This window comes from Oryza glaberrima, chromosome 3, assembly GCF_000147395.1.
Source record: "Oryza glaberrima chromosome 3, OglaRS2, whole genome shotgun sequence".
Taxonomy (NCBI): domain Eukaryota; kingdom Viridiplantae; phylum Streptophyta; class Magnoliopsida; order Poales; family Poaceae; genus Oryza; species Oryza glaberrima.
In genome coordinates this window covers 25,146,066-25,218,154 of record NC_068328.1, presented here as the reverse complement: position 1 = coordinate 25,218,154, position 72,089 = coordinate 25,146,066, and the positions used below count along the sequence as shown (strand labels likewise).

General features: G+C 40.3%; 2 protein-coding genes, 1 long non-coding RNA gene and 1 pseudogene across 3 annotated transcripts in view; all 4 read left to right on the top strand.

The window, feature by feature from the left end:
* The window catches only part of LOC127766546 (cytochrome P450 87A3-like), an 11,445-nt gene extending 1,848 nt beyond the window's left edge, over nt 1-9,597 (top strand). Inside the window, exons 2-9 of the mRNA XM_052291619.1 lie at nt 6,558-6,882; nt 7,022-7,171; nt 7,513-7,767; nt 7,944-8,033; nt 8,120-8,198; nt 8,336-8,442; nt 8,862-8,995; nt 9,247-9,597. Coding sequence (XP_052147579.1) covers nt 6,558-6,882; nt 7,022-7,171; nt 7,513-7,767; nt 7,944-8,033; nt 8,120-8,198; nt 8,336-8,442; nt 8,862-8,995; nt 9,247-9,337 — 1,231 coding nt within the window. The 3' untranslated portion in view covers nt 9,338-9,597. The remainder of the gene's footprint in view (nt 1-6,557; nt 6,883-7,021; nt 7,172-7,512; nt 7,768-7,943; nt 8,034-8,119; nt 8,199-8,335; nt 8,443-8,861; nt 8,996-9,246) is intronic.
* A 25,527-nt stretch (nt 9,598-35,124) lies between these two features.
* Nucleotides 35,125-41,700, top strand: LOC127766359 (uncharacterized; annotated as a pseudogene).
* A 6-nt stretch (nt 41,701-41,706) lies between these two features.
* Nucleotides 41,707-43,536, top strand: LOC127766547 (uncharacterized). Its single transcript, XR_008016251.1, has 2 exons — nt 41,707-42,118; nt 43,049-43,536. It is a non-coding gene; the product is annotated as an uncharacterized LOC127766547 (long non-coding RNA).
* Nucleotides 43,537-53,294: 9,758 nt separating this feature from the next.
* LOC127766358 (cytochrome P450 87A3-like) lies at nt 53,295-70,312 on the top strand. The gene is made up of 9 exons (XM_052291424.1): nt 53,295-53,524; nt 55,677-56,001; nt 56,152-56,301; nt 56,437-56,694; nt 56,926-57,015; nt 57,156-57,234; nt 57,871-57,977; nt 68,698-68,828; nt 70,222-70,312. The coding sequence occupies exons 1-9, from the start codon at nt 53,295-53,297 to the stop codon at nt 70,310-70,312; spliced, it is 1,461 nt and encodes a 486-aa protein (XP_052147384.1).
* Nucleotides 70,313-72,089: the final 1,777 nt, after the last annotated feature.

Here is a 72,089-nt window from a genome sequence, read left to right as displayed (position 1 = left end):
CAAGACGGCGACCACCAGCGCGTGTGCAGGTAGATGTAGGCCGACCCCACACGTACCATGCACATGTCGTTAGCTTGGCCGAGAGTGTCCATTCCCCGTACGTCGTGTACAAGGGACACGAATGGCACGGTCGCTCTCGTCACGGGATTATTTGCGCCCGCTGCGCAAGAAGACGGAGAGATGGAGAGGCAGGAGGAGGGCGAGAAGAGAACCGACATACGGGCATTAATTTTTATCGCAAGCCAACGAAGGATGGGGTAAATTAGTACTAGGCAGATGAATTTTGTTCGGACATGTTTTTTCCCAATAAATATAATAGTTGAGTGGTTTATATTATATACTATATGAGACCCGTGCTTTGCTGTAGGAGTTTAGTAATATACTTCTTCCGTTTCACAGTGTAAGTCATTCTAGCATTTCTCATATTCATATCGATGTTAATGTGAGAAATGCTAAAATGACTTACATTGTGAAATGGAGGGAATAATAGTAATAGTAGAAATAGCGTGTAACATAGCTAGACGACGTAAGGTTATAGAATTTTTGATCGATCATTGCAAAAGGCTATAAACCACTTAAATTGATATGATTTATGATAATTTAAATAGTATACAGTAAAAGTAAAATAAGGTGATATATTTTTATAAGAGAAAAAAAGGAATAATTTGGACTATAGATTAATCAACTAAGGGCTAGAAACAATTAAAGTGATGTGGTTTAATGAGAGCGTATAGAAAACATTAATTAAGTGGGGATAAAGTATATATGATATTGTAGAAAATGATAGAGAGATATATGTTAAAATATTACTCCCTACATCCAAAAATATAACAAATTTTAGCAATCAAGATTTGTCCGAAAAAATAACAACTTCTCCACCAACATTCTATTCCCAACCTGTCGGTGATATGGGCCCGGGGGTATCATGTTTAGAGGTAGGAGGCCGCCCCAAACCCACGTGGCGTCCCCAGAGGAGGGTGGCGCTCGAGAGGAGCGGCGGCCGCCCCCTCAGCTTAGGGTACCGAATTTGGAGCGAGGAGGCTGCCCCCTAACCCACGTGGCACTCCCCTGAGGGGGTGGCGCCCGGAGTGGAGTGGCGCCTGCCCCCTTCTTGCTTGGGGGTCAGGCCCGTCCCGATCAAGAATAGAGGGACGAGGCTGCCCCAAGCGGCACGTGGCCCTCCACCGAAGGGGGACTGGGCCCGTGGTAGGGCGGCGGCCGCCCTCTCATGTGACTAGGGGTCGGGCAACCCCCGACCCCCTCTCTAGGTCGCCACGTGCGATAGGTTAGGTGGCCGCCTCCAGGCGGGCCCGTCCCGATCAAGACTAGAGGGAGGAGGCTGCCCCAGGCGCCAGGTGGCCCTCCCCTGAGGGGGGATCGGGCCCGAGGTAGGGCGGCAGCCGCCCCCTCCTGTGACTAGGGGTCAGGCTCCCTCGACCACCTCTCTAGGTCGCCACGTGCGATGGGTTAGATGGCCGCCTCCAGGCGCTCACCTACCTGCTTTTATGGCGATCTGAGCGGTTGCGCCACGCCGTATTTAATGTGGCGTGCAGTGCACTCAACCGATCTGTGATAGGTCCGTGACCGGTCGAATGACCGATGGGACGGCGGCTGTGTACCCTCGCCCTGTCAGTTTGTCAGGCGGCGTGCAGCGTGCTCCGTCCCGTCCCATCATAATAATGAGGGACTTCACAGCCTCTTACCCCGGTCAAAGCTGGTCCAACCACTCTAAACTGACCCGGGCTCCCGTTTCCTGGTGCGAACGAGAACCCGGAAGTCCTCATCCATTGAATGGCGAATGACAAGGGCGCCCTAGATGATTTGATGGGCCCCGAGCAGCAGCCAACGTGCAGATAGCTTCTTGGCTAAGGCACAAGACATGTAATTAATATAGAGAATATTTTCCCTTCTCCCTAGGTAGCACTCGCAGCACATGTGGTATCCCCTTAGAGTATAAAAGGAGGACCATACCTAGCGGGAAGGGGGATCGAACTCTGGATCCCCGAGCCAAAGCTTCTCTAACCCTAGCTTGTACATCGGAGATTCAGAGGCTTTGCAAGCACAGAAGAATCGTCATACACACAGGAGTAGGGTATTACGCTTCATAGCGGCTCGAACCTATATAAATCCCTTGTGTCTCTTTTGTCTCAAAAACCTCGAATCTCACCCGCTGCCCCCCGCCGAACTCAAAAAAGGGGGGCCTTAAGGTTCCCTGGTGGAGGAGATCACCCTCCATCATTCACTTCTACCTACTTTTGGAAATGATTGAAAACAGATGATTATATTGTGGACGGAGGTAGTATTGAAAATCAAAACCTACTTTTGGAAATGAATACAACCGAAGTGGTGTATAAAATGAAACAAGACCTCTACAAAATAATAATTGAGATATCATACCATATGGAAATGAATACCCTCCGTACACGTACCTAGTGCCCCAATAGTAGGTGCGGCACCTCCATATATAGGATAAGCGCATGTTCAATGGTAGAGACGAGTATGGTCTCTTAAACAGTATAAGATTATTTAGTGAACGTGTCTTTACAATAGTTGAGACGATAAAAGATCTAATCATTAACTCAAAAAATATTCCTTTTGTTAATATTCTTTTCTTCTTTTTACCCTCATGCAACCATATTTCCATATTGTAGTGATTAAGAGTCGTTTAGCCATTGTTATGCATGACAACAATGTTTTGTCTCTCCTCTTTCTCTTTCTTCCATGTCAACAAGTATTCCTAATTAGCAACGCTAAGAGACCACTATTGACAACCATTGTACATGCCCTAAGTCTGGGTCGTGTTGGTACGGGGCATGGTTTATAATTATAGAAGTGTGCCGATAACTTTTTAAAGTGGAGTATGTTACGTAGGAGTAGATCTCTTCCTCCCTGCACTGATCCACCCTACCCCTTAAAACTCACTCATCGTTTTCATATCCCTAAAATTTACCCGATCCCTTTTATACTCCTGAAATTTCAACATGATCTCTTCCATGCTCCTACCGTTATATTTTCCCTCATTTCACTGTTACGTTTGGTTGCAAATGTCTATTTTGTCCTTGATGTTTTAGGTTTGAATATAAGCTTAAAAAATGATTGAAAATTTTGTTTGAGTACATAGTATATGCATTTATGAAACTAATGAAACTAAATAATTAGTGTATAAAATTTTGGCATAAATTTTGAAAATAAAAAATATAATAAATTAAAATTTTTATTTGAAATTTTAATAGGACAATGGATTTTTTTACGGGAGCATTCATAAAGAAGTTATTGTGAGCATTGGTAGTCCTATCTTTGTATGATGCTCCTTATTTTTTATGACTTTTTGAAAAAATTAAATACATATTTTTATTTCATTATCTAAAATAAATTTTGAGATAAATAATGCATCGCACAACAAACTCATAATAATAGTCTCATGCGACAAACTTTTATATTTTTAATAATGTAATTCATAAATTTCTATGTTCATCGAAAGGGTAAAATTGTCATTATTATAGAGATTAGACGGTCAACTAACGTTCAACTGACGGGAGGGGTATGGAAGGGATCAAAATCAGGGGCATAAATGGGATTAACTAAAATTGTAGGGGTATGCAAGGGATTTTATCTTTAAAATATATTTGGGTATGCAAGGGATTTTATCCTTGAATCTTCGCATGTAAATTTTAAATTTTGTATTGGATTCGGTCTTTTTCTTGAGGATATGGTAATTTAGTGTCCATTATGGTGTTTCTTAATTGCTTTTTGCTTTTTATTATATCTATCGGATTTTAATCCAAAGATTAAAAATCTGTGTGATACGATCATAAAAATCTTTCGAAAGATGTATAGGTACTCCCTAATTTTTTTAAGCTGCATTTTTAAGCTCCAACCCTAAAATATTCTTGGAGTTGGATTTGAAACTATATTAAGGTTAGTAGTGTAGACATCCTTTTCACACTTCAGGCTCGTCAACACTCTATTATTTTAGGGTTGAAGCCATGCCAAACAAGACCAACATTAAGTTGTTGATGAGCAACCTGGCCTGACCATGCTAGGATTGGGCCCTAAATATAAATTAGGAACAAGTTCAATTAGGTCCCTTAAACTTGACAGCGGGTTCAAATTTCATTCTTGAACCGTAATACCAGATATAGCGGTCCCTCAATTGTTAAAACCGATGTAATATAAGGTCCAAGGCAGTTTGGATGGCCGTTTCAGCTGACGTGACGCTTACATGGCTAATTTGACTCGGTTTTCATCTGACATAGTACATGAACCAAAATTGAACAATTTAAAAATTAAAACAAAATATATAGGTTCATATGTTCAAACAATAAGATTAAAAAATAGTGGAAGCTACATGCCAGTGGGCCCCACTTCCTTCCCCTCATCCTCTCTCTTCTTTATCCCCTCCCCTTCTCCTTCTTCCCTCTCCCCTTTCTCCTTCTCCAAATGCGGCAGGTGGCACATGGCTGAGCTGGCGGGCGGTGGTGGTTGCTATGCGCGACCTATGATGACCAAGGAGGGGCCTTCACTAGACTTGAGCAGCAATGGAGGAGAGGCCTTCGGTGGACCTGGGGCGGTAGGTGCACTGGTCGATGGTGAACCCGATGACGCTGTCCATGGCCACAACACCGCGGAGGGAAGGGAGCAGCGGAAGATGGCCTTGAGAGCCATGGATCCACGTCGGGTGGACACCTCGTGCCGGCATCCGTCGTCGCCGCCGTGGTGGCAGCATCGGCAGGCACGACGTGGAAGACGATGCCCCTGGTGACGCTGCCGAGCACGGAGAGAGCCTTGAGGTTGGTGAGGCCCTATTGCAGCGGCACAGCCCCATTTGTAAGGAGTGGCACCGATCTGAATCCAGTGAACTCAACTCACCAGTGCGCGGCTGGTGTGGGCGACCGGCGAGGAGGGGCCTTCGGTGGACCTGACTGGTGCGCGGCCGACGAACAGCTCCAGGACATCCCGCTCTGTCTGCTGCCTCGCAGCATTGCCAGGATTTGTGCTGATCTACTCCATTCTGTCTCGTCTGCACCATCGCCGAGATTTGGAGGCCCCCGTTAGCTCCCGGCAGCTCATCTCTGTCACCAACATGCGTTGTCCATCAGCAGGATCGCCGCGTCCCGCCTTCCACACCTTCTCTACCCAGGTCGCTGCTGGCATCAGCCTCCATGGCTTTGGCGCCCCCAACTTCGCTGCTTCTCCTCCACCGTGCTGTCCTGTTCGGATCTCGATTACCGGTATTTGCTCCCGCCGGCCTCGTCCCCTTCACCGCACCTCCGGACTCCACCTGGGACGCTGGCTGCCTTCTCGCTATCCCTTGTCGTTGTCGGACCTGACCGCCGCCGCCATCGACCAGGGGGACCACCCCCACCGCCTGACTCCTACGGGTGCCACGACTCCGCTTGGATAGGTCGGCCTCATCCTCCTGCCGCAGCTGCTGGATTCCCCTGTTGAGGCTGCTGGCTCCGCTACGAGGGAAAGGCATTGACATATGGGCCCTTCTTTTTAATTTTTAAATTGTTAAATTTTGCTTCATATGTCACATCAATGCCACGTCAGAAAAAGATCGAGTCAATAGACGCCACGTGAGTTAAAACCGTTGTCCAAACCGCCATGGGACCTATATTGCACCGGTTTTGAGGGACTTGAAATGAACTTATTCCAATCAATTATCATGAGTATTTAAGGTTATGGGCCTTCAGGTTTTTGGTTGGCCTTTCCAAAAAACAACCCATGTTTTAACGGGGATTCCTAGTTGGCGCGTGCGCCGGCAACACGCACGCGGCCCAACCTCCCAGGCCATCACTTCCTTTTGCTTTTTTCGCTTTTTTCACCCCGGGGAGGCCACGTGTCATTAGCGCAGAATAAAAACACGATTAACACTGTGATTAGCGTCATAACTAGTTTTGATTTCTCGGTAATTTTTCGTGTCCTAATTTTTTTCAAGTAAAAGATTGAAAACAGATCTACACGTGAAAGTCAAATTTTAAAAACTTTCAATCTAGATTTAAAAACTTTTTAACTTGAAATTTGAATTTTTTATGTCAAAATTTGAAAACTTTCAACTTCTCATCTCAAATTTTAAAAACTTTCAAGTAGGGTTTGAAAACTTTCAACTCGAGACTTGGAAACTTTCAACTCGAGATTTTAAAAACTTTCAACTCGGGATTGAAAACTTTCAACTCGGATTTGAAATCTTTCAACTTGGGATTGAAAAACTTTCATCTCAAGATTCGAAAACTTTCAAGTTTCAAAATTTGAAAATTTTGAAAACTTTCAACTTGAGATTTAAAAATTTTCAACTCGAGATCGAAAACTTTCAAATCCAGATTGGAAAAATTTCAAGTCATGATTAAAAACTTGCTAGTTGGCGCAAAAAAAAAAGAATCAGAAAAGGAGAAAAAAATCGCAAAAAAGGGAAATACACCCGGGAAAAAAGAAAAAAACGAAAAAAAAGGAGGGGATACGACGTGGTGGGGGCTGCGCGTGGGCCGTGGGCCGGAGTTACGCGCTAATTAGCTCCCGCGTGTTTTAACACTACTACTCAACTTCATCTCTCTCAGGTACGGTCCAGTTTTCAGGACGAACATGGTCGGGCAAGACCTGATCGTGTGTCTCGATCCGGAGGTGAACAGCTTCGTGTTCCAGCAAGAGGAAAGGCTCTTCCAGTGCTGGTACCCTGATTCGTTCATGCGGATCATCGGCGCCGACAACATCATCACGACGCTCGGGTCGTCGCACAAGTACATCAGGAATCTGATCCTTCGGTTGTTCGGCCCTGAAAACCTCAGGCGTGCGATGCTCCAGGACGTGCACAGAACGGCTCAGGCCAGCCTGCTCTCCTGGCTCGATCGACCGAGCATCGAACTCAAGGATGCAGTCTCAAGCGTATGTCTGATGGAATGGCTATTACGGATTCACCCCCTTTAATTTTTTGCGATTGCAAATATTTCAGTTGAAGTTTTTCTCTTCTTTTTCAGCTATGTGTGAATTAACTCTGACTAGAGAAAATTTGAGTATGTTCCAGATGATATTCAGCGTCACAGCCAAGAAGTTAATTAGCTATGACTCCTTGGCCTCAGATGGAAAGATGTGGAAACAATATGATGCTTTCATTCGAGGTCTACTGGCATTTCCAATTGGCATTCCTGGCACCGCATTCTACAAATGTATGCAGGTAAATATCTACTAGTATATGGTGATAGATGGTTCAGCTACATGCATGTCAACAAAAAGGATACAAAACATAGCTGGTAATTGGCAGAAATAAATCAACTTGCAGAGGAGAAATAAATAGAGGAATTTAGCCGCTAAGTTATAGCATAATTATATATCCACTTATTATTGGTAAAAAAATATATCCACTTATCGATACAGAGGCCGGAATCCATTACCTTAAAAAAAAGTTATCGCACAGTTTTCTACTCTCTTCAAAGTTGACAATATATATATATATATATATATCAATTTGTAATCTTAAAAGGAGATCCCACATGGAGATGGATTCAATTCTTGCAGGGGCGAAAGAATGTCATGAAGATGCTGAAAGAATTGATTGATGAGAGGAAGGAGGCATCAGGGCGACGGGGAAGCATTGACTTCATTGATGTGCTGCTCGAGGAGCTGAACGAGGAGAAGCCTTTAATCAGTGAGAACGTTGCGCTGGATTTGATCTTCTTGCTGCTATTTGCCAGCTTCGAGACCACGGCATCCGCTATAACCGCAGTGGTCAGATTTCTAACGGATAATCCCGAGGCATTGCAAGAATTAGCAGTAAGTACAAGTCATAAACTTCTTTTACAGTAGATATATTTCCATCATTTTCAAACAGTAGTGATGTTTAGGGTTCATTATTAATTAAATTACTAGTTTAGGCCAGCATATTGTTACATGCAAATAATTCAGGATACATTTTGTTGAACAAAATGAGATTGATTTGTTGTTTACAGGAGGAGCATGATAACATTCAGAAAAGAAGGGTCGACCTGAACTCTGAAATCACATGGGAGGAATACAAATCTATGAAATTTACGTCTCATGTATATGACTTAAAATTCCTGAAGCATTATTTATATAAAAGATCAGCCATCCTCGCGCACACCCTCATCTCCTTAATTATTCGTAGGTTATACATGAAGCTTTAAGGCTTGCTAACATTGCTCCAGTGATGTTTAGAAAAGCCACAGAGGATGTTCATATAAAAGGTAAAAAAACCATTATAATTATTAACAAGAACTTGTACAAGAGATACATAACAGAAGTATGCATAGAGTACCAATTTGCAAAAAAAAAACCATTTTATAATATCTTCTTCTGAAATATGTTTGTCTAATATGTGCAGGTTTTTTTATCCCAAAAGGATCTAAAATTATGATTTGTCCTTCCACGGTTCACCTAAACCCTATGATTTATAAGGATCCAAATATATTCAATCCTTGGAGATGGAAGGTTTGTAAAATTCATAACGTATTTTCTATCATGTTTCATAACTAACCATGCATCTATATATACACTAAAATTTATATGTAATTTTTTCTGTAGCTTGTACTGTCCGTTTAAAAATATAGGGCGTATGTATTTTTACCACAAATTTCTTACACTATTTTTCTTACATTTACAATGTGAGTCATAAGAAAGAACGTTTGAACATCAATCCATAAATATCATTTTTATGGCAATACCTAGATATTATTGAATTAGTTGGTCAATACTCAAAATTGAACAGTCAAGTGAGTAGTGTATATATGTATGTATTTTTTTTCTATGTCATATAGTAAAAAAAACAATATTGAGAAATCTGGAGTGACTTGTATAGCATTATGCCATCTATAAGTTCTCATTTGTAATATGCATACTGCTCTGTACAGGATACTGCTGAACCAACCGGTGGTGCCTCCAAGGATTTCATGGCCTTTGGAGGGGGACTGCGCTTGTGTGTTGGTGCAGATTTCGCTAAGCTGCAGACGGCGATCTTCCTCCACTGCTTAGTCACCAAGTATAGGTAAACCTACTTGTACTCATCTACGGTACCTCAGTATTGAGATATACTTTTGTAAAGATTTACTTAGTTCAAAATCCATCAGAGAACTTCGATCGAGATCATTTAAATTTCATCGGTATTAAAAGATGTACTGTTTTGAAAAAACAAATTCTGTTATACAAGTAATGAATACATTAGAGATTGACATCTATAGTTGTTTTTCTACTATGTTTAACTCTGTTCAAAAATGATCTTTGGTTTATGCTTTGCAGATGGAAAGCGATCAAGGGAGGAACAATGGTGCTTGGTCCAGGACTACGATTCCCTGAAGGTTTTCACATCCAACTTTTCCCAAAACCTTGAAGTACCGGGGCCAGATACTTCTAGCCCCTACACAATATATGTAGCTCAGAAGCAACGTTTGAGATCTATATTGTTGATGATTGGTACTTCGATGTAATTTCCATTAATTTTCTGCTGTTCCCATTAGTTCACTGCTGAATGAGCTATGCTTATTCTTCACTTTGCCATAAATGTTGTGTGATGTCCAAATATCACAAATAAATGTAGATATGTTTGAGTCCTCTTAAGTAAAAATAATTTGCGAATAGTATGTTACTATAGTTCATTATATTCTTCACCTGTAAGCATGCCTCTCAAAGCATACCAGATGGGCTCTTCCTTTTTGGCTCCAAAATCAGGGTAATTACAGAGAGCCTTCCATTTCAAATCAAACTCACTTTTTCGCAGCGTACTCTAGTGGGCTCCCCAAATCTCTCCCAAATTTTCTTTTATAAAGAGTAAATTGCACCATGCATGCACTACAAGAAATGACATTCTACGACGAAAATCCCATATATAAAAAAAATCATAGATTAATGATGAGTTTCATTTGTCGATAATGTCACAAAGACTAGTACGTAGCATCGTCCAGTCGTTGTTATGATGAATTTAAAACGAACCATAAAAAAATATATCATGACACCAAATCAAAATGTCACAAACAAGGCATCTTTGTCAAAAAAAAAAAAACAGTATGGGTGGCACGCAATGATGAAGTTGTACAACTAGGGAAAAAAATGAAGTGGATATGGATGGATAATGCTCATACCATATTTTATTTTTCTTTGTTAGATAAAAAACGAATACGAATAACTCATATACGGAAACAAATACGAATGATCTCGAATACAAATAGGATTGAATATGATCGGATATGAATACGGAAACAAATATTACTCGGAACACGAAAACCACTAACTAAACTTCTAATAGAAACAAATAACATCACGCATAATTAGCTCATGTTATATAATAAGTTTGATCATAGACTAGACGGTGCTAATTAAGTTCAACATGTACAACAGTGTTGGTATAATACATATCTAACTGATATTATAACATATAAAATATAGTATAATTTATGAAAATATTTAAATGTTTAAGTAATATTAATAGTGTGGACTAGTGTTGTGAGGTATGCTATTATTAAAATCTAAAGAGATAAGTTGAAGGTCTAGAGTTAGAAACAAATGCTGTATGTTGTCTCAGTGGATATCCGAATATTACTGTTCACTGGATATCCGAAACTGTAAAAAATTGTGATACCATATTTGTATCTGTATCCGTGAAAAATTATATGTATCCAGACTATCCGGTTCTGTATCCATATTCTTTTTTCTCCGGGCAGGCGGACGGTTTTCGTGTCCCAAATACACTTTGTTTTCATCCCTAGGACCATAGGACGAGGAGTACATATGTCAACCGGGTGGAGCCACGTTAAGGGTTTTTTTTATAGACCTAATGGTGGTAAAAAACAGGTCCACCAAATTTAGGGTATGTTTGGTTAGAGAGATATCTCTATATGGGAGATAGTGATTCAGCTTTCGTGTGTGTTTAGCTAGTAGTCAAAGGTGGATAGAATGGCTTGAAGATGGAATATTCCCCTGAAATATTGGATGAGCATATTCGGCCAAATTGGCCAGATGAGAATATCCACCTTTTCTAATCTCGATCATTAGTACACCGTAATTGATTAGCAATATTTAATTTTTAATTAGTAACCAAATTATCAAAATTAGTATTGATTAGATATAATTATTCTATTTTATTGGTAATTAGTATAAATTATGCTTATTTAATGGTAATTAACATATATACGCTGCAGTCCAACAGCACTCATGGGCCCGGAATGCTGAAACCCAATTTGCTCATGGTTACCATGTTGACATGCTACATGAGAAAAATGGCAAATAGTAAGAGACACTACTTTAGAGGAAAAAAAATAGTAGCAAACGTAGAAAGGGAATTTGGATAATGCTAAACCTATTAGTGGTAAATAGTTAAATTTCCCCATCTAATCGGCAACCAACACTAATCCAGTGCACGTCATACCATACGAAGACGAAGGTACGTATGTCCATGCTTGATTTTCTTTAGTGTCTCCCTATTTTTTTCCTGTGCAAATGTCCATGACAATGTCATGCTTGTATTTTTTTTTAATATGGATTTAATCTATAATTTTGCTTTTGCAAAACATGCCATTATTTTCAATCTACAAGTTCCAGTAATGGTGCTGAGACCCAACAAATTAAGGTTGCCCAGACCCCAACAGGTCTTAGGCACATCCACTCGGGGAAAGGCCCAATCCCAATCTCCCTACATCTGCCCGGACCCCAACAGGTCTTAGTCACATCCACTCGGATCCCTACATCTGCCAACAGTTTTTAGGCACACCCACTCGGGGAAAAGTCCAATCTTCCTACATCTCCCCACTCGGGGAAAGGCCAATCTCCACTCATAGCCTACATCTCCCCACTTCAGGAAAGGCCCAATCTCCACTCATAGGAGAAGGGTGGCTTACTCCTCCCAAGCTAAGCAAGGTGACACCAAATAATATATCCGGCTCAGGTGGGATTAGCCGAGGCCCAACAAATTAAGGTTGTCCGGACCCCAACAGTTCTTAAGCACACCCACTTGGAGAAAGACCCAATCTCCCTAAAAGACTAGTCCAATAGGGGAAGGGTGGCTCTCCCTTTTAAGGTGGTTTCCTCCTCCCAAGCTAAGTAAGGTGGGATTATTCAGAGGCTCATATGGTCGCCGCCCGACTACAACTGAACCACTTGGTCCTTTGTTACGTCTTTACCAGCGGGTAATAGTGGAGGATATCCTCATCAGAAGATCACAGGGTGAATTATCTTAAGCTTAGACACATTAAAAGTTCATTTTTTAGCGCTGATGTACACGTACTTTATAAAATCGATTTTGCTATATCTCACTCGAAAGATTTTTTCTTATCTCTCACTCAATTTTCTCACTCAAATTTACAGTGTAATTTATAAATCTTACATTGTAACTTTTGTAAGTTACAGTGTAATTTTTGAATCTTCGCATGTAAGTTTTGAAATTTATATTGGTTTTGGTATTTTTCTTGAAGATATGGTAGTTAGTGTCCATTATGGTGTTTCTTAATTGTCTTTTGTGTTTATGGGATTTTAATCCAAAGATTAAAAATCTGTGTGATATGATCATAAAAATCTTTCGAAAGATGCATAAGTACTCCCATATAAAATTTGATTAAGAATAAAATTACTCTCATTAGCTGTATAAGGAGGCTTACGAGATAGCAGGCCCAGACACCATCGTGAGCTTCGGCTTTTGATATGGACTCAATAGTGGAAGAGGAATCCATTTGGAACAAGTTCACTTTAGGTGCCATTTGGAATCCAGATCGATTTTCGTCCCTACAGCACAAAACCGGATACAACGTATCCTCCAACTTACAAAACCGTGCAAACAAGGTCCCTCGACGGTATAGTCTCTAATTTTGGCTGACGTGGCGCCTACGTGACGCTCCTTTGACTAGGTCATCGTTCCAACATGGCATTAACGTGGTGCTTACGTGGCAATTCGATCTGAAAAAATAATAAAACCCGTGGGACCCATATACTAGTTACATACAAATAATAAAAAATGGTGGCGCCGACATATCTCAATAAACCTCTTCTCTTATCTCTATCCTCTCTCTCTCCCCTATGCCAACTCGCCAGAGCAGGGCGGACAGGCGAGGCGACGGCAGGCAAAGCCAGCAGGCCGGCGGAGGCAAATAGAGGCGACTAGGGGATAAAAATCGATCTGGACGATAAATAGAGGGACACAAAGTGAACGTATTCCAATCCATTTCATCCTTAAGGCTTCCTTTGCATTAGTGGATTTCTGGAGGAATTTTAGAATACTTCCTATCCTTTGGATTAAAAAAAACCACAAGAAAATCAGAGAAAACTTTCCTTTGCTGTCGTTTTCGCAGGAAAAAGGAAGAAAAATAATCTATCCGCTCCGAGCTTTTTTTTTTCCCTTCAGATAAGATCGAGAAGATCAATCACTAAAAGCCAGTTTAATAATATAGCTAATTACTATCTCTAAAAACTCAAATCTATTACCAATCCAATAGTTCACTTATACAATATCTAGTTATAGATATATATTGCATTGTTAATACCTAATATACTTATCTTTCTCACGTACTTTCTTCGTAAAAAAACAAACATCGAATAATGATATATCCTAGTATAGCGAATTTGGATAAACTCTTAGGATTTGTGGGATGGATAGAGTAATTTATTAGAGCTTATACTGTAGCTAGATATAAATCTGTAGTCTCCTTTTCTCTCCTCTCTTTTTCATATAAGTACAAATGATATGGCAACTTGTATAACATGTTTCCATTATCTTATTGCACTTAGCATCAGTAGCAGGAACAAGAGGAAGAAGCAGAGCACAAGTGCACAACAGCGCACCGGCGATCCAACATTTGCTTGTGCAGCAGCTTAGTTCTCCCCGCCGTCATCTAGCGTTACGACCTCCTCCCGCAGAAGCACGCCCTGTGCATACAAGTTTTCCGGTGGCCCAGCCCCCTCGAGCACTCCGCAGCCAAGAGTCAAGAGTAGAGATGAAAATGCATCGAATACGGTCGGAAACTAGCTATATCATATTCGTTTTTATATTTTTTCTCGGAATCGAAATCGGAATCGGAAACAAGGATACGAAAACGGAATCGAATATTATCGAATACAGATACGGAGCGAATACAGTAACGAATAATTATCAAAATATCAAGATCCCTCAAAATAAGCTTCTTAAATCGAGAAAGAGATGTAGCCATTAGTTTTTAAAAACAAAACATCAGCATTTTCAAATTTTATCTCTACTTATAAGGACAAGGGGGAGATAGAAAATGTTGTGTTTACTTTCCATATAAATTTATGTTATCATGAAACAAATAAATTAATGTGTATCACTGAAATTTTCGCAAACACATTGAAATTTTTGAAAATTGGTTGAATATTTTAAATTTTGGGTTGAACATTTCAATTGAAAGTTTTTGAAAATTGAGTGGTTATTTTTCAGAATTGAATTTTTTCATTTGTTTGTATGTGGACCACTTAAGGACCCGCATGGAAAAATCAATTCGGCTTTCCTAAGATGCCTATTGGTCTAAGCTTTATATCTATCCTATCGCTCTCTTGCTTAAATTAACTTCCTTCCTTAACTCAGATCTAAATGGCTTCCTTTGGATCGACATTAACTTAGGCGTAGGTCAAAGCACGGGCATGGAAAAGGGATTATATGGTTTTTTCCATACGGTTGACTTAAGAAGCTGTATGCAAAAATAAAATATGAAAATTTGAAACTAGTTTACCTCACTTATATGAACTCTAAATTGGATGATTCTTTTCCCTAAATGTTTCTAAAATTATGCTCTATCATGTTATTGTGTTCTTGCTGCTATTATTTTGGCCTTTTTTTCTTGTGACTTTGTTTTATCAATTAAAATTTTGAATTTTAAAACTTCAAATAATATTTTGAAGCTGTAATTAATTTCAGCTGAAAAAGTCATGAACATAAAAGTTGTAGAGCTCATCAAGATATACAACTTTTATTTTGGTTATTTCTTCATCCGATAAAATGATAATAACATTGTTCACAATATTTACATATCTCTCTTAGTTTACAGAACTATAAGAGATAGATGTAAATTTTGTAAAGAATGTTACTATCACTTTATCGGATGAAGAAATAACCAAAATAAAAGTTATAGATTTTGATGAGTTATATAACTTTGTTGTTGATGACTTTTTCAGTTGAAATCATTTAGTATTTCAAAATGTTGTTTGAAGTTGTCATATTTTGAAATTCAAATTCAAACGGTTCAAACAAAGTCATATAAAAAAATGACCAAAACGAAAGTTGTAGATGTTGATGCGTTATACAACTTTGTTGTTGAAAATTTTTTCATTTGAAATCATTTACTATCCGAAAAATTATTTGAATTTCTTATATTTTAAAATTCAAATTTTATATAGTTTAATCAAACTCGGATGGAGAAATGATCAAAAGAAAAATGGTAGATCTCAATAAGTTATACAACGTTAATTTTGACAACTTTTTCATATACGTTGATTTAGTTCCTTAAAATGAGTTTTAAAGAGCCACATACAAAAAAATCGATTTTTACATTGAAAAAAAATCCACAATTTTTTTCACCCCAACCTTATCTTCTCTTCCTCTCCTCTCTCTCTCACACACACTTTCTTCTCTCTCTCTCTCACTTCGTCTCATCCACAGCAGCGCGGATCGGGGCGGGTGGCGGGCGGGCTCGAGCGGTGCGGCGGGTGGCAACGGGTGGCAGCGGCGGGCGGGAGCGGCAGCGGGCTCGAGTGGCGCGCCGCGCGGCGGGCGGAGGCAGCGGGCTTGACTGCCGTGACCTAGGGAGCGGCTGCGGCAACGGCTTTGGTGGGCGGCGATGACGTCGGTGGGTGGCAGTGGCAGGCGACGAGGGCTGCGGATCCAGTGGCGCCGGCCTCGGGAGGGGCCGGATCCGCTGTCCTAGGGAGGTGTTCGGTGCTTGGCCCCGCGACGGCCGGCGGTGGGCGGCCGCAGCGGCGTGGATCTGGCGCTGGCCACGCGGCAGCCGGCGGTGGGCGGCGCGAAGCTGGCACGGCCGGCTAGGGTTTTGGTTTTTCTTTTTTTTTTTTGCTGAAAAATATCCCATTGGCTCGCATGTAATATACCGGATATCCGATGAAAAATCACAGGTAGTTTCTGACCGTTTTCCGATTTCGTCAGATATCACCCTTACTGTATTCGTTTTCGTATCCGAGAAAAAAAATCCAAATTCGTTTCCGAATCCGATAAATTTCGATTAGTTCCGACCGAATTTTTCCGAATCCGAAAATATGTATGTACGGATGGAAACTATCCAAACCAGTTTCACCCCTACTCGGGGCTCATGCTGCTAGCTTGTGAATGTGAAGAAGGCGTGAAGCAAGGGAAAGAGTTGGGTGTAATCTAAAGTAGTGAATCTTTCTCATCACCACAATGAGCCGCATCACTTAAAATATTACAGCGGTTGGATCAAACTGACATGCAAAACTAGCTAGCTTTCTGATTTTGAGCAGCGAAGTCCCAAAACAGATTTTGAGAGATTTTAGTAAAAAAAAAACAGCTCCAACAGATCCCCTACTCTCCTACCGAGTTTTGGAGATCCCTCTCCCGATTCCTCGCTCCGTTTATATGCGGGCGCGAAACTCACTCCTAATCTCGCACTCCTGCTTCTCTCCTCCAGTTCCCGCGCGTGGGAGATAGTGATCTTTCTGCACGTGAAAGAAAAAAAACAGAATTTTCTGTTGGTAATTTAACAGAAGGGCCCACTTTTAAGTTTTGGAGATTAAATTTAGGTTATCTATTGGAGGGAGGAGTTTTTTCACTTTCTATTTCCAGTTTAGGAAAAAAAACTCTTTTTGGGGAAGATTATAGATAATCGGTTGGTGATGCTCTAGTCGGATTTTTGAGCCGCTTGATTCTCTACGAGATCCGTGAAGGAGTAGGGCAGATACGAACCGATTCCGCTGGAGCACTGGCAATTAAACGAACGACGCTAGGGACCTTGTGGATGAAAACCAACGACGCTAGCCAACTCACCTGTGTTTTTCTGTTTGTAATTGTATATTTATACAAATTTACACGATAGTTATACCCCACTTACATATGTAATTGGTACTTAATTTTAGGATTTACATATGTAACTTTAAAACTTACATATGTAATTTATGTAATTTTAGGACTTACATTATAAATACACTAAAATTACATATGTAATATAGAGACTTACAATATAAATACATGCCGAATATTTTTTGGTAAAAAATATAGTGTCATAAATATAAATATAGCTAGTCCCTAATAAAAATCATGATTCTTCAGGAGGCCTCAACCTGAACACTTCCGAAACATCCACCCATGCACACTAGAAAAATCCAATGGCCCAGCAAGTCATGATAGCCCATTATTGTTTGACTTTTTACGTAGACTTCTATTTGCTGAATATATCAAAGGTAAAATTTAGATATACATTATACAAATCTCTCTGATTCGAGTTTGTCTTCCATGTAAGCAGCCCCTGTAGGCTTATATGTGAGTTTGGCTTCACCTTTATAAATGATCCATGTATATAAGACGGTTCTCCATAGGGGTTGATAACACGAAGAATAACAACTCAACGATGTTAACATGACTTGTTGAGGATAACTCTTCAACAAGGCATAGTGCTGAAGGTGGTAAAAAAAATCCTAAAATAACTACTAATAAAGGTAAACTAATATCTAAATACAATGTTATGTTAGAATACTCTATTTCGACATTTTGTGTTATATACATATAAACCCAAGACCGAGGGCTTGTTCAGATTGATGTCATTCAAACCATGTCATTAATTGGTAAAATTGATAATTATGTGGCTATATTTAGTTTGTTACCAAATTTTGGTAATGTCTATGGAATTTTGATAACATTATATTAAGCACATCCTACTAAAATTTAGAATTTAATGTTGCCAATTTGTTAAAATTCCGTCATTAGCAAATTTAGGAAAGATTCATTTTGGCATCAATCTGAATAGATCATAGATACTTCAGCTTTACCCTATCAGGGAATGTCCTTTTTCTGGTAGTGAGTGTTAGTAGGTCTACTATGGGCTGGTTTGGTTTGAGACCTAAATTGGTCTTAACAATATTTGGCAATTTTAATAGTGTTTAGTGTCTATTTGGTTTGGAGCCAAATTTTGGCATATGCCAAAGAAAGTAGGCCATTTCAATAGTTAACTTAGGCTATTTTAGTTTTAATCCAAACATAACTTTGCCCTGCCAAAATTTGGTATTGACAAAAATTGGTAATGCCAATTTAAACCACAAACAAACTAGCCCTATATACTTTTTGTGCACAACCACTATGAGCCTTATGCATCATGTTGCTGAGTAGATGTCCTTGAGCATGTGGTACAGAAGGACCTAGAAGAAGTTTGCTTGCTGTGACATTTTTTATTTGGTTGAAGGACAAAAGAAAATCCTGCTGCCAAATGCGCATGCAGCATGAGCAATATCTGGACAACAACCGATGACACTATGGAGAACTCAAACAAAGTCTACCCATTTTCTTTTTAATCCTGTTTATATTTTTTTTAAAAAAATCCAGCGTGTATTATATTGCCCTAGAATGTGCATTGTTGGGGAAAGAAAGGCAAAAGGTTGAGCATAGTAATTGAACACTAGTTTCAACTAATTGTCTATCAAAATCTTGAACATATTATTTAAACTTTAGTTCTAACTTATTGTTTATCAAGTTCTATGATATATTTTTTAAACAGGAAATTTAAGTACAATATCATGTCATATATTACAACCTATATATACAGGGTTTCTATGCGAGCATCCAAAGTCGTGCAAGTCACGACTAAGTGGCTAGTATATATTTGATGGAAACATGGAAGCTCTCCTATATCTTCGCAATTGAGCGGTGCAATGTGTATGATGAAAATATGTCATTGAAGAACACTGCATAAGGCATGCAAATTGGCAATCACACAAAAATATAAGAAAAAAAAATTAACAACACACCATCCGAACATGCATATCAACATACTGCAACAATAAAGAGCGATAAAGATAATAGCACTAAGCTACTACCACCAATCATTACATCACAAGCACATATAAATGCTGTTACATGTCCGTTATAGGATAGGGGTGTGTTTAGTTCCTGAAGAAAGTTGGGAGTTTGGAAAAAAAAAGTTGGAAGTTTATGTGTGTAGGAAAGTTTTTAATGTGATGTGATATGATATGATGGAAAATTGGGAATAGGGGGAAACTGAATACGGCCTAGACAACAAATTGTTTCAGACCCCCAATCCACACAGTTTGACCAAAACTAAAATTGTTATTTTTTTATGTTGAACTCATGAATTTTTGTAAATGGTCTCCTATAAGACCCATCAGAAAAATGATTCCTATTGTCATTTTGTTACAGGCGGTAGCAGAGACGGACCTAGGGGGTGTGCCGGCCGGTGGGCACCAGCATCCCCAATTTTTTGTTGGTAAAAGCATTAAGATGTAGTATGCAATCAAATAACATAAAAATAGAAACCTCCCAGAAAATAGAACATAACAGTGATCACGGTTTGTCTGGGTCTTGTAATCGACAGGAAATCAAATCGGGGGAAGAAAAAGACGATGAAGAAAAACAGATGAAAAAAAAAGAGAAGCGTTGGGAGCTCGTTGTGCATCCCGGCGCTCATCATCCAGCAGTCTGCATTAACAAAAGCAATGAGACTACGAGAGAAAGGAATCAGAAGAGAGAGGGAGCTCGATGGGGGATAATAATATGAATGTAAGTGTAAACACCGGACACTAGAGAATATTTAGACGTGGGTTCAGATGAACAAAAAAAGTGATCAAAAGGTATGCTTACATCAAACTAAATCTATATAATATGACAATGAATATGGGATTGGTTGTTTTGAAGTTTACATATTTTTTTATGAATTATGGACCACATTTTAATAGAATTTGGAAAAATCCGACCAAAATTTACAAAAATTTGTCATTGGAATTGGGTGTTTTCTTTTAAAAATTATATGGTGGAGGAATCCTATCTTACTATAATAACACAATAATTATAAAGCTCAACGTGCAAAAATGCCACATCATCGTTCACTAACAATAATTACATACAAAACTTATATAAGCATGCAACATCATCTATAATTCATTGAATTCCACAAATCAACATCCAATCATCTTCCTTCATATTATTTTTCACAATATTTTTAAAATACTTAACATATTTTCATCCATATAATCAAAGTGTGGGATATCATATTTCATCTACAATCTTATACAGAGTCTATTAAATTTATTTCTCTTAACATAGTTTGACAGACTAGTTTTATTTATTGTTAATAGCTAATACTATTTTTACTTTTAGCTCGATTATTAAAAATAGGAAAAAATACAAATTACCCCCCCCCCCCCCGAACTATCGCGGTCGACCGACTTACCCTCTTGAACCACAAAACCGGATATTCTTCACCCCCAACTATGCAAACCGGACAAATTACCCCCCTCAACCCAATCCGCGGTGATTTTAGTCTACGTGGCATATACGTGGCAGTCTAGTCAGCATTTTCCTTTTTTTAATGGTGGGGCCCACCTGTCATATATACTATCTCACCTTCTCCTCTTCACCTCTCTCACTCTCACTCTCTCCCTCTCTCTCGGTGAAAATGGTGGCGGGCGGTCGGCGGCGCACGGCGGCGGAGCCCGACCTGGGTAGCTAGACGACGAGGCCCACGACCTGGGATACGGAGGCGGCAACGGCGTGGGACACAGAGGCGTGGTGGCGCGGGATGCGTAGGCGGTGGCGGAGTGGTTCACAGAGCCGCCCGTGCCTCCACTGTCCCTCCACCGACGAGAACACGGGCTCGACACACTCCTACACAAAATGATGGGAGTTCGCCGCCTCGTCTGACGTGCTCCTTGAGTATGGTGCCGACGCTGACAAGCCGAGCCGCGGGCGGGCCCCGCTCGAGACAGCCGCGGCCTCCGGCGAGAGTCTCATCGCCGAGCTCCTCCTAGCAAACGGCGCGACGCCGGCTGGCTCCGACACGCTCCACATGGATGCAGCTGCCGGCCACAATGATGTCCTGAAGCTTCTTCTTGGAAAGCCCACGTCAGCTTCTCCCTCGTCAGCACCGTCCTCCGCTTCCTTCTCCCTCTTCACTCTCTCTCTCACGGGGCGATGCAGGGGCAGAAAGTGGGCGGCGGTGTGAGCGGGAGCGGCGGGCGGCAAACAGTGGTGCGCGGGGACGGACTGCGATGTGGGAGCCGCTGGCGATGACTCCGATTCTGACGGCACCGACGACGAGGAGGAGGAGGGATCCAAGGTGAGCTCCTCCGGCGAGGAGGAGAAGGGGCTACGGCGAGCTCCCCGTGAGACCACCATTCGCCCCCGCGTGCCGTCCGCCCATCCACCGCCGCCCTCCACTAGCCGCACCCGCTACTGCCGCTCACGCCGCCGCCCGTAAGAAAGAGATGAAGAGTGAAAGAGAAGAGAGAGGAAGAGTGGAAGAGTATGACAGGTGGGTCCCATATTTTTTTATAATTAGAATGCTGACTGGACTGCCACGTGTACGCCACGTAGACTAAAACCACCGCGGATTGGGTTGAGGGGGGTAATTTGTCCGGTTTGTACAGTTGGGGGTGAAGAATGTCCAGTTTTGTGGTTAAGGGGGGTAATTCGGTCGACCGCGATAGTTCAGGGGGTAACTCGTACTTTTTCCTTAAAAATATATTAAAAGTTACTTAGTAATTTCCACAGCAAAGCGCGGGGAATCACCTAGTTGCTAGAATGAACACACCCAGTGTAATTTTTCTAGACCCGCCACTGGGTGGTAGAGTTGTGCGACCTCCTACGCATATGTATTTATTGTGTTTTGATCAACTGCAAAACATGTTTATGTAGTGTGAGTTTGAATAATAATTGCTGCAACAAAGTTAGAGCAAGTTTAATAATATAGTTAACTACCAACATTAAAAATTAACACATCATATACAATCACTCTAGTAGCTTACCTATGCAATAGTTTTATATAAACATATATATGATATTAATACTTGACATATCTCTCATACAATGTTTTGAAGTTTGTGCTGCAACTCATTTCAAATCTGTAGCATTCTTATCTTCTCTCTGTTTCACATGTGTATGTGTAGATAATCTATAACCTGCTATTCTACATGCTCTTAGTAAACATATTTGTGCACAGTACCTAGGCAATTCTTGCACACCATCATCCGGTAAATTTTAGTACTGCAGTACAGGGGCCCAGCAAGCAAACCCAATTATTAATTACCGGAGATATTTTTCTTGTTCGTACAAATTTCCATCGCTCGCTACTGCTACCGTACGTCTAAACACGAGGAATCTCTGAAAGGGAGGTGCCACCTATAAATGTGCAAACTTGTTGCCATCAAAAGGAGAAATTCACGAAGCGGTAGCAAGTTGAACGAGTAGATCAATCCATCTGCCTACCCGCTTAATCAGCGTAGCAGGCATGCCCACGGGAGGCACCCTCCAAATCACTAAAAGCAGCACTATACCACCACAAGTAGAGAATCCCAATGCGCTTTTCACTAGGAAGACGAGGATGCTATTCTTTAAAGAACCGAGCTTGACAAGCATTTCCCATCCATCTTTCCCCTTCTTGATGAGCGCACCATGACTCATTCAAAAGAGAGAGTAAAAGGAAGGATTTCCCATGCCAAAGGATCGGAACAGATCGGGTCTCAATCCATCCGTGGGCCGGGCCTGAATGAAGAGCGGACCAGACTCTTCTTTGTTTCAGCTGCTCCCACGCACGCAGAACGGAAGATCCTAGTTGTCCTGGACTAGACAAGTACGTAGAGATCTTCGTGGAACCGGGGAGGGAGTCTCAATCGATCTTTTCTAGGATTCCAACTCACGCCATGCACGAAGATTTTTCTATTGATAGAGTTAAGGGCTCGGCTCCCCCGACAAAACTCATGGAGTCGCATTCGCATCTATGTTTGGTAATTGGTATTAGTACTAGTCATTTCAATTGGTACTAGTATTTACCGCAGCTTCCAGGAAACATCTCGTCCGACTGCTTTAGTTCGCGAGATCCTTTCGCTTAAGCATATGCTTATTAGCTAAAATATAAATTTTCTTAGAGTTGGTTTTGGAGTTATTTATTTTCAGCCTTTGCTTTTAGATTGCTAAGAATACATATATAAAAACTTTATTTGTAGGATCGAATAACAAAAACTAAGCCAACTAGAAGGGGGTGAATGGTTTAGTACCCCAAAATCAAAACTTTTATCGGAATTAAAAGTTACCCTTGGATCCGATGTGGATTGGTCTGACCGAAGTAGATCCGCTGGTCTGACCATGCGCCGCCGCTCTAACCGGTGTAGATCGCCCGGTCTAACCGCCGTGAAGTCGCCTCTGCCTCCTGTCATCATCGCCGGTCTGACCGCCGTGTATCCACTGGACTGACCGGTGCGTTGCCACCAGTCTGACTGCTGGTGTTCCGAGCAAATACAAATCGACAAACTCTCAAACTAAATTACAACTTTATTACTTCTCTATGTGTTTACAAAGTGCAACAACAACACTCCTCACGAAAATCTTGACTAAACTCAAAACCCTAACTATTATCTCAACTCAATGCTCTCTAAAGCGATACCGGGATGCACACCCTCCCTCTCTATTGATACATGAGGTAGGCAGCTTAAAGCCTCGAACAAAATTCGTACAAGAAGTCCTAATCCCACTAGGAAACCTTCCCGTACAAGAAACCAACTTTACAAATTTCAATTGTACCAAATTTGGACTCCTTCCAAATTCTACTCCGCATCTCATACTCACACAATATCTCCACCGTATGTCATATGGAATCTTCACCAACCACATGCATTCATCTTTAGTGGAAGTGTCCCGCATGATATCTGACCGTTCGGACGTTACCATATCTCAAAGTTGACTCCCGATCCATCACCGGCAACACTCTCCCAAGGTGTCAAGATTACCTACACATGAATCAAACAAGAAACCATATTAGCAAACAATAGTATTACATACGCATAGTATCCATCTTAAAGTCATAAACACAAATTATCCAGGGATATCCAACGAAATAACCTGAGCACACCGGTCTGACCGGCACCCACTGCCCGGTCTGACAGGACCAAATCTCCAGTAGTACCTATTCATCTCCAAAAACCACTTCACCAATAATCTCCAAATATCAAACCAATAATCTCATATGCCAATTGTTCATCACAGAATAAGAATCAAACACACTTTGATTTTACAATCTCCCCCTTGATGAACACGCTGGCAAACCCATAAATAAAATGTTTTGGTGTTTGGAAAAATAAAAATAAAAGTGGTAAAAAGCAAGGAGTGCTCAAAAATTCAAAAAAAAAACTTCTCTCCCTTTAGAAAGAAAGAAATTCCCCCTTGACCTGAAAAACATGCACTTGTATCTCTTCTCCCCCTTTTGATAATGATTTCAGCAAGCATATGAATTATGTTCATTAATGTTCAAGAGCTTAGCATACATATAGCACATCAAGTTATGTATTGCAATAAGAAGAAGATGAACCCATCCATAACATAGCAAGCATGCACTGAAGTATAATCATGAACCATAGATGTTACAATTAAGTTCAAATCAACAATCAAAATTCAGATTTCATATGATTTATAATGCAACATCTTTACAAGCACATAGATTGAAAAATAAACACGAAGAAAGGCAAAGCAAGAAGAATCCAATGGTTTGGTGAAAATATCAGCAAGTTGTAACTTTGTATCCAAAAACGTCAATTCAACATCTTCCTTCTCAACATGATCCCTCAAAAAGTCAAAGCGAATATCAATGTGCTTTGTGCGTGAGTGTTGTACAGGATTCTTAGCAATGTTAATAGCACTAGTATTATCATAAAAGAGAGGTACATTCTCAAAAGTAAGACCATAATCTTTCGAAATTGATATTAGACAACGAATCTGAGAACAAGAACTAGCAGCAGCAACATATTCTGATTCAGTAGTTGATTGAGCTATACTAGATTATTTCCTACAAGACCATGCAATCAATGATGTATCAAGAAAATGATATGTTCCACTAGTACTTTTCCTATCAATTCTACAACCAGCAAAATCAGCATCGGAATAGAAAACATGGTTTCTGGCTCTTTCTTTGTCGTAAGGTCTAGAGTTGGACAACCATCATAGAACTCGCTTAAACAGATCTCTACTGCCTTAGCAATTGAAATTAGGAGAGGTTGTTGCTTTGCCCTTAATGTAGCAGTCAAAAGAAGTGCCATAGGAACCTATCTAGAAAATCAGCCCCTGGGGATAACGGAAAACTCTGACTTCGAACTCGATGTTAGGGACATTCCCTGGCAAGAAAAGGTTAAAGACTTGAGCAACAAAAGACGAGAAGGCACTGGTTGTGGACCACTTTTCCTGTCGCTAGCGGGAAGAGCCCACTGGATGGATTCCAAAGGGATCCTATCCTGCGATAGTGACCGACGTGACGCTATATCGGAGGTACCCCTTCGGGGGTGAGAAGATATATTTAGAATATTTTATTTTTCCCAATAAAACTAATAGTTTTATTAGCTTGTCACATTTCATGCTTTTTCAAATCATGAAATTTGGCTCAGTTCGGGGCAAAAGGTTTCCCCCGAACCCCCTTCCAAAAGGTAAATGAAAGGTTGAGAAACTTCCATTCGATTTGGGAAGGTGTTTCTCAACCACTACTTTTAGGAACACGAGAAGGCACTGGTTGTGGACCACTTTTCCTGTCGCTAGTGGGAAGAGCCCACTGGATGGATTCCAAGGCGACGCTATACTAGAGGTACCCCTTCGGGGGTCAGAAGGTATATTTCGAGTATTTTATTTTTCCAAATAAAACTAATAGTTTTATTAGCTTGTCGCATTTCATCCACTCAAACATATAGAAGATGAAGTAGAATACCAAATTCTAAACTCAAGTGTATGATTCAAATACCTCATTATTCGCTTGACCGCTTGACGATGCGAAGCACGAGGAGAAGCTTGAAAACGTGCACACAAACACACAACAAATTGTATGTTTGGCCTAGAAGTAGTTAGATACAATAAAGATCCAATCATGCTTCTATACTCCTTCTGATCAACAGCTTCACCATCTTTATCAGAATCCAACACAGTTGTAGAACCAATTAGTGTTGAAATTGGCTTGCAATTCTCCATCTTGAACCGTCTCAAAAGATCCTTTGTATACTTCGTTTGATGCACAAATATACCTTGAGGTGTTTGCTTAATTTGCAATCCAAAAAGTACGATAACTTACCCATCATGCTCATCTCAAATTCCCTGTGCATAGTCTCAGTAAACTCTGCAACCAAAGCGTGAGTTGAACAACCAAAGTTGATATCATCCACATAAATCTGAATGAACAGTTGATTATCACCATCTTTAAGAACAAAAAGTAATTTGTCAATCTTTCCCATTCGAAAACCTTTCGCAAGCAAAAAGTTTTTAAGCCTATCATACCATGCTCTAGGTGCTTGTTTCAAGCCATACAAAGCTTTAGACAATTTAAAAACATGGCTGGGAAAATCAGAATTTTCAAAACCTAGTGGTTGTTTGACATAAACTTTCTCTTGTATAAACCATTTAAAAATTTAACCGCCTCAGCCCAAAATTTTTTAGGAGTGTGGTACTCATCCAACATCGTTCTAGCCATCTCAATCGAAGACCGATTCTTTCTTTCAACTACACCATTTTGTTTTTGGAACACAAGGAGAAGAAAATTCCATGTTCAAGACCTTTGTTGCAAAATTGTTCAAAAGAAGCATTCTTAAACTTACCACCATCATCACTTCGAATTCTTTTTAAAGAACCAGGAAGTTAAAGATCTAATCGAAGATATAAACCCCGAAAATGTATAAAAGCCTCATCTTTAGTTGCCATAAAGAAAACCCAAGAATATTTAGAAAAATCATCAACAATAACCAACACATACCACTTTCCTCCAACGGATTTCACTCTAGCTGGACCAACAGTGTCCATGTGTAATAGCTGTCCCGGTGCATTCGTCATCACAGAAACAATAGGAGCATGTGAAGAAGCAACCATCTTAGCATGACGACACGGTGTACAAAGCAAATCAAGATCTTACTTAAGTTTAGGGAAACCACGAACAAGATCCAAACCACTTAACCTCGTGAGATGATCAAACCCAACATGTCCAAGTCTACGATGCTAAAACATCACATCTTTACTAAACTTAGCAACCAAACATGTTACCACGGGTGAAACAGGATTTTCAAAATCCGCTTAAAACACTCTTCAATAGTGAGAAATATTCAACATAGAGTCTCCACAAGAATCAAATACTTTACTTCCAGTTTTCTTAAAGTGAACCTCAAAAATTTTCATCAACAATTTGTGAAACTGAAAGCAAATTATACTTTAAGTCTGCAACCAAAGCTATGTTTTTCAATTCAAACTTGTCACTTACCTTGACACAACCCGTAGCAAGAACAGCACTAGTAGAAGCATCACCAAAGATAATCGATTCCGTCTTGGATGCCTGTTTGAGGGAGAAGAACCAATATTTATCACTGGTCATATGCCGCGAACAACCGGAATCCACAATCCACACGTTCTCCTTCCTCGCCACCAAAGCCTACACACAAGGGGTTGTCGAAGCCTCAGTACTGGGGTTAGATAAAAGAAATTTAGGAATCCAGTACTAAAACACACAACAAGTAGATCCAATAGGCATATATCCACGCGAGATAACATTTGAGAAATTTTAGAAAAATCTCTCTGAGGCCGGTGTGACCGTCGGGGTACTGCCGGTCTGACGGGGGCTGGTCTGACTGCGTCTGTACCGCCGGTCTGACCGGTGCACGGTCTGACCGAAGGACAGCTGCTGGTTTGACCGGTCGCCGGTCGAACGGCGGAACACACTGCGGTCTGACCGGTTTCCCCAAGGGAAAACCATGTTTTTGCCACTTTGATTTTGCAAAAGCAATTTCTTTCTCCTTTTTCTGTTTACGAGCTAATCAGAAACAAAACCAACAAGATGACCATCTTTACCACAAAACGAACAAGTGTACTTTTCCCTACAAGTAGATCGTTTTGAAAAATTTGTTTTTGTTTCTTTTAGTGTTGCAGAAAGAGAGGGCATAATTCCAGCAGACTTAAAAACTTTTTTCTTAGCATTTGGTTTTGGCAAAATTTCACCACGTTCAGTAATACTCAAAACATTAGGTTGATTTTTGGTGAAATAGACATGAACATCAAAACCAATACCCCTATTGTAGCTAGTCACTTTAGATTGCTCCAAAATTATGTTAAGTTGTTTCTTACCATCAGAAAATCTTTCCAAAGAACTTTTCAAATAAGAAACCTTCTTTTCCAAATTAGCACAATTTTCACAATGTACCATGACACCTTTGCTTCATCAGATTTTACAATCTCTTCCATGTACTCAACACGACCTAATGCATCTTTTAGCTTCATCTTGTTTAGTGTGCATGTTGAACAATCCAAAACATCGTGTTCTTGTTTTAACTTTTTAGCACAAATCATGTTAAACATCGAACTAGCATAAAAGGCAGTTTGATATTTTTTTCAACAACTTTTTAGTTAAAAATAACTCATCCAAAATGTGTGTGTACAAGGCAAATCCATGAGAAAAATATGATCTATTTTTCAAATCATGTGAAACATTGATATCTCTAATTTTTGAAATTTCATGCATCAAAACCTCACAATTTTTACAATCATCATCATTAGGAATAAGAGATTTCAATCTAGCAATTTCAGCATTTAGAGATTCAATCATAAACCCTTGTTTTTTATACATTTTCTCACACTTCTTATTTTTTGCACTTAAAACAAAAATAGCTTCTTTAAGAGAACTCACCTCATTGTCTTCACACTCTGAATCCGATTCACCATGTGCCATGAAGCAAATACCGGAGATGTTCTTTCCCACGTCTTCATCTTCTGCACTCTCTCCATATACATCGCTTAGTGGCTCAAAAGCGGCGTAGACTTGATTCAACATCTACTTGAGATTTTCCTTGGTTTTCCTTCCCTTGAATGTGCTCTTGGACTTGGGCTTGTCGTCCTTGTTCTTGTCTCCACCATTATCTTTCTTCTTGCCTCTCCCAAGCTTAGGACAATGCGAACGAATGTGATCAAGTGCTCCACAATCAAAGCAACGAGTTAGACCTCCTCTTTTCTTGTACCTGACATTGTTCATAGCTCGAGAAATCTTGTTAGCAGCCAAAGCCAAATCCTCCTCCTCGAATTGTTCTAGTTGCTCATCGGACATGGCATTAATCAAATCAAGAGCGATAGAATTTGACGAAGAAGCACCAACATCCAAAGAAGTCGAGAGAGAAACCAAAGCACTAGAATTAGAATCAACTTTGCGATAAAGAATATTCATTTCATGAGTTTTGAGTTTTATATAAAGTGAATCCAAAGTCAAAGTGGACATATCAACAGACTTTTGAATATATGCAATCTTCATCTCCCAAATAGACATGTTAAGACCATTCAAAAAGTGGCGAGAAATCTCATATTGTGAGTAATTAGTGTCATAAGCAGAATCAACAGATCTAAGATCACTCAAAATTTTATTAAATCTACCAAGATAGTCATCCAAACCCTCTCCTGGTTTCATCTCAAATTTTACGTACTCCTTTTTGAAAAGACCTTGACGAAGTTCTTTAATTTTTGTAGTTCCTTGATGAATGTTTTTGAAAGCATTCCAAATCTCATTGGCGGTTTGAAGATATGAAACACGATCAAAATCCGAACGAGAAAGTATACTCAATAAAATATTGCGAGCTTTGCAATTGTTGTTAAATTTAGTTTTCAAAGCAAAAGTATCAATTTGTTCGAGAATCACATAAGGCTGAGAAACCTTTTGCCAAACATCATAATCTTCAGCCATAATGTAAGATTGCATCTTATCACACCAATAAGAAAAATCCAATCCATCGAAAACATGGGACTTAGTTATAAACTTGTTAGCCATGGCTAAAACTCTAGATCGGTCAAAATCTAAAGAAGAAAACAAGACTTTGATACCACTTGTAGGATCGAATAGCAAGAAGTAAGCCAACCAGAGGGGGTGAATGGTTGTAGTACCCAAAAACCAAAACTTTTAGCGGAATTAAAAGTTACCCTCTGATCCGATGTAGATTGGTCTAGCCGGAGTAGATCCGCCGGTCTGACCGCGCCTGTGCTGTCGGTATAACTAGTGTAGATCGCCCGGTCTAACCGCCCAGAAGTCGCCTCTACCTCCTGTCGCCGTCGCCGGTCTGACCGCCATGTATCCGCCGGTCTGACCGGTGTGTTGCCGCCGGTTTGACTGCCAGTGTTCCGCCAGTTGGACTGCCGAACCCGAGCAGATGACAACTTTATTACTTCTGTATGTGTTTACAAAGTGCAACAACAGCACTCCTCACGAAAATATCGATTAAACTCGAAACCCTACTATTCTGTCAACTCAATGCTCTCTAAAGCGATACCGGGAGGCCACACTCTCCCTCTCTATTTATACATGAGGTAGGCAGCCTAAATCCTCAAACCAAACTCGTACAAGAAGTCCTAATCCCACTAGGAAACCTTCTCGTACAAGAAACCAACTTTACAAACTCCAATTATACCAAATTTGGACTCCTTCCAAATTCGACTCTGCATCCCATACACACACAATATCTCCATCGTATGCCATATGGAATCTTCACCAACCACGTGCATTCATCGTTAGCCTAAGTGTCCCGCATGATATCTGACCGTCCGGACGTCACCATATCTCAAAGTTGACTCCCGATCCATCACCGGCAACACTCCCCCGAGGCATCAAGATTACCTACACATGAATCAAACAAGAAACCATATTCATAGACCAAGCTATCTCCAACTTGACTCATTATTAGCAAACAATAGTATTACATACGCATAGTATCCATCTTGAAGTTATAAACACAAATTATCCACGGATATCCAACGAAGTAACCTGAAACCGAAACCGACACAGAATCGGCCGGTCAGACCGTGGGTTGGCCGGTCTGACTGCTTGAAGCACACCGGTCTGACCGGCAACCACTGCCCGGTTTGATCAGACCAGATCTCCAGCAGTACCTATTCATCACATGTAAATCCAATCATCTCCAAAAACCACTTAGCCAATAATCTCCAAATATCAAAACCAATAATCTCATATGCTAATTGTTCATCATAGAATAAGAGTCAAACACACTGTGATTTTGCATTATTTACAAATTATTTTTCTTTTGCAAATATGTCGTTTCGCTTATTCCCTGAATGAGGCTTGGCTTCCCTCTTTTTTCGTTCAGACGTTCAGTGATCCTGAAACAGAGCACGAAACTAACTACTTCAGGACCTATAGATAGCCATAAGGCCCGAGGCCCTATTGGCCCGGCCTAGGCACGACACAGTCCGACTCGAGTTGTGCCCTTGCCAGCCTGGCCCAACAGTGATGCCGTGTCTGGGCTGCTATCTCGGCACGCTAGGCCGACACGGCCTGCCACAAAGTTCAGGGATGCGAAACAGACTTATTTTCGACCATATGTAAGGGACAACATGGCATATAATTGGTGGAACACATAGCTATGCTCTATGTTAGTATGTACTTGTTTATTTCCTTCATTGAAACTACATTTGTAATCGTGGACATCATATTGTGGACTCTATTGTTATTGTGGACTCTATTCATTCACCTGCATGTGGATATCCTTAAGCTTTCAAATGTCAGATTGTTGATTGTTGTTGTTGAATTATTATGTTATGAACTGTTGAATTGATTTGAAGTCCGTAATACATAAAAGGTCATGCCGATTTTTTTCTATTCTATAACCACAAGTTGTGTTTTAAAGTATCCTATATATTTTTGTTATTATCCCCAAATTCTACAGACATTTAAGTGTTCCTCCATTTAGTTTTGCATTTTCTTCACTTTGTTCTTCTGTCAGTACAGCATCTCGCGGTAACCGTCCATATACCGCGGTAACCGCACCTTACCGCGAGGTTACCGCAGCCAAACCGCAAAATTTGAATTCAAATGTTTGAAAACAAAATTTGTGCGGTTTTTCGTGGTAACCGCGCGGTTACCGCGGTTACCACCTTACCGTGGGGGGGTCGGTAACCACCCCAAAAAGGTAAGGGGAACCCTGGGCACAACACAAAGAATAGGGAGGAAAAATAGACATTATATGGCACGGCCAAAGAGTAATGACATTAATAGGCTTATTTTAGCTATATATATGTGTCACAGCCCATAGATGAGGAAGGGGAAATAAATTTATCTTAAATAAGGCACGATGGGCCGCCCGTTCCTTCGGGCCGGCACAGCACGGCCCAACTACTGGTGGGCCGTGCTTGGGCCTGAGGCGCAGCCCGTGGGCTGTCACGGCACGGCCCGAAGTGCCGGCCGTGCTGTGCTGGCCCAATCGCCTCAGGCTGTGCCTAGCCCGTGCCTGGGCCAGGCCATGCCAGGCGAGGTTACATCTATATCAGGACCTGGAGAAATTTCTCGTTTATCCCTGCAAAACAAGTTTATTCACTTTTTGCCCTTTAATAAGCACAAACACAAAACCATCTCAACTAATTTGATTATATGTTCCGAACTGCCCAAAACATCGGAGAGAGTGACCGTGGAGATACGATTATTGAACCAATGCGACAAAGCTAGCTTTAGGCTTAATTTTTTTCAGGTTATTAACTCGTCCGTTTCATATTATAAAGGATTTTAGATGGATGTTACATATCATAATACAATGAATCTAGACAGATTTTCTATTCCTGTACAATGAATTTGGACATAAAATCTGTCCAGATTCATTGTACTGTGAGTGTCACATCCACTTAAAATCTCTTATATTTGCGGACGGAGCGAGTAGAGATTATTAAAACAAGTATATAAATTATTTGTTCCACTCTTTGAAAAATATATACATTTTAAAAAAATTGTATTCTATTGTATTTGCCTAAACCACTTATTTTAAGCTATTTGCAAAGTTTATTTTTAAATGATTAATTTATCCCTGTAATTTAGTAGATAATCCGAGAACAACAATCCACTTAACAATATGTTCCTGGAGACGGATTGAGATTCTCTGGAGTCAAATGCACTGTACCTTTGTCATTGACATGTGGGCCCATGGATTATCGGGCCCACATGTCAGTGACAAAGTCACGTGTCTTCAACTGTGGAGGATTCTGGTCTCCCGGAGACAGCAGCAGGTGCATTGACCTAATTTTTTTTCTAATTTTCACATTGCAATTGATTTTTTAAAACTTCTCGAAGGGTGTAAACGTACTTTGTAACTGTTCAGTTTTTTGTATGACAAGACAAAGGTGCCGGTTTTTGTCTAGAACCGGCACCTTTCTTCCAATAGTGCTTTTCATACCTACACAAAGGTGCCGGTTTTGGGTCTAGAACCGGGACCTTTGTTCCGATAGTGCTTTTCATGCCCCACACAAAGGTGCCGGTTTTTGGTCTATAACTGGCACCTTCTTCCAATAGTGCTTTCATGCCCTACACAAAGGTGCCGGTTCTCGATCCAAAATCGGCACCTTTAATATTCTCCCTCCCACACTAGCCATTGGTAGGCCCCACACATAGGTGCCGGTTTTTTATATGACAAGACAAAGGTCCCGGTTTTTGGTCTATAACCGGCACCTTTCTTCCAATAGTGCTTTTCATGCTATACACAAAGGTGCCGGTTTTGGGTCTAGAACCGGCACCTTTGTTCCGATAGTGCTTTTCATGCCCCACACAAAGTTGCCGGTTTTTGGTCTATAACCGGCACCTTTCTTCCAATAGTGCTTTTCATGCCCTACACAAAGGTGCCGGTTGGGAAGACAAAGGTGCCGGTTTTGGGTCTAGAACCGGCACCGTTGTTCCGATAGTGCTTTTCATGCCCCACACAAAGGTGCCGGTTTTTGCTCTATAACCGGCACCTTTCTTCCAATAGTGCTTTTCATGCCCTACACAAAGGTGCCGGTTGGGAATACAAAGGTGCCGGTTTTGGGTCTAGAATCGGCACCTTTGTTCCGATAGCAGTACTTATACTCCATCCTTTGCCACTCGAGCTGATTGAGCAAGAAGAGACCGGCGCCTCTCCTTCTTGCCCGATCAGCTCGAGGAGGGGAGGAGGTTTTGCTCTATTTTTTTGTGGTGTTTGGTTAAAGATTGAAGCCTAAAGGTAAATATTCATTATTTCTCTCTCCATTTAACTCTTCATTGTTGATTTGAATTGTCGTGTGCGTATGCATGTAAAATACGATATGGGTGTTGTTTTTAGGGATAATTCTTTTTATCTTTTTTGTGTCTATTGTTGGATGAAATGCTAAATTTGTGTTAATGTTTTCTTCCATCTACGTCATGGCCGTTAGTCAAATTAATGATTGTCAAACTATATTAAGGCCACGAAAATATCCATTGATAGCTTGATTTATCTCAAATTTATGTTAGGGGTGCCCATCGATCCGCTAGAGGAGGTGGAAGCGGTTTTGCTCGATATTTCTTGGGTTTTGGTTGAAGATTGAAGCCTACAAGGTAAATATTCATTATTTCTCACCCCGATTCACACCCGCTCGTTGAATTGAATTGCCATGTGGTAATACATGTAAAATGCACTAGTCATTAATTTGTATGGATCCATAAGTCATTCATAGATCTGTCTCGGGTGCTTTGCTAAATTTGAATTAATCATTTTTTCCATCTATGCCATCATCGTTAATGTTTCACATTAGCCAAATATTTTTTTTGCATTGACGAAAAATAGAATTTTTTTTTATCTTTTCGTTAGCCATGACTATCTAGTTAAGGTGACGTGAGTGTGTGCAAAAACCTCAATTTTATCGTAGGGTAAAATGGTCATTCCTCGTTGTTTTTATTCTAAAGTGCTTGTAAATTATGAAATCTTCATTGCTTTTTTCCTTCACGGTTTGTAATAAACAATAATAATCGCAGGTACCCATTGGATATAATGGATCTAAAATGGATAACTACAGCGGATCGTGACTCTGTGGAGTATTTCAGGGGAGTAACGGCTCTCGTTGCCGTGGCCACCAGCACAAACTCAGTCGATGCACCGGAATATATTTGGTGTCCATGCCATGATTGCAAGAAAGACAGACAACTTCCAGCTCAGCGGGTCCATTTACATCTCCTTACAAGGGGTTTTATGGACAACTTCCTTGGCAAGGAGGAGCAAGGTGAGGGAAGTGCCGGCAACTGTCACGGGCATGATGCAGATGTCGGCTACGAGGAGGAGGAGGACCAAACATGTGTCGATCACGGTGAACCTAATCTAGATCAGATGCTGCGACACGGGGAGAGATTTGACACTGATGATAGGGAATATCACAAGTTCACAACCATGGTGAAGGACTCCAAAACTCCAATTTACAATGGATGTAAGGCGGAGCACAGCAAGCTCCAAGTGGTCCTATCGCTGCTTCACCTGAAGGCGAGCAATGGATGGTCCGATAAGAGCTTCACTGAGTTGCTAGAGCTCTTGAAAGAAATTCTTCCTATGGATAATGTCTTGCCAGAATCGACCTACCAAGCCAAAAAAGTTATATGTCCCCTTGGTCTTGACATACAGAAAATTCACGCTTGTCTAAATGATTGCATTCTGTATTGTGGTGAATTTGCATATTTGGAGCAATGCTCGGTATGCAAGGCTTCCCGCTATAAGTGTGGAGACGGGGATGATGAGGGTGGAAATAAGAAAAGAGTGCCGGTGAAGGTCGTTTGGTATTTTCCAATCATCCCACGTTTGAAACGTATGTATGCAAACAAAAAGCATGCCAAGCTGATGCGTTGGCACCACAAAAGCGTAAAAAAGATGGAATGATACGACACCCAGCTGATGGGTCTCAGTGGAGAAAGATAGACAGGAAGTACGAAAAAGAGTTTTCTCACGACATCAGAAATGTGAGGATTGCACTAAGCACTGATGGCATGAACCCGTTTGGTAACATGAGCAGTCGTCATAGCACATGGCCGGTGGCTGTTATTATCTACAATATCCCTTCCTGACTCTGTTTGAAGTGTAAGTACATCATGATGCCACTTCTGATTCAAGGGCCTAAACAACCTGGCAACGATATTGATGTGTACTTCAAGCCGCTGGTAGAGGATCTTCATACACTATGGACGGAAGGCGTGCGGATGAGGGATGCGTACAAGCGAGAACACTTCACACGTCGGGCCAAACGGTGAAGGACATGAAAGCATGTATTAGGTGCATGGCCCAAACAGGAGGCAAGTGGTTGAATCACTGTCGGAAGACCGTGTACATGCGCCATCGAAGGTTCCTCAGGCGGGATCACCCGTACCGCCGAAATAAAAATGCTTTTGATGGGACGGTGGAAACGGATGGACGTCCAATTTTCAGAAACGGATGAACTATGGAAGTGTACTTTATGTGTAATGCATTTGAATATTTGCTATTATTATGGATTCTATTCTATGTTTTCTATTACATGCTCGATGACTTGAGGACAAGAAACTCTTAAAATCATATGCTCACCCCATGTTAGAGGTAAAATACAATCGCATTTATATTTTTGCACTTATGAATTCTTAGATATTGCAGACTTAGGAATTTTTCAAATTAATGTTCACAATTTAGACATAGGAATTTTTGGACTTAAAAATTTTAGACTTACAATCTTTTGACTTAGGAATTTTAAACTAGGTATATTTTGAGTTAGGATATATATGCCAATGTTTAGGATTTAAAGATAGGAATTTTTGGATTTACGAAATTTGACTTAGGCTTGTAGGTTTTTATATGTTGTGATCAATGGCTTGTAGGTTTTTATTTGTTGTGATGAATGTGAATGTGAATGTGAATGTGAATGTGAAATGTGGAATGTGAATGTGAAATGTGGAATGTGGAACGTGGAATGTGAAAGTGAAAGTGAAAGTGAAATGTGATTGTGAAATGTCAAATGTGAAATGTGAAATCTGAAATGTGAAATGTGAATTGTGAATCGTGAATTGTGAATGTGGAATGTGGAAATGTGGAATGTGCATTGTGATTGTGATTGTGAAATGTGGAATGAGGAATGTGAATGTGCTGTATGGATGTGGGGCTGTAGGGATGAATTTGGGTTTATATGGAATTGGGGTTGAATGGATGAATTCACTGAAATTATTATTGTTTTTGACTCAACAAATAGGTGTCGGTTTTTAGGCTTGAACCGGCACCAATATGGTCCTAATAGGTGCCGGTTTTGAACCGGCACCTATTTAACAGCCACGTGGCAATTTGGCTTAAAACCAGCACCTATTAGGACCATATAGGTCGGTTTTGAGTTCAAAACTGGCACCTATTTGACAGCCACGTGGCAGTTTGCTTTAGAACTGGCACCTATTAGAACCAAATAGGTGCCGGTTTTGAACCTATTTGATAGCCACGTGGTATTTTTGCTTAGAACCGGCGCCTATTAGGTAATAGGTGTCGGTTTTGACCTCAAAACCAGCACCTATTACCTATTAGGTGCCGGTTCTAGAACCGGCACCGATGACAAGTATCATCGGTGCCGCCTCCTTTGTGCCGGTAGGGAAAGCCGGCACCTATTAGGGTTTCCGAACCGGCACCTTTTACCCTTTCTGTAGTAGTGCAGCCACTTTTTACAGGAGTAAGGATATGAAATTTTGGAATCAAAATTAGCTTGGTTAATTATTTAAAATACTGTCATAGCAATATAAAACCGTTTTAACCAATTCATGTGAAGTGAGATAGAGCTCTATAAGTAGTCTTAATCTGCAGGACAAATATATAAAATGGAAATAATAAAAACTTACTACTCTATTCAACTGTCCTTCCACCATGAAAACAGGGGCGGCTCCAGTGGGTTGTCCAGGTGGTCCTTGCGCCACCCTCCCCCACCCCCCCCCCCCTCCCAGCCCAAACAAAAAAAATGGCCACTCCAGAGAGTAGGGTTAGCGGTAGGGACGCAGAGGAGAGGCGCATGGCCACACCAATACACCCCTTAGTCGCGCCGCTCCAGTCCTCCCCCAAATCACGTTGCTCCCGTCCCATCTTCGGTCTCCCCGCTCCTCTTGCTTTGCACAAGCGCCCCCGGCTGGCTGCGCTGCTCCCCTAGTCTTGTCGCCTGGCGCCGGCGGCCATCGCCTGCAGTCATCGGCCACTCGGCCACCTGGGACCGGCGGCCATGATTCTGCCCCCACCGCTGTGCCGGCATCGGGTCCCTCTCGCTCGACGGCTCTGCTGATCTGCTCCAGTGCACCCTGCTGCCCCTCCATGATGACCGAGACAGCGAGACGGATGAGCGACACGAGCCCCCCTGCCGCCGGCCCCTGCCTAGTGCATAGGTGAGTTACTCATTTCTTGCTCACTATGAGTAGCCTTAGTTTTTACTTTGAATAGATTGGTCGTTGATGAATGAAAAATGTGGATAAAAAAATATGAATGAAAACTAAAACTTAGATATTTTTTTGAGCAACAACTTAGTGAGTAGTCAAATATAGTAGTGCTATTGGAAAATTTTTGTTTGGCTCATTAATTTGTAGTGCAAATTGCAGTGAGACATGAAAAGGAATGGAGACATTGTAGTGCAATTTTTGTTTATCTCATTAATTTGTACTCCATCCGTTTCATAATGTAAGATTTTTTAGCATTACCCATATTCATATAGATGTTAATGAATCTAGACACACATATATGTCTAGATTCATAAATATCTATATGAATGTAAGCAATGCTATAAAGTCTTACATTCTGAAACGGAGGAAGTAACTTTCATAACTTTGAACTGAAAATGTTGGTTTTAATCAATTTGTGATGTTCTGAGATATATTGCTATATTTGAACTATATTTTCACTGTATTTGACATATTTGACTTGATGTTGTAACATCATGGTAATTTGGGACGCCAAGTAGGACCACCCAACGAATCGTTCCTGGAGCCACCACTGCATGAAAATGAGTGTTCACCCATATATTCTCCAGTAATGTGAAGGATATTAGATCGATGAATAATGACGACAGAAAAAATTAATTGCTGTTTACTTCCTACGTTAGTTCCCAGGCACATCCAAAGTCTAAAATCTTCCTAAGTCCTGTATTTTGTAATCCTTGGTTTTCTACCCGGCCGATCGAATTTCACTTCTATTCCTTTCTTTTTTTTTTCTATCCTAGATTTTTTCAATCCTGTAGAGCCCTAACAAATGCTACGAGAGAAGTGTTTCAGCGTACAACAGTCGTAGAAAGAATCGTACGTATCGCAGCACCGATATGTACGATGTTTCCATATTGCAATATAGATAATGGTTGTACGATGAAACTTAAAAACGGCGATGACTTTGTTTATGGGCTCCGCATTATGTATTCTCGCGCCGTCCATGGTTAATCTAAAGTATTAAAACCTACCCCCTTCTGCTCGCTCCTCCGAATTTTGGACTGGCGTGGATGTTGCCACGTCGCGACACGTGCCGGAGCGCTGGAGGGTGCGATTTTGCAGAAAAGTCCTCACTTTTATAGGTTATTCGTTATATGTCCTCGCTGTGAATTTTTCGGTTTAAAAATATTTCGTTGAGGCCCTTCGAGTCCTACGATATCCTATACGAAGGAGGCAAAAAAGAGAAAACAGGACCGCGCCCTGTATCATGGAAACTGAGGGGCCTTTACGCAAAAACTCCTTTCCTCCTCTCCTCACTACCCCTAAACCCTAGCCGCCGCTGCCCCCTCCTCCCTTTCGTCTCTCCCTCACCCTCACCCTCTCCCGCCGCCGCCGCCGCCGCCTCCCCATCGCTCCGCCACCTCTGCCTCTACCTCCCCCTCGCGTCTTCGCCGTCGCGTCCACCTCCGCGGCTCCGCCGCCCCGCCGCCGTCGACGAGGCGAGCAGCCATCTCCGCCTCGGCGGCCGGCGTCGCCGACCGCCACTGCTTCCGCCTTTGCCTCACGCCACCAGCCGCCGGCGTCCATGTGGTCGGGTGACGCGGATATGAGTGCCCCCCGTGCGCCGGACAGCGTCTCTGCCTCGGCCGTCGCCGAGCGTCGCCACTTCCGCCTCCGTTTCATTCTGCCACTGTCGAACGCCGCCGCCGTAGCACCCACCCTCCGTTGCCGTCGCCATCGCCGAGCACCCTTGCTGCGTCCTTCACCACCATTGCCAACGGCCGTTGCTCCGCGCTCCGTTGCCGCTGCCATCAAGAAGCGACGGTGGTGACAGAGCCGGCATCAATGAAGGTGGTGGCTGCAGCGAGAAGAGGAGAACCGTCCGTCGCCAGGCTGATCTGCCGACGAACTCGGCAGCAACATGGTCGGTGGCCGCCGTTACCTCCTTCCCCAGCGCCGCCTCCATCGTCTTCCCTGCCTCGACGGCCATGGCGGGCGGCGATGCGGCTCTCTCTCTCTCAAGGGCAGAGAGGGAACCTCTGCGCGGCAAAGGCGACGGTGGGTGGAGGATGGACCTATGGCGGAGGAGGAGGATGGCTGAGCGGCGGCGGCGAGGGAGAGGGAGAGGAGAAGGTGAGACGAGAGGAATGTGGTGTTGTGATGTTGTGTAGTTCTCTTTTCACTGCATGTGTTGTTGTAGTCTCGCTGGGAATGGAGCGGGGGAGATGGTGTGCTGCCAGCGACAGCTGCAGGACTTTGTCATCGGCATGGACCAAAGAGGCACATAATAATAAGTCTGAAATCTCAATCTCCACTCTTTTTCTTTCTCACTTTTTACATGCTCATGTTGTTATTGTCCTGTTCTCCCCTTACAGTTGCAGCTTACTAACTTATATCTAATGGAACTGGCACTTGCATTAGTAATCTGATTATTTATCATCATAGACACATGAAAAACTGATGTTTTCTCCCCTCCTGATTTATAGGATTCTTCCAGAAAATGTGTCAACTCTTTCGTGTCAGCATGAGACAAAAGAAAAGGTTTTTTCATACTCTGATGCTTCTGAAGTTCTTAGATATGCTTTTACTATGACAGAAGCTGCAATCGATCATGAGTATGAGGTTAGTTCTCTTTTTCTCTGAATATTTTTGTTCTATGGTTTGAAATTGCCAAAGTAGATTTTGGTTTAAACTTCTTTGCCCCTCTACTGTGGTGATTAACTTTGTACTCCATGGGTGGTTCAAATGCTTGCATTAAATTAATGTTTAGCTTTTTTAACCATCCTTTACTATGATGATACATTTATTGTTAAACTATTCAATACAGAGATAGATTTGTCATTACCAACACTAAAAAATTTACATTAGCTGAGACCTGTTTCTTATCATGTACTATCTAGAGATAATTGTTGATGGATGAGGAGCTGAGCTTGGCGGTGGAGCACGACATGCTGCTCCGGGAGGAGTGTTCCATCGTCTTCACGCTCATCAAGCGGAGACCTACACTCCTGCCGCCGAAGCCGCTGGTGGCCGGTACCTCGCGAAGTCCTCACGGAGCCCTGGCACTAAGCAGTGCTCGTGAGTTGTTCCTCCAACTTTGTGACACTTTGTCGAAGATACCACTACCCTGTTCCTATGAAAGTATGGGAGCTGAGGTTCTGCATGACAAGGCAAGCCCACCCTGCTCGTTCTTGACTCCCTGATGATTGATAATTCAGTACATGCCCAACAAAGTCCATACGTTTTCTGGATCAAAATCGATCATTATTTCTACCATGTAGCGTACCGTAGGCGTAGCCATTATGGACTTTTACATGAATATATTTTTCCCTGATGAAATTTCTGAGACCAGTCTTTCTGATCTATAGTTTGGCTGCATTTCTGTCAGGCGCCTTACTGATTAAACTCATGGTTGAAGAATTCCTCTGAGAAATTCAGTCACAGATCTTACATGCCATTTTCTTGGCTGTAATTTATCTATCTTTGATGTGCTACCGGAATGCACATACCCTCCATTTTCAGTTTTTTTTATAGTTCCTTGGGAAGTCTTATTTGTTCTCTAATCTTTATCTCTGTATACGTGATCATTATTTGATTGTACTGGTGAACAGCATTCCCTACTCTATTTTATTGCACCAAGTAGTATGCATAAACTGTTGTTCAGTTAAACTATAGCATATATTTTTGTATGTGGCAATATATATATTTGGCAGTTTCTCACTAACCATTTTCGTTCTCTGGCATTGCAGAGAGCACAATAAGAGGCAAGCATTGGACCTTAGCTAACAGGATAACCAAATGTATGTCTTCCTTTCTACCCAATGATCACACCTTCTCAAAATTTAATACCAGCCAAAACAGATTAACTAAAAGAATTCATGTTTAAGGACATCTACTTCTGTGCCAATACTGTCGCAATAACAGCTAAAACAAGCAGCTTCATAAAAATACTAGACTATTCTAAGAAATTTTATATCATGACAATTAACAGGACAGCTAAAAGACATATCAAAATTTCGACCGAACCAAGAGTTGGGAGTTCCGGAATGTCTGCTTTGCTGTTCCTAGACTATTCTCTGAAATTTTGCATTGTCGCAATTAATAAGACAGTTATTGAGCAAAGCAAAATAGTAAGCAATATCTACATATACTTTCTATTTACATACCAACCAAAAATATAGAAAACTAATTATGATTTCCCCTTCAGTATTTCACAAGGCAATATTCAACATAGTATATACTATAATGTGTGATCACCAAACCTACAGCTACCCAAATTTTGAGTTTTACCATCAGTATGAATTTCTTAACATGTAGTGTTGAGACTGGAAAGTTCAATACTGAATTTCTGAATATGTACTGCTAGGACTTCAAAACCACTGACCTCTAGGAAGTAAGCAAAGCCAACTGGCATACCAGATGACAACCCAACTATTCAAAGTTTAGTTTTTTATTTCTGAATCACAGTTCAGATTTGTCAGGAAGACTTTAAACTGCTAAATGCCATCTTGATAGCACTATATCTTGAGACTTGTTTGTACCAGCTTGAGCCAGTTGCTCTTTGTAATTTTATAAGCCCTTCAAGCCCTTTGTTCTTATGATTAACCCTAGCATGGTCAATTTCTAAAGAATGGATACTTCATGTTTGTCATTTCAATCAGTTGATTCTGCTATAGTTTATATGTATTTTTAGTAGCTCATGAGCATCCTAATTTGTTGTTAACTTGCAGTTTTTGAACGTCATTTCTGAAGAAATAAACATTAATCTCCTCAACCTGACATCTCAAACAACTAACTTCAGTTTCAGTGGTGAGTGTATCCTTTAGAACTCCTTTAGAACTGTTCCTAATAACTGGTCTTCAGTATTGGAAATCTAGGACTAGAGTGATATTTTTACAGTTGACGTGATCCATCTGGATTTGTTCAATTTGTGAAAAAGCATCTTGCAGCAGATTGTTTGCTCTCTGTTTCCAAAACCTGGTTCTCCAGATGATTTAGCTATATTTTGTGCTCATCAAAGAAAGCAGGGCCTGACCCTCCTGACCAAGTTGTCAGATAACGCTTGCACGAGTAGAGTGAATCTCCTTGTAGCAATTTTCATCGGATTATCTCATATTATTATGTAAAACTATGATTTTGTTTTACATATATATCGGTACATTCATCGTGTAAAACTTTGATTTCATTTTTTATATGCATTAGTGTGCATAATCTTTAAGATTGTAATGGTGGGTAAGACCATAAGAGTTTTGTTCTTATCAGAATCTTTAGTTCAACTTATATGAAATTACTCATCAAGGGGCAACCTAATATGTCGTTAGATTCATTTGTCTACAACTTTGCTCAACAATTCTTTCTTGGTTGTCTAAGACAATCACTGATTTAGTCCGAAAGCAAATAATTTAATCTAATCATTGCCTTGCTCGCACAAAGCTTCAAATGTGGGAGGATGAGTTTGCTCCCTGCTAGCTGAAATATCATTTTTAAATATTCGTACTGTATTATTCCTTGTTGCTTTATAATTGATGTGCTTTTTTTAGAGTGTCTCAGTTGATCATACAAGCATATTTACAGCAGGAATTCGTATTAGCTCATTTGTAAACAACAATATACTTTTTTATGCTATTGTTTTTCCAAAGAAAAAAGGGTGAAGTTTGTGCTGTCTATTACAACTGCATCCAACCTTGCTATTCATCTGGTCCAAGGAGGTCATTGCACGCATTTTACTCCTTGTGCTTTTATGCTATTATAAACAAAAAAAAAAGGATTTGTGAAAGGTCATATTTCATACTCTAAATTTTTGTTCTATTGTCGTCAAAATTCCTACTGTAGATTCTGTTATGTGAAATTCCTACTCTATTGTTCGTGTTGGCAAATTGATCATAGAAGATTGAAGATGTTTGGACATGTTATATTATAGATTCAGATTTATTTTTTTATGAAGCTTAAATTACACATTATAGAATTGGTACTCATATGCCGTAATGCTGATTCATTCACTCTCTTTTCCGAAGTAATACCAAACACCCCTCTTAGACGCCACTGGTGCGGCGCGCAAGGCGCGTGTTCGCCTCTAGTATCATACATACACGCGACGAAACGCGAGGTCTCTCCAATCCAACAACCAAAAAGTTCTCGGGCGATCATCGATCCGTACTCTGATGACCCTGCCCGCATTAATTCCCCGCACGACAGCAGCTCCACTGTAGTACAGTATGAAATTTCCCCACTACGCCACCCCAGGCTCCGGCCAATACGCATGGCAGCCGCCAGTGGCGGATGCAGAAGGTTCTTTTTTTTTTCTTAGCATGATCAAATCTAATGATAGATAACAAACTAACAAGTAAATACATATAATATTTTAGGTGCGACTAAAGAGAGCGCATGCACCCGTAAGTGCTAACTAGTGACCATCTTTTTACAAAAATAATACAGTGTGTATCAACCCGTTACCCTTCTTAAGTAGTAGCACCCGCCACCTGCATCCTCATTATCCATCTAAATTTCAAATAAATTTTTCTCTTAAATTACTTATCTGATCAACGATCCGATTACACTGTTGTGTTCGTTACAATTAAATATGTACAACAAGATCTTACATGATTATATTATAATAAAAAAATTATATTTGTAAATTACTTTTATTATATACTAAGTTACTTTTATCATATATATAAATTACTTTTAATATATAAATTACTTTTAGATTTGATTAAATTACTTCCTATACATTCGTAATGCTATGTGTTTTTAGTCAATTCCGTAATTTGTGCTGATTAATTTAGTTTCTAGATAGAGTTATGTTTTTATCCCTACAACAGATTTACTTCTAATATCATGACAAAGTTACTTTCTTTTTTCTTAAGTTACTTTTATAATATATGTGAATAACTTTTAGACTTTATTGTATTTACTTTTATATGTTTAAGAAGTAATTTAGTGAAACCTTAAGTAATTTAGATATATTATAAAAGTAATTTGTAGTTTTTCAACGTAATATAATCGTGTGAGACTTGTTGTAAAGATTTAATTGCAATGAACAAAATGGTGTAATCGGATAGTAGATTGGATAAGTAATTTGAGAGAAAATTTTTAAGAAGGGAAAAAAGACATGGATGCCTAACACTATGATGCTTCTCTCAAAAATCGAATGCCGCGCCAGGCGTTGCTGTGTAAGACCAAATCGAGAGACTTCTCGTTATAGATTTTAACATTTTATCATGTATAAAAGTAAAATTGAGTTGTGGCTAAAGACTAATCATGATAATTAATTAGTGCTAATCTAATGATGCATGTGTAGCTAGGCTAATGTTAAGCACCGTATTTAGTATCTAATGTAAGGCTGCATGCGGCGGAGTCCAGGCACCTGCCCATGCTAGCCGGCCCTTGGCTCCGCCGCTGGAAGCGACAGGTAGGATGGCACCACCCATGCATCCACCTATCGACCCCCCTTTGTCGACGCAAGATCCAACTGCGCGTATACAAACACGCAGCTCTCGGTCGGCCACCGACACTATGCCGGCTTTTCATATTCTAGACATTTTTAAAAACTTATTTTACAAATACACCCTTAAAAACTTAGAATGGACTCATTTCGCAGTGTCAGCATTATAGGCGATGTGGTCCAACATGACAGCGTCAATAACGTTGGCACCATCCCCATCACTCTCCCATAAAGGCTAAGTTACTCATATCAAGAGGGCCGGTGCCGATGACACTGATGTCAAGGACCTATTTAAAAAAATTCCGAAATGATCTATTTTTAATTAAAACGCTTGCTCCACCGTGTTAAGGTAGGATTGGAAAATGGAATGCCACGACTATAAAGCTAAGACATTATGCAACGAAAAATATTACTAATCTAAAATTGAGAGATATGGAGCTGATAAAAACAACAGAAAACTCATTGTAAATTTTAGAATGGTCTTCGGCTTGCAGTAAGTGGTAATGAAAAGTTGATTTTCAAAATATCTATTTACTTAGGAATGGCTCAGTTCACTACTAGAAAAAGCATTTTCACCGACGTTGGGTATTTATTTTCGCAGGCGGACATAACCCTCGGAGCCAAATGGCCGCCTACAAAAATGCAAACCGGGGTGAAGCTCGCTATCCGCCTGCGAAGGCTGCATTAGTACCCTTCATTTTTGCAGGTGGACCTCTTAAGTGGTCCACCAGTGAAAATAGACTTGGAATATAAATAGAGCGAACCTAGGGGCTATTTTTTCTAAGGTTGTGTTCTTTGCTCAATGTTCCCAACCCCTCTCCGTCATTTTCCATGTGCACGCTTTTCAAATTGATAAACGGTGTGTTTTTTTCAAAAAGTTTCTATACGAAAGTTGTTTAAAAAATCATATTGATCCATTTTTTTTAAAAAAATAACTAATACTTAATTAATCATGTGCTAGTGAACTGCTTCATTTTCCATGCGCAGGAGATGGGTTCCCAACCCTTAGAAAAGAACACAGTCTAAGTCCTCTTTCTCCCTCACTCCTCCTCTCCTGCAGCGGCTCCCCTCCCCCCTCCCTCCCAGATCTGGCCGGAGGAGGGAGGGGAAGGCCGGCAGCCGCCGGTGAAGGGCGGACCGGCCGCGGGGCGTGGCATCGCGTGCGGGGCGGGGGCGGACCGGCCGACGGCGGCTCCCCTCCCTCTCTCCCTCCCAGATCTGGCCAGCGGGGGAGGAGGGAGGCTAGTGACCAGCGGCGCGGGGCGGACAGCGGCGAGGTGCGTCAGTGTGAAAATTTGTGATGTGTTTGATTTGATTGTGAATGATTTGGTTTGATGTGTGATTATGAATGATTTGGTTTGATCTGTGATGCTTTTGTGTATTTGATTTGGTTTGATGGTGAATCTGGATGGAGGAATGGGAGGAGAATGGGCAGCTACTGCTATCGGCCGAAACAGCGGTGGGCGGTAGCTGCTTTTTTTTAATGCTGGGAGCTATTTTCGCAGGCGGACCAGTTGTCCACCTGCGAAAATCACGTCTGCGAAAACCTCTTTAGTCCGCATGAAAAAAAAATGTGTTTTCTAGTAGTAGTGGTTCGAGAGAAAATAAAGGTTTCCTAGGTATGTCTTCCCAAAAAAATAAAGGAAAAAGACAGGTGAAAACCGTACTCCTATGAATCTAGACTGGAGGTGCTTTAAAATTTTCAAAGCTAATTAGGCACGTAGTAGTTGCACGAGTTTTACGAGCTTGGGATGAGAATGATACATTCCGAACATACAGCCGGCCGTGTCCTTTCGACCGATAGCGCCACGCATGAAATTGAGCACTCCAACATACGTTGGTACGTGTATTATTATATGCCTAAGTACGAGATAAAGGACATAGAAATGGTGCCAAAAGAATATATTTGATCTTCAACTTCTACTTATATATGAATAAATAAAACACATAATACATAAAAATACACTCATGATAAATTTAGTAATATGTAATTCAGTATTTTTTAAGTAGTGAGTAATTTTTGGGACAACTGGAGTTGTTTTTAGTTTTGAAAATGTAAATGTAATTTTACTATGCATGTTATTAAGTGATATACAATTATGTAATATATATATTATTGATTTATTGAGATTTTTTTTATCGATGTTTCGATGACATCCGCCTAGTTAGTATACAACTTGAAATAACGTATATTTTTGCAAGGTAAAATTTATTATAGAACACTCAAAATTTATTTATGTAATTTGCTAGTATATATTATAAAAACGTGTCACGGCTAAAAGACAACCTAAAAACTGGTAATTTGCTGAATGACACTTAATTTTGTAATGGATTATATGTCTATCTTTAATTAGATGACGTAGTCTTATTGGCAATATGTTTAATAGAAAATATATTCAACTAATTTATCCTAAAATCCATAAAAACATCTACAGTATAAAAACAATTATTACTTAAAGCATAGAAATACACGTAGTACAAATTATATATGATTTCATACAAACCAATTCCATGGTTGCGACACCATATTTTCTTATAAATTCAAAACTTCACAGTTTCACATAATTTTAGTTTACAATTCATATGATGCAAGGGTAATTAAATAATCATAACCAACATAATCCCAAATAAATTAGAATAGAGTAAAAAAAAGGTATTTCAATAAAAAATCACTCACACATATACATATGTAATAAAATTTTGAATGGTGATCCGATGCTCTCTACTGATAGTATTATACTACCAGTAGAAATGATCTGATCTGTTCGTTATTTACTAATACATTGATTAAGTGTAACCTTTTCATTTATATATTTTTTTGCAGCTAGATTGATCAATCTATTGTTATTTATTGTGCTAGCATCGCCATATTCCATCGAAATAAGCCAAAAAGGAATAAAAATAGGTTTAGTAACTACTAAATGACAATTATACCCTTTCGCACTTTTTTTTACAGTAATGTCACTTTATGTTTCTACTGCTGCTATTTAGGATGGTATAGTATAAATAGATCTAAACCGTTCGATCAAATAAGATCAACGGATTAGATTACTTTCTACTGCCAATAGAGAGCATCGTAAAGGGGCTCAAATTTCAAACATGTTAAACAAGATGCCCACGCATGTGCGCTTGCTACCTTTCTAGTTCAAGATAAAAGCACTAAAGCTATTTACCGCGGTTACATGTTGTTACTCGTTCATTATAGGATAGATAAACAAATTGTTTCAGGCCCCCCAATCCACTGAGTTTGACCAAAACTAAAATCTATGTTGTGAAATAGACGAAGACTTTAATATAAGTGATAAGAATGTCTCTTACATTCAAAGAAAAATCAACTTTTGTCCATGTAAACTCTCCTATTATCACCATTATTTACTATCATTGTTCTTAAAAGATAGATAACTTTTTAGTAAATCTGACTTCATCTGTATCACTAAAATAAGCGTAATACATCATTAATATATAAAACGTTCATTTCCACTATGTACCTAAATGTATGTGTCTACACTTATTTCTAAATCTACGAATAAATATTCTAAAACCGCTTCTATTGATTATTAGTATAACACCATTGAAAAAATAGACATGAATGCCCCCTCTAATCGGTGGAACCATTAAGGTTTTATTTATCTGTTGCCTTCAAGCATGGGTCAAAATAGTCGTGCCTCTCACGGCTAGTGTAGAACACGATTTTAATTAATCATGGTTCACTATCGGTACCCTCAAAGATGATTGCATCAGTAAGTAGGAAGTTGAGCACTATTATCAATGGTGGCCGCCACCACTAGACATGCCTCAACTCAACCATATGCGTGCCCCCTGCTATACTTGTGGTAACATAGCAAGCTCTGTTATCTATGCTCGGTGCCCTTCAGGGAAACAAAAAGAAGATGGATGTGATAAAAATAGTTCTTCACTTCTTCCAAAAAAAAAAGTTTCCTTATGTTTTGTGTAGACATGATTTTGTTTATGGTATTAATTAGTACTGCTTAATTTTTTTATTATACAAATACAATGTAATCTTTAGAAATGAGTGAGGTTAATCACTAAAAATATATATAGCTAAACAAACATGTGATCGTGACAATCTTCAGAGTATCATTTATATGTTTGATAAAGATCTATATTTTAGCATCTAGTGTGTATTCGTCACCTATTGTTCATAATTGCACGAGACACCTTTACTAATTTTAAAAATGACTTTCGGCGGTAGGCGACGTACCCGTCGACAGCGAGCTATACATGGTGACTTCGTCAATGCCAAAATACGTCAGCCTAGTCTCTCGGAAGTACTCATAGGGGTATGTGCATGTGTGCGTTCATAGGGTTGAGTGTGCGCGTGTTGTGAGCGCCTGCGTTTGTACCTTGTTTCTCAAAAAAATATCAAACACTATTTATTGTTTCTCTTTTAGTTTAATAGATAAAACAATAGAGAGAGGACAACAGTGTTGTGGACTTGTGAGGGTGAGGAGGTGGTGGAGATTTTATTTTTCTAATTTTTCTATGATTTAAGTGAAAGTCGATGACGGGGTGTTTCATTTTTTCTAAGAATTTTTAAGGTTTTTCCTGTTTTTTATAGGACGTGACACATGGCGACTTAAGATTTTTTTATAAAAAGTAGATCTAATAGTTAAAAATTATGGATAAGTCAATTTAATTGGTTTTTCTTATAATTTTACGACATATTATACGGTGATTTATGAGCGCTCTAGGAAAGTTTAATTGATTTTTGTCACGTATAGTGATTTAGTATAACATAATACATATGTTCAATTAATTTTTCGTTGTTACTTAGTTGCCATGCAAACCATAGGGTCTACCATCAAATGATGTTTGTTAACTTCTATATAGTAAAATATAGCTAATGTGGTCTTGATTTATTTATTTAATTATAAATAAATCAATAATTACGACTATTTTTATATTATGTTAATTAAAGAAATAGAAGATGAGATAATTGAATTGCAGAGGAGAGGATGGGTGAGTCAGATGGGGAAGGTCGGAGATATACGTAAGGCAGGAGGATGGGAGGAGATTATTGTTTTTAAGATAGATCGAATGGGTCCTAGTTTTGAGTTATCTATTTTTATAAATACATTAAATCTTAGATCTATTAGAAAATAATTTGGGTGTCGTATTTTCTAATTAAACCGCTTAAATTGTTCTAAATTGTTCTAATTTAAGTGTATGTTATCAATCACAAGGTTTAAAAATCTGTATGATTTTTTCTTAAAAAATATGGATCAGTGAACAATAGCTAGTTCATATAATATGTATGACCCAAAGTAATGATATTTTTAATAATATAGTTAACTCGGATCTTCAATTTTGTTTTATAGTAAATAATCTAATGGTATGCACCAATAAAAAGTTAGCTATATGATTTAGATAATAATTGTTTAAAAGTTGTTATCCTCAAATAGTTTTTCCATCTAACATAAACAGGAAAATAGGAGAGAAAAGGAAATAGGTGGAGAGGTATGTACGTACAATGGGTCCACCGTATATTAGTGAAAATCGATAACCGGATGTTTTGCCTATTCTCAATTTTTTTGAGATTTTTCTAATTTATTAAAATATCATGTGGAAGCATAGAACCGTTTGTAGAAGTGCTATGTGGCGGTTTAATAGAGCTTATAGGATATTTAGTGGACAAAGAGCTAAATATGCTTCCATGTGATAATTTTTAAATTAAAATATAGTTAATATCAAATGTAGACGTAATATTCTCATATATTAGATAAGGATTCAAGAATATTTCTTGTTATGTATAAAGATTCAAGAATGGACGGACGGTGCGTAGCACGTACATATGAGGGATATTTTTTTCTCTATCCGGTGAATAGTACAGTACGTATTGTACATCTGAGAACTTATTTTAGTTTTTTTGTGAACAGTACGTATGTACGTGTCACTCGTAACAATTAGGTGGGACTCACTCGTAATAATTAGGTCGGACCGTGGCAGGGCTAATCCTTCTTTATTCAGTCGTAATTACGTTTTTTCTTTCGTTCCTTTTTTCGGTGAGTAGAAAAGTACAGAAGTACGTAAATATATACGTACAACTATTCACGGGATTTATTTTTTTAAGGTTACATGGGATGTATTTTAAATAACTCTAATCTAATAGTTTAAAATAGTGGATCCACCAATAAAAATGAGGTTCGGATGTTTTTCTTTTTTCTCAGAATTTATAATAAGGTCTTCTCTAATTTATTAAAGTGCCTAATTTATTAAAGTGCCACGTGGAAGCGTAAGTGTTTGTAAGAGTGTCATATATTGTTTAGGACTGTCTATAGGACATTTAATAGACTTTTCTCTCTAACATCACCTATTGTATGTCGATATGATGTGTCGTGATGTATTTAAAACCACAACATAACTTTTATACACCAATAGTTTATATTATTGAACGAATACAATAGATCATATATAAAGTGGTATAAAATTAAAACTAATTTAAAAGATGATGTTTAGAGACCTTTGATTTGATATTTTAATATATTATAGGTCTAGCTTAATTGCATACCCTTCCGTACACAGTATATTGTGCAGTATTATATTTTCTTTATTTTTTGTATTATACAAAATCTATTTTAGACGGTCGTGCTTTCCACCAGTAATAAGTACGCATTTTTTTGGCTTTATTAATTTTTATAGTACGTAGATGTTTTTTTTTCTTCCGGCTAACTGTAGGAAGCTTCATTTGTCTTACTAGGTGATACCCCGCGCTTTGCTGCGGGATTCACTGATGAGTATATGTTAAATATTGTCGAAATGATAAAAGTTGAAATGTTGAGAAAAAAAATGTGAGAAAGATGATTTGACACATACTTGTAGATCTTTATAATATAATATTGTAGATGATATGTAATGCTTGCATGGGATTTAAAATAGGCTAGAATAGTAATTGCCAGTGAGTGAAGATATGGCATGGTTGCATGGGATTTTAAATGGGCTAGAATAGTAATTGTATGGGATTTTAAATGGGCTAGAATAGTAATTGCTAGTGGGTGATGATGTGACATGCTTGCATGTTGAGCTTTAGCTTTAATGGGTACTAACTATATAGAAAGTATAGATTTTTTCAATTGTATACTTGCGTAAATTCTTTTATGTTTTCTTTCCTTTTCCCAGCCACCGGTTCCATATTTTATTTATAAAAAATGTATCACCCTTTTAATAATAGATCTAATCTAATGGTTTAAATTAGCAGCCTAGGAATATTTGTGGGAGTGCCACGTGACGACAATAGAGTTTTTTAGAAGTTTAATGGACTTTTTTTAATATATAACAGATAGATAGATTACACGTGCTACTTTGTGGCTTGTGGCTACTAATTGTGGTGCATATAAAGCATGCAGTTATTTTTTTTTCTTTGGGATTATATGCCGATCCTAACATAAAACCGGAACATATAGGTCTACCGTAGATGCGCTGCCATGCTATAAATACTGCGACGGATCATGCAAGATTTGCCATCCAACAAAACGTGGGTAGTGAGTAGCAGTAGTAGTATCCAGTTGCCGTCAATGGAGGATTCCCCTGTGGCAGTGGCCATCCCCTGGTTTGCCCTCGCTGCCGCTACGGCTGTGCTAGCAGGAGCTGCTTGGCTGATAATCCGCGCATGCAAAGCTGATGAAAGCTCCTGCAGGCTGCCGCCAGGGTCGAGGGGCCTCCCCCTCCTCGGCGAGTCGCTCGAGTTCTTCGCCCGGAGCCCATCCCTTGAGTTGCTTCCATTTCTGAAGCAACGTCTCGAGAGGTGACTGACAATATTATGCGTAATAGTTTGTGCGTTCCTTCACATTTCACTTTTTTAAGCTTTTCGGTGGCCTCCAACGTGCAGGTATATTAATTGTTCTGGCCTTGCATATATATGGGCTTCTTTCTATTAATCATAGGCTCCCAATAGACTCCCATCGGATGGCCTAATCAGCTAAAGAAAAAGCTAAATTTTGAATTTTCAAACTTAATTTTGAGATTGATTTTAAGATATTTTCAATGTAGTTTCTTTTTTAGCATTGGCTTTTGAGTCACCAAGAACATATATATAAAAGTTTTACTTACAAATGTTGAATTTGCATCTGTGAATTATTGGCATGTCCATGTGGTGATTTTAGATTACCCAAGTACTATATTAAGTCACATAACCAAATTTTGGGACTTATTTAGTCAATAAGAAATGTGAGGGACTAAATTGACTCTGAAAGAAGAAATTAAAGTTCAAGGATCATATATATCGATTGTTCACTCTATAATCTAATGGACCCTAAGAGCAAGGCTAATATCTAAGCCAGCTACGTGTCATATATAAATAGCTCAAGAGATAACTTTTACAATAGAAGCTCTATCTACTTAAGCATATTTTACTTAGAAATTTTATTTTATTATACATTATAGGAAAAAGTACGAATTACCGTACTGAACTATCGCGGTCAATCGAATTACCCCATAAACTAAAATACCAGATATTTTATATCATCAACTATTTAAACTAGACAAATAACTCCCCCTAACTCAATCCGGAGTGGATTTTGTCCTACGTGGCAGTCTAGTCAGCAATTTTTTATTTAAAAAATTAGTGGGGCCCACCTATGATATTCTCTCCCCTCTCTATCCTTTTACCCCTCTCACCTATCTCTATCTCTCTCTCGCGTTGGAGGCTGACAAATCCCGCGTGTCGGCGGAGGCCAAGGATGAGCGGTGCGCCACAGTTACGAGCCTCCTCAAGGCGGAGGCCGAGAATGAGGCACACACCAACTGTGGCCAGCCCGTCAAGCTCACCATCTGGGCCTCGTCCTCCTGTGGTTAGGGAAGCAGCGGCTAGCGCTGGACTTGCACGAGAAGGTAGCCATGGCGGGGGAAATAAGACGGCGGGGAAGAGGGGACAACGCAATTGGGCGCCTGAAGAGGCCGGTGGCATGGAAGCGAAGGAGAGGGCGGCATGGTTGAAGCCGAAGATGCAGTGGCGAAGATGGCCATGGTGGGGAAATACGATGGTAGGGGAGACAGCTAGACACGGCAGGGTGCCTGCAAATGCCGGCGGCATGGAGGCGGAGCTCCTTGGCCGATGACTGGCACCGGCGAGCTGTGGAACATCGATCTCGAGGCCGTTTCCCCTAGGCTCGAGCTCTACCACCGACCGACAAGTCCAAAGTCCTCCTGCTCCGACCCCCGCCCTTCTCGTCGGCCGGAGGAGGATATGTTGGGTCATGGTTCTGGCACGCTTGGATTTGACGCCGCCGGCACGCGCCGCCCTCGCTTCCGCCTCCATACCGCCGGCCTCTACAGGCGCCCCACATGTCATCCCATATCCCCCGCCGCCAAATTCTCCGTGGCAAGCGTGTGCAGGAGAGCAGGCCGGCCACCGCAGACGCACGTTTCAGAAGGTGAGGGGGGAGAGAGAGGAGGGGTAGGGATTTTGACAAGTGGGCCTTAGCGATTTTGTTAGAAAAAAAAATTACTGACTAGACTGCTATGTGGGCTATTTGAACCCTAAACCACTCGCAATAGTGCGGGGGGGGGGGGGGGTTCTGTCTATTTTTTTGAGTTTATGGGGGCAATTCGATTGAGGGGTAATTATACTTTCTCCTTTATTATATGGTGGGTCCCACTATCCTATCTCCCCATCCTTTTTTTTTTGTCCTTTTTGCTCTTGAAGAGCAATGAGTGGTGGATAGGGTCTTTGGCCCACCATGAGTTGGAGATTGTGGTAGAACCGGCGCTTATTTAGTCGTCTTTTTCTTTCTCTTTCTTCCTCTCTCTATTCATACTCACCTAAATAATCTCATTCGATATTTCAATATAAGCCAGCTGAGTAGGATTGTTAATTATACCTACCTAAGCATACGATATTCATGGATGGATGTATATACATGCTAATTAATTGGCATAAATGGATCAATTTTCTGCAGGTACGGCCCAATTTTCAGGACAAACATAATTGCTCAAGACATGATCGTGTCCCTTGATCCGGAGCTGAACAACTTGGTGTTCCAACAAGAGGAGAGGCTCTTCCAGTGTTGGTACCCGAACTCATTCATGAGAGTCTTCGGTGCAGATAGCATCATCACGACGTTCGGGTCCTCACACAGGCACGTCAGGAACCTGGTCCTCCGGCTCTTCGGCCCTGAAAACCTCAGGCGAGCAATGCTCCAGGAGATGCAGAAAACGGCTCAGGCCAGCCTGCTCTCCTGGCTTGATCGTCCGAGCATCGAAGTGAAAGAAGAAGTCTCAAGTGTAAGCATGCACATATATGCATGACCTCAATTATGATATATAGTGTACGACATGATATATCATTGGATCTAATTGCTTGTTTAGCACAGTCGTTAAAAGTCTAATTAATATATGTTGTACATTTTTTAATATTATTTATAATCCTGGCAGATGATATTCAGCATAATAGCGAAGAAGTTAATCAGCTACGACTCTTCAGCATCAAACGGGAAGTTGTGGAAACAGTTCGATGCATTCCTTCAAGGATTACTTGCATTTCCAATTTACCTTCCAGATACTGCATTCTACGAATGTATGCAGGTAAACATATAATATATAGAGTGGCTTTACCTTTCAAATAATGTTTAGATAGAATATGTATATACACGATCGATCAGAATATGTATATACACGATCGATCATGACAATCAATTCGATCACTGTATATATATGCAGGGACGAAAAAATGTCATGAGGATGTTGAGAGAATTGCTCGACGAGAGGAAGAAGAAGACAGCACATCAATTGGAAAGCATCGACTTCTTCGATGCTTTGATTGATGAGCTGAAGCAGGAGAAGCCTGCAGTGAGTGAGAACGTCGCGTTGGATCTGCTCTTCTTGCTGTTGTTCGCTAGCTTCGAGACCACCTCATCCGGGATCACCGCGATACTCAGGTTTCTAACGGACAATCCAATGGCTTTTGAAGAACTAACAGTAAGTGCAAGGAAATTAACTACTACTCTGATACTACGTACTAGTAGAACTAGCTACTGATGCTTTCCTTCTGTATGTACATTGCTCTGTTGTTGGATATGGACATATGCTTTCTTTCCTGAAAATTTAATTAGTATTTGTGGCGATGTGTTAGAAATAATTAAGACTTAATTATTAAAGTATTGTGCTATATGCATTTGCTGATAAAATGATACTAATTGATGCCTTCAGGAGGAGCATGATCGCATCCTGAAACGAAAGGCCGATCCAAACTCCCAAATCACATGGGAGGAATACAAGTCTATGAAATTCACATCTCATGTATATGCATATTACCTTTCAGTCTTTTTATTACTGCTTGCTTAATGCATATTTGTAAGCATGACTTCATATGCATGCGAAAACCATGTATATTTGTAATCATATAATGTGCATCTTCTTGATTAATTATCATTTTATAGGTTATACATGAGGCTTTGAGGCTGGCTAACATCGCTCCTGTAGTGTTTAGGAAAGCCAGACAGGATGTTCATATAAAAGGTAGGAACTGGCAGGAAGCAACACATCTTTTATTTTTAATCAATTTGGAACATCATATGCATATATATAGATCCTAAAGTTTCATTTGAAGAAAAGAGGCTTTGTGCATTGCAACCTGAGAGAATAATTAATTGCTCTAATAGTTGGCTGCAACTATTTATATATACTAGGTGATTCCCCGCGCTTTGCTGTTGTTTACTAAGCAATTCTTGATATATGATTTTTCGATAATCAAGCTAGGAGTAAAAATAAAAATAATAAAACATCAAGATTTATCAGTACTTATCATGAAACAAATAAATGATACATACACTTTAATGTGAAACATATTGATAAGAATGTGAAACATATTGATAAGTATATGTTAAATATTATAAAAATGTAGATATATTTGTTAAGATATTGTGCAAATGATGTGAGGAGTGATGATTGAATATGCTTGCATGTTGATTGTAGAATTAAATAAATTTTAGGTTATGTTATATGGTTGCATGAGATTAAATATGTAATTATTGCGAGTGATGATGTGGCATAGTTACATATTGATGAGCTTTGGACTTAGTGGTTAATAACTTTATATAATGTATAGATAACAGTTTTAATGACTTCTACTGCACATGTTCATAATTTGTACAGGCTACACTATCCCAAAAGGATCAAAGATCATACTTAGTCCTTCCAATATTCATCTGAATCCTACGGTATATAAGGACCCCAATGAATTCAATCCTTGGAGATGGAAGGTTCGTGGTGAAATTCAAAGCAACTTATAATTTTTTCCGTCTCTCTAAAATAAAATTCTGCATGTATATTATTACTATCACTGGTGGAGAAACCATCTTTTGTCGGTCGGGCTAATTCCACAATAGTCTCGGTTGCAACAAAAACCGGGACTAAAGATGATCTTTAGTCCCGATTAAAAAGGGTAACGGACATATTTGATCTTTAGTCCCGGTTAGTAACACCAACCGGGACTAAAGATCCCGGTTCAAATGCTGCCAGGGCCTGTCAGGCCCCCCGGGATCTTTAATCCCGGTTAATAACACCAACCGGGACTAAAGATCGTAACTTTAGTCCTGGTTGGTGTTACCAACCGGGACTAAAGATCCCGGCGATCTTTAGCCCCGGTTCCTAACACCAACCGGGACTAAAGTCCCACCCCTATATATATGTCTTCTTCCTCCTCCAGCCCGAGCAAGCTTCAAAATTTCTTCAAAAAAGAGGGGAGGTCATGCCAAAATTTCTAGTGAATTTATTTTGGTGATTATATACAAATCGGAGGTGCCTAAAAGGTTAGCAACTTCATCCTCCAATGTTTTTTTTTATATTACATTTGGAGCTATGTTTTGCATACTTTTTTGTCTCCAAAATTTTGTTGTTAGTTGATGAGAGAGAAAATTTGTGTGGAGAAGAAAGAATATATAGAAATTTAGTTTATTTGCTAAAAAAGGTTTTATAAAATAGTTGAGATGGAAAATATAGTGAAAGTTAATCTTGAATAATAGAAAACAAAGTAAAATGAAAAATTAAAATAAGTACAACACATTAATATTAGTTTAAAACTTTATAAATAGTAAATATATAATTATTCGGTGTAATATTTCATAATATTTGTATGAATAATGATATGTCATTATTGTGTGACTGTTGAAAGAGTTTGTAATTATTTTATAATTATTGTATGACTGTCATTATTGTACGAATAATTATGTGTGTACGATTTTTTTTCATGTCATGTAGATGGATCGGCAATGGATGTACGCTGACCGGCGGTCCAAAGAGTTTATTGACGGCGTGCATTATTTTTTGAGAGTGGCCGAAGCTAACAAGCATAAGGGTTTTATTTGTTGTCCATGCAATAAGTGTAAGAATCAGAAGGAGTATTCTGCATCCAGGACTATTCATTTCCACTTGTTTGAGTCGGGGTTCATGCCAAGCTATAATTGTTGGACATCCCACGGAGAGCAAGGTGTTGAAATGGAAGAAGATGAAGTGGAAGACGACAATATTCCGGACTTTGCTCAGTACGCTGGATTTGAAGGAAATCAAACGGGCGAGGAGGAAAGGGATGCTGATGGTAACAACATTGCGGATGATCTTGGTCAGATGTTGCAGGACGCCAAGGAGGATTGCGAAAGTGAAAAGAGGGCCCATAAATTGGACAAGATGTTAGAGGACCACAGAACGTCGTTGTACCTAGGTTGCGAGCAGGGGGCACAAAAAGTTGGATACCACTCTGGAGTTCTTGCAATGGAAGGTAAAAGAATGGTGTTAGTGACAAGGCATTTGGCGATTTATTAAAACTCGTCAAGAACATTTTTCCAGAGGGAAACAAGTTGCTCGAGACAACATACGAGGCTAAGAAGATAGTCTGCCCTCTAGGACTGGAAGTTCAGAAGATTCACGCATTTCCGAATGATTGTATCCTATATCACGGTGAGGAGTACGAGAACCTAGAAGCATGCCCTGTTTGCAAAGCACTACGATACAAGATTAGACGAGATGATCCAGGAGAAGTTGATGGGCAGCTAACGAAGAAGAGAATTCCTGCTAACGAGGAAGCCATTACTTGAGTCCAGCCAGCTACACTCTTAGCAAGGCAGAGAAGGAAAGTATGTTTGAATGCTTGGAGAGCATCAAGGTACCATCTGGATACTCCACGAATATAAAGCGAATAATAAGCACGAAGGAGAAGAAGTTCACAAATTTAAAGTCTTATGACTGTCACGTGTTGATGACACAGCTGCTACCAGTTGTAATAAGGGGTATCCACCCAGACAATGTCCGGGCAACAATAACAAAGCTATGTGCTTTCATGAACGCAATTTCGCAGAAGGTCATCGATCCTGATATATTAGAAGCCCTGCAGAATGATGTGGTGCAATGACTTGTCAGCTTTGAGTTGATATTTCCACCTTCATTTTTTAATATAATGACGCATCTGCTTTGTCACCTTGTCAAAGAGATCGGTATTCTAGGTCCTGTGTACCTACACAACATGTTTCCTTTCGAGAGGTACATGGGCGTTCTGAAGAAGTATGTTCGTAACCGTGCTCGCCGGAGGCAAGCATCGCCAAGGGGTATGGAACAGAGGAGGTCATTGAATTCTGCGTAGAATTTATCGAAGACCTTCGCCCAATCGGGTACCTGAATCACGCCATGAAGGGAGACTACGGGGAAAGGGGACTCTCGGAAGGAAAGCAATAATGACGGTAGACAACAATTTATTCCGTAAAGCCCATTTTACGGTTCTGCAACAATCTTCATTGGTGGCTCCCTACATCGAGGAGCACTTGGCTCTAGTTTGCGCCAGAAACATCGGTAAGTCCGATGCATGGATTATAAGGCATCATATTGATACTTTCTCCATGTGACTGCGACAACATCTCATGGGTAACGAGACGATTAACCAACAACTGGCCTTCCTGGCGAGGGGACCATCTGGCTCGATCGCGACATTCCAGGGATATGAAATCAATGGGTACACATTCTACATGAGGGCCCAAGACATGAAGAGCATGAACCAGAACAGTGCTGTCCGTATCGATGCCATGGGACACAATGGTACAACTGGCACATATTACGGTGCCATCAAGGACATATGGGAACTTGACTATGGACCTCTCAAGGTCCCTCTGTTCCGGTGCCAATGGGTTAGGTTGACTGGTGGAGGCGTAACGATTGATGACAGTGGGATGACAACGGTTGACCTTAACAAGGTTGGATACTCGGACGAACCTTTTGTCCTTGCCAATGATGTAACCCAAGTTTTTTACGTCAAGGACATGTCTAGCAAAGAAAAAAAGGGCAAAGAGCCTGACGAGCCGAAGCGCCACGTGGTTCTCCCAGGAAAAAGAAAAATCGTCGGAGTAGAGGACAAGACTGACGAGGATTACGATCAGTTTGATGGGCAACCCCCTTTCACGGTGACAATTGACCCTACCATCCTCCTATCAAATGAAGACACCCCTTACTCACGTAGCGATCACAAGGAAGGAACAATAGTGAGGAGAAAGTACGTGCGGTCAACCGTCACCGCCAATGTATTGCCGTAATTGTTCTGTACACGATGTAAACTATATTGGATGTACTGAATATCCATACAAATCAATTGTTGTATGGCATATGTTAAATATGTATGATTATTAGAATTTTTATCAAATTGAAATCATCCATATGCTAGTTATATATGATTATTAGATGTTTTGTTAATTATGTATGATTATTAGAATTTTAATCAAATTGAAATCATCCATATGCTAGTTATATATGATTATTAGAATTTTTAAAGGTTTTAAATCATGCACGTGGTATTTACATATGTTAATTATAATTTTCAACAATTTAATATCATGATATGCTAGTTATATATGATTATTAGATTTTTTATTAAAATCATGCATGTGGTATTTACATATGTTAATTAGAATTTTCAACAATTTAATATCATGATATGCTAATTATATATGATTATTAGATTTTGTATTAATTTTAAATCATGCATGTGCTATTTACATATGTTAATTAGAATTTTTAACAATTTAATATCGTTAATTGTTCGACTTTAAATAATTGTAATGCATTATTTACTATTTTAGAAACACATATACAATGAAATTCAAGACACAACTGCTATTATCTTTAGTCCCGGTTCCTAACCCTAACCGGGTTTAAAAATAATTTGGAAATAGCGGGAAAAGATATTTAGTCCTGGTTGGTGAGAACAACCGGGAGTAAAAATATCTTTACTCCCGGTTGGTAACAACAACCGGGACTAAAGAATTAACAACCGGGACTAAAGAAATTCTTTAGTCCCGGTTGTTGTTACCAACCGGGAGTAAAGATATTTTTACTCCCGGTTGTTCTCACCAACCGGGACTAAAGATCTGGGGGTATATATATTCCCGGTGCGCCCTCGTCTTCTCCACCAACACTTAGACGTTTTTCGATCTCGGCTTCTCCTTCACCGCCACTGTGCCTAGGGCAACCCCGCGCCGACACCGCCGTCGTCTCTCGCCGTCGCTTGGCGGTCCTCGCCGCCTCCGCCGCAGACGCCGCCGCCGCATCACTTGGGTGAGAGCCTCTGCTGCCTCTCTCTCTCTCGATCTCGATCTCGATCTCTCGCTCTCTCCACGGCCGACGACCGACTTCGACGCGGCGGCCGCCGCCGCCGACGCCATCGCCACTGCCACGAACGCCGCCCCCGCCTCGAGCTCGCCACGCCTCCGCACCACGCCGCCGGGCCGCTATGCCACGCCACCACGACGCCACGCCGTCGCCACTGCCACTCCGCCGCCACCGCCTCGAGCTCGCCACGCTGCGGCCGCCGCGTGCCGCCGCCGCGCCCCCACGCCGCCGGGCCCCGACGCCGCTGCGCCCCCACACCGCCGGGCCCCCTCGCCGCCGCCGCCGGGCCGGCCCACGGCGCCCCGACGCCGCCGCCGCGCCGCCACGCCACTGCCACGCGCACCCAATATTGCCGAACGTGATTGAAACGTGACCGAACGCGAACGAACGTGAACGATACGTGGACGACCTTTGAATGAACGCTGAACGAACGTAACGAAACGTTAACGAACGCGAACGAACGTGGACGAAACGTTAACGAACGCGAACGAACGTGCACGAAACGTTAACGAACGCGAACGAGCGTGAACGAAACGTTAACAAACGCGAACGAGCGTGAACGAAACGCTTACGAACGTGAATGAAATGCTCACGAATGCGAACGAGCGTGAACGAAACGATTACGAAACGCGAACGAACGTGCACGAAACGCTTACGAACGTGGATGCACTTGTACTAAAAGTGTGAGAACGAACGCGTTTATACTAATACGATTTACTGGTAATACATATATGATTATGTGTAACTTGGCCCGTTTAGACTAATACATTTTCCCCGTAATGTTGCAGAGAAAACGTCGTCGTCGTCCCTCAAGCTGAAGTGGTAGCTAGCCATCGAAGGAATTCGCGTAGGCAAGTGATGTAAAGAAGTGATTGTTAGATATTTAATATAAGATTGTTAGACTTAGCATATATGATTTTTACAATTTTAATATAAGATTGTTATCGATTTAATATAAGATTAGTAGCGATTTAATATAAGATTGTTATACTTAGCATATATGACTATTACAATTTTAATATATGATTATTAGAGATTAAATATAAGATTGTTAGAGATTTAATATAAGATTGTTAGACTTAGCATATATATGTATGATTATTACAATTTTAATATGAGATTAGTAGCCATTTAATATAAGATTATTAGACTTAGCATATATGACTATTACAATTTTAATATAAGATTATTAGAGATTAAATATAAGATTGTTAGAGATTTAATATAAGATTGTTAGACTTAGCATATATATATGATTATTACAATTTTAATATGAGATTAGTAGCCATTTAATATAAGATTATTAGACTTAGCATATATATATATATATATATATATATATATATATATATATATATATATATATATATATATATATATATATATATATATATATATATATATATATATATATATATATATATATATATATATATTACAATTTTAATATAAGATTAGTAGCGATTTAATATATGATTATTATACTTAGCATACATATATGATTATTACAATTTTAATATGAGATTAGTAGCGATTTAATATAAGATTGTTAGACTTAGCATATATGATTATTACAATTTTAATATAAGATTATTAGAGATTAAATATAAGATTGTTAGAGATTTAATATAAGATTGTTAGACTTAGCATATATATATATGATTATTACAATTTTAATATGAGATTAGTAGCCATTTAATATAAGATTATTAGAGATTTAATATAAGATTAGCAGAGTTTTAATATTACGGTACGCAAATACATCCTATATACCTAAGAAATATTTTTTGTATGCACAGATGGCTGATCGCGATGAGTAACAGATACTATACGATACAATCGCAGAGGGAAGCAGCCAGTACTGGAATGAAGGAGAGGGGAATGAGGATCCAAACCAGTACTTGAACGAGGAGGGGAACGTGGAGAGGGATACGGAGGGGAACGAGGAGGGGAACGATGAGGAGGAGGCTAGTGGAAGTCATCCCTCCGCTGGACAGAAGAGGGCATGCGGACAACGAGGTGCCGCGAAGAAGATAGAGGGTCGGCACATCATAACTGAGGTGGACGAAGACAGCCGACCTAGTGCCCCGGCAGAAGCAGCCAAGAATTTTGTATGCCACAGCGGTTGGGTTGTGAGGGACAACGTGCCTGTCAGCACGGTGTACTGGCGTAGAACAAGGGCACGCGGGGATAATGACAGCTTTGTCCTGGACTCAATGCTGTGGACCACAATGCTCGAGATGTTCACACTACCCGCGGGTACGGAGAACATAGTGAAACAGTGGACTCTGAAGAAAATTGCAGAACAGTTCCAGAGCTTCAAGGGAGATCTCTATAAGAAATACATCCTGAAGGGACTAACACCGAACTTCGACGTATTCCCAAAGCTAAGGGATCATTGGGACGAGTTCGTTGCTTACAAGACAGGGCAACAAGGGCCAGCGATGATGGCCAGAAACAAAGACAATGCCGCCAAGAAGAAGTACCATCACCACTTGGGGTCAGGCGGATATAGTGTCGCAATGCCGAAGTGGGAGGAGATTGAGGCAAGTTTGATTGAGAGGGGTATCGAACCGGCCACCGCTAAATGGCCGGATAGATTGAAGTTTTGGTACTATGCTCACGGTGGAATGTTTAACCCAGTTGATGGCTCCCTTGTCTTCAGCGATCAGATACGCGAGGCTACCAATCGACTAACGGACGCAGTGGTAGCCTCTTCTCAGGGCACATTCCGACCTGACAGAGAAAAGGATGAGCTGTCACTCACCCTACAGACTCCCGAGCATCCAGGACGAACACGAGGGAAAGGCGTGATTCTCTGGAAGATTGGATTTAAGGAGGACATCCACACGTACAGGAGTCGGATGAGGAGCAAGAGAGATACCGAGGCGAAGATTGCAGATCTTGAGTACAGGGTATCGAGCTACGAGCTCAGCATGCAAGAGGAGGTGGCAAGGAAGGTGGATGAACGTATGGCCGTACATCGGTCCCAGGATCCCCAGCCGTACATTCATCCTGCAATGGTTAGCCCATCAGGCAATCGTAGCAGTTGCACCTCAACGGGGCAGGTCGGATCACAGAGCATGGACGCCATGCAAACCCATGACGAAACCACCTGCCCCGTTGATGAGATCACGCAGCGGACACCATGTGAGCTGCATATTCCCTTCAAGAACTTATCAATCAAGGTATGCTCGTAGTTTGATGATTTTTGACTTGTACATTCCGCAAGTTGCTGCTTAGGTTGATTACTAATAGATAACCTCTCATCACGTGAAGGTGGCGTCGGGAATGGCCATACCAACGGACCCTTCCGGGACTTACCACTGCAGGCCGATTCCAGCAGGATACTCGAGGGTCGAAGTTGAGCTGGTGGAAGCCGCGTACGAGAACCTCAAGTTGGACTACCCAGGAGGAGATAGTGAGACGCATCTATGAGACACAAGCCACGCCATCATACTATGGCGCAAGAGGTACATCATCCTTCCTGGGCGACAAGCGGCATCTCGTGCACCATCTCCTCTGGCTCCGCCATCTCCTCCTGCACCATCTCCTCCGGTTCCTCGGCCACGTCCTCCTGCACCATCTCCTCTGGCTCCTCCGCCACCTCCTGCTGCACCATCTCCTCCGGCTCCTCCGCCTCCTCCGCCTCCACCGTGTCCGCCTGCACCTCCCAAGACAAGGCCTCACCAAGCTCCACCGCCTGCCCGCACAAGGGCAACGAAGAAGGCGAAAGTTGACGCCACCAAAAACAAGGAGCCACCGTATGATTGCAGTCAAGAGGAGCTTGATGCTTATGTGGCTGGAGAGGTGAAGAGGCAACTCAAGCCTCGGAGTCCTGACAAGAAGATACCTATTGACCCGATCGTGAAGAACTTCTTCAAGGGAATGTCCACAACAAATAAGGAGGCGTTACAGATATCGGACTATGACCGAACACTTCAGAGAGCCTATCACAAGAAGTCCAAACCAGTCCCTCAGCTTGGAGAACAACCAAACCCAAGAGGTCGAGCCGTTGGTGACCGGCGAAGATTTTGGCATAACGGAATTCATTGCAGACACCGGTCTAACTTTGGATCAGTTGGTTCGAGGCGCACCAATCCCGAAGGCGGAAGTGGCATACAAGTTTGAACTCGGTAAACCGCTTGTCAAACCTAAACAGCTACAGTCCCTACCGACACAGATGTACAAATTCCATGAACGGTACATGGAAATGAGCGCCAAGGGTAGAGAATGTTCGGAGCGAGGATCAGAAACCCCGACTTCTTGCAAGGAGAAGATGTTCTCTAGATCCATTTCAAGGATCTCTTCGATCTGTACCAGTTGGACGCCCTCGACGTCTCTCTTCTGAGCGCATGGATTTTGTGAGAATCTTTGAGTTCGATTTGTTTCATTCAATAATTAGCTCCTGGCATATATGTAAGCAATAATACTTTCCTTTCATCGTTGTAGAATGGAGATTCAAAGGGCCCGACGGCGGAGGGTCTGCGATACTGGGTTCATCGACCCTCGGAAAATCAACACCGAAATGATCGACAAGTACGAGAAAGACACAGAGGACAATCTCGTCCATCTCCTAACGCAGCAGCATTTCAAGACGTACATACTACTACCGTACAACACAGAGTGAGTTTTTATTGTCGTTCGAACAAATTTCGTTCCCATACATATAGCATGTACATTTTCGATCATATATATCTCATCTCACGCATATTCCAGATTCCACTGGGTCCTGTTATTCTTTGACTTGGACGCATGCAGAGTCACTGTGTACGACTCAATGAATAAAGAAGAGAAGATTTTTGACAAGGTCTTCAAACTGATAGACAGGTAATATAATGCCATCTATTCCAAAGTCGCAGGGAATCTATTGCTATTATGTTGATCTCAGGTAATAATTAATCATAGCTTGCAACTGCATATGTAGGGCTTGGGATCAGTTCCGTCAATTGGTCCGCGGGACTTGGAAAGAAAAACTTGGACGGAGGTTTCATTTTCCAGTGAGTACATGCATGATCCAAAATTATATTGAATTGAATCTCTAATTACAGTTAATATAAAGAGTATATTAAATCTCTCATCGTTTCTCATGTAGTGTGCAAAGTAGGACCAGGGAACTAACTTATACGGCTACTACGTATGCGAGTATGCCCACTGCTTATCAAACCAAATATGCATAACACGAGAGCTCGATGTACGTATACATAAACCATTCAAAAGTTCATTGCGTATCGATTTGTTAAGTTGTTTATTAATTTCATATATTGATACGTCATTATTTTTCGAATGATAGCGTATTCACATGAGGGATAATCTCCCACACAAGGATTTTATCACGGCTGTTTAAGAACAACTGATGGGATTCATCAACGAAGAAGTCCTTAATCCCGACGGTGAATTCTACTACGACGGATCGATAATTTATAATGTCGGTCCTTCCTCTTCTGACATAACGCCGTCGTCGAAGTCGTAGCTATATATAGCTACCGAGCAAAAGAATTGTACTATATACGCATGTATATATATATTTATATATGTACACATTTACTTCTGTGTTAATATATATTTTGGTAACATATATATATGCACATAAAATGTTAAGTGCTTTAAATTATACATATGTGTGTGTAATATATGATTTATACACACACATGTCTATATATATAAATATATAACCAATCATGCAGCAAACAGGGCCATGCAAAAAAAAAAAGTGCACCGATCTTTAGTCCCGGTTGGTAACACAAACCGGGACTAAAGATGGTTTGGCCAGCCACGTGGCTGATCGATCTTTAGTCCCGGTTGGTAACATGAACCGGGACTAAAGATCGATCTTTAGTCCCGGTTATTTCACCCGGGACTAAAGATAGCTATCTTTAGTCCCGGATTTATAGTCTCGGTTGGACAACCGGGACTAAAGGGGGCTTATCAACCAGGACTACAAACGGTTTCTCCACAAGTGTATTTTTCTGCTGATATGGTCCATTTAAAACTCACACGGATGAATTCTGATATGCACCAATTTGCTCCGCGTCCGGTATCAAATATATATTGCTAGACAAGTTGTACAACGGTCTCTACTGATTGTAATTAATTTTTCAACTTTCTATATCTAACTAAGCATATCTATTTATACTACCACCTCAGTTGCTGTTACACGGTAATTTGTTTTAGCTAATCAAACTATTCACATCACTTCCATTGATAATAATACTATAGTAGAATATTGCTAGTATATAGAGATCACCAAACATGTGGGCGCTTTTTCTCATTTGACATGCTCTTATTACACTTGGCATCCATACATGCATATATGCGCTTGTATGTTTTGTATAGGACATTGCGGAACCAGCTGGTGGTGGCTCCAAAGATTTCATGGCTTTTGGTGGAGTCCGCTTATGTGTTGGCGCAGATTTCGCCAAGCTACAGATGGCGATCTTCCTCCATTGTTTGGTCACGAAGTACAGGTATAGTACCTGCAGGCTGCAGTAGTATATAGCACATGTACTTTACTAAGAGCACCCGCAATGGTAAAGTAAGGTGCTATCTATAAAATATGTACATCTCAGCAATAGACTAAATTAATAGTAAACCACTTTAATGGTATATCTACATGGGTATCTATAGCTCTCTAATCCATTGCCTCGTTTTTCTCTATAGACTATCTCCAGATTAGTAGATAGCTTTGCTCTCTCTCTTCATTTAATCTCTTCCAAGTAGAAAAATATATTGACATGGATCTCTTGTAGAGAGCCTATAGATAACCATTGCGGGTGCCCTAATTAAGCACTCCCTCCGTCTTAAATATATATAATTATAAGTTATCTCCTGCAATTAGTCAATTAATCTTAATTATCTCGTTCATTCCCAAAACCACACTTCCTCTAATAGCATTAATTAGCTGGCTGATATATTTTTTTGGAAACTTATATGTTTAGGGTGCTAGCACTCGAGATTGCTAAGATCAGATTTGGATCCCCTCCCTCCACCTGGTTTCCTTTTTTAGCACCGTATTACTTTTCTATTTCAGTAAATTTATGTACAGTATACCTCAAGTTTACACATATAAAGTTTAGAGACCCAAATTTTATAAATCAAAAGTTTATATATCCGATTCAAATTTGATTTTGAATTCAAATACTTTTTATATATAGTATTTATGTACATCTAAAGTTTATACACCTAAAGTTTATAGACCCAAAGTTTGTAAGTCAAAAGTTCATATACCCGATTCAAATTTGAATTTGAATTATATCTGATTCAAATTTGAATTCGAATTCAAATATTTTTTATATATAGTATTTCTATGCATCTAAATTTTATACACCCAAAGTTTATAAGTAAAAAGTTTACATACCGATTCAAATTTGAATTTGAATTATATATGATTCAAATTTGAATTTGAATTCAAATATTTTTATATAGTATTTCCATACATCTAAATTTTATACACCTAAAGTTTATAGACCCAAAGTTTATAGGCCAAAAGTTTACATACCTGATTCAAATTTGAATTTGAATTCAAATATTAGTTTATAGACCCAAAGTTTATAAGTCAAAAGTTTACATACCCGTTTTAAATTTAAATTTGAATTCAAATATTTTTTATATATAATGTTTCTATACATAAATTTTTCCAACTTTGTTTTTTTTAAAAAAATTATAGTGTAGTAGGAAGAGAAGAAGAGGGCGAAGGAGTGTATATGGGTGGATGGGGATCGATCGCTCATCGCCCATTAGCCAGCCCCGCTAGCACTCGGTAATGCTGTTGCTGCGCGTTTTCAGGCCGTTCCCGTGTGTTTTTTGCACACCGGACCTTTCCATTCTCTCGTAGTGTTAATACTCTTTTGTATACTGCAGATGGGAAGCGATAAAGGGAGGATCAATGGTGCTTTCTCCTGGGCTTCGATTTCCTGATGGTTTTCACATACAGCTTCGTGCTAAAGCTTGAAGTGGTTCTATCTCTGTCCAAGTCCACTGCAATAATATCTATAGTGATCCCCTATTTAAATAATTAAGCTAAGCTCCGATAGAAGCATATATAGCATATTATATGCGTGTATATGTTGTTTGCTTCATACATACATACTTCCTCCGTTTCACAATGTAAGTCATTTTAGCATTTCTTATATATTTATATGAATGTGAAAAATACTAGAATGACTTACATTGTGAAACGGAGGGAGTATGTAATTTCCTATTCTGCTTGTGTGGACTACGATGATATATATTTACTGTCCTACCGCGCTGGAGGCTGTAGTGTTGTAAATATGTACTATTGTATTGTATGTCTGGGTCTTATTCCCTCCGTTCCGCATTATAAAACGTTTTGGTATCTCTATATTTATCATCTAGATTTACTAACATCCATATAAATTTAGACATATATATATATATGAATCACATATATAAATCCATGCATGAATCAATTAAAAAACAAAAATCCTACTAGTAGATACCGGGATCCCATCCCCACTGCTCGAAACACGATCCCCTCCCCAACACCCACGCGGTGCAGAGAATACAAAGGGCAAGAAATCGGCCTGACAGGGAGGGCAACAAGGCTCGACAAGTTGCAAAACGCAGGCCAGTATTGTAACAATCTCAGATCCAATCATTTTTTTTAATAATAGAATAGTATCCTGACCTTTGCTCACAAAGCTACAGTCAATTTATTATAAAATATGTTCCAAGCACAATCACACCTCAAAAAAGTCATAAAAACACATCCAAACCGATAGAAGCACACACCAGTACTAACACCAATAGAAAAAAAATAAAACTCAAACTCATTGAATTCTATTTGTGAACCTCCAGCTAAAATTGGTGAAAAGTTGCATAACCATTGACTCCAGTTTGCGACATGCAACTATTATTAGCTTGATGTCTTCATCACACTTTTGTAGATGAGCCCATGACCGGAGTCAATATGTTGTCCTAAAAAGCATCTGCAAATAATATTTAGATAGTGTTTTTTTATCAAAAAAACCATATCATTTCTACTCAACCATAGAGCCCACACATAGCAGATGCTCTAACAAGAATGAGTTGTCTGTTTTTTTTTTATCAACCCCCACAAGCCAATTTTTAAAAATATGAGATGTACTATGAGGAATGGATAAATCAGAAGAAAATTGTAACGCTCTTGAAAGAAATTTTGCATAGTGACACTCCAAGAATAAATGATGGATAGTCTCATTTTTTATGCAAAAGTAACATCTCATATTGCCATACCAATTTCTACTAGCCAAATTGTCCTTTGTTAAAACTATCCCTTTAAACAAGTATCACATAAGAATCTTAATCTTAAGAGGCATCGTGATTGACCCAGATCCAATTATGCTAACACACCTCTCATCTTCTTGCTTCTGAGCTGCTCCAAGAAACTGAGGCAAGAAAGCACCATGGAGCTCTGTCCATGGGATGAGCATAGCCAGAGGGTCGCTGGGAGGACAAGCTTCTCCTGCTGCTCTCACCTATGCGAGCTGGAAGGATGAGCTCCTCCTGCTGCTTTCGACTAGGCCACGCCAAGACGCCACCGCCACAACTGGGTGGACTTCCGTAGCGAGTGAGGACGAGGGAAGCCACAGCCAAGGAGGGACAGGGAGCATCGTTGTCGTGTTGAGGGAAGACATGGAGCTCTTCAGCTGGTAGAGAACTAGCTAGGCAGTGTCGGTGCCATTGTTGTCGAGGAAGACCACCAGCGACCCCCCGACCACCTCACTATC

Coding starts and splice junctions, on each gene's coding strand:
- LOC127766358 (XM_052291424.1), top strand. CDS start 53,295: ATGGAGGATTCCCCTGTGGCAGTGGCCATCCCCTGGTTTGCCCTCGCT. Junction 56,302..56,436: donor CATTCTACGAATGTATGCAG/GTAAACATATAA, acceptor ATATATATGCAG/GGACGAAAAAATGTCATGAG. Junction 57,978..68,697: donor TCAATCCTTGGAGATGGAAG/GTTCGTGGTGAA, acceptor TGTTTTGTATAG/GACATTGCGGAACCAGCTGG.